The 51,068-nt window shown below is 42.2% G+C and overlaps 2 protein-coding genes across 3 annotated transcripts; one reads left to right on the top strand and one right to left on the bottom strand.

The window, feature by feature from the left end:
- Positions 1 to 7,179: 7,179 nt before the first annotated feature.
- Positions 7,180 to 35,336, bottom strand: STOX1 (storkhead box 1). 2 transcript variants are annotated; one of them, XM_054033374.1, is made up of 4 exons: positions 35,003 to 35,336; positions 15,651 to 15,803; positions 9,128 to 11,504; positions 7,180 to 7,866 (listed from the first exon to the last, which is right to left on the bottom strand). In XM_054033374.1, the coding sequence occupies exons 1-4, from the start codon at positions 35,310 to 35,312 to the stop codon at positions 7,707 to 7,709; spliced, it is 3,000 nt and encodes a 999-aa protein (XP_053889349.1). In that variant the 5' UTR covers positions 35,313 to 35,336; the 3' UTR covers positions 7,180 to 7,706. The 2 variants fall into 2 exon arrangements, with proteins under 2 accessions (XP_053889349.1, XP_053889350.1); XM_054033375.1 differs by having other exon boundaries at positions 7,181 to 7,866; positions 35,176 to 35,228.
- LOC128840989 (uncharacterized) lies at positions 35,311 to 46,168 on the top strand. The gene is made up of 6 exons (XM_054035614.1): positions 35,311 to 35,338; positions 35,466 to 35,599; positions 39,808 to 39,909; positions 42,199 to 42,269; positions 44,872 to 44,958; positions 45,823 to 46,168. The coding sequence occupies exons 1-6, from the start codon at positions 35,311 to 35,313 to the stop codon at positions 46,166 to 46,168; spliced, it is 768 nt and encodes a 255-aa protein (XP_053891589.1).
- The last annotated feature ends 4,900 nt before the right edge of the window (positions 46,169 to 51,068 follow it).

Genomic DNA, 51,068 nt, shown 5'->3' with positions numbered 1-51,068 from the left:
ACAGTGTAAGCAGAGCAGGCTGGGGCCCCTTCTGCGCATAAGCCTGGCTCTATGGATCCAGTGGTGCCATTGTAAACCCGGCACTGGTACTAGGGTGCATGAGCCCCCCCCGCCCGCCCGCCCGCCCGATTTGAAGTCCTTTCCATCATTTACAGGGTTGATAGTTTTGTGTAATGGCTTTCAGCACCAATGCCCTGGGCCGTGCTGCAGTCAGAGCAGTGCGCTCAGTGTTGGGCTGCTACCTCGCTGGGCTTTCCTAGGATGGGCCTGTTTGAGACAGCTGTCCTGGACTAGCTGTAAGGGTCCCCAGGGGACACAGCCGGTCAGCCATCTGTCCCAAGATCCAGGATTTATTTAAGCATAACCTTTTCTGATTACCTCCCCTTCCTTCCCATATTTCTTTATTAGAGAAGCCATCTGACCACAATAAGTGAGAGTCATCACTAGAATGTAACAGCCCTGAAAATAGACAAATCTTCACCCCTAGAGGTCATCATTACTGCTCCATGAATGCAAGCTGAACAGCTTTAGTTTAAAACCTTGATTTAAATAATCATTTTTAATCTTGTTTTATACTTTTATTTTTCAGTTATTTTCCTAAAAAAAGTTGATTCTCATTGGTTGGTAATCTCTAAAATATGTCAAGGCTGAAGCTGGTTCCTTATTGGTGGTATCTGCTCCTTATTTAAAGGGTCAAATTATTTAAAAATACATCAATGTGTATTATCTGGATTTTTCAGAATTTGAGAAGAATGGTAGCATCTCAGTTCTCTTCCAGATACTTCAGAGCCTTGTAAACACACACAATCTCAGATCCTTATAGCTGGTTAGGCAAGTTGATTTTATAACAACATTACACATTTGTGCACACGTAGCTAAAATAAAAGTTTCCACCGCTGTCAAGAAGTTTTTCTTGTATGCTTGTACACGATTGCAAAATGGGAAAACACATGAATGTAGCAAAATGATTAACAGACTCAGCAAGATTTTTCAGTACAGCACATTTAACCAGACATGCAGGGACTTAATAAGAGAGGTAAGACAACCTGTATGGAAACAACAGATATCCATCACTGAAGACATTCTTAGATTTGACCAGAAAATGGTAACTGAGAATAAACAAAGAGCAATTTGCAGAAATCACCTTTTATTAAACTGATTCCGCCACACACATCTGGAAAAAGATGATCTAGAGAATGTAAATTCTCCTCCAAACGTATATTAACAGTACTGAACTGTGGGGAAGTCCCATTCGAGTATGTCCCAATATTACTGTACTATTATGGAGAGGCATTATGCTACAAGCAATAAAATGGCCATTAACCAGGGACAGTACCACCATTGTTGAAAACTAGTTCAGAATTATGAAAAATGACACATTCCATTGTAGAGCTTCAGAGTTTGTGGAAATTATGAAGTTCACAGTTAAACCTAAACTATGGGGCAACTGCAATAGGCATCTTGCATGTCAGTAACAGGAAACAGGAGTCTAAGAATATAGAAGCTGACAAGGTTGCTGATTTAGATATTCCAGAGCCTCCCACTCAAGGTAAGACTTGGAATAAAAATCCACATTCAATACCCAAGAAAAAAGGCAAATATTTTCAGGCACCTCAAGAGCAGCTCCAAAAAACCAAACCATACTTGCTTCATCTTACTTCCATTGTGTAACAAGCAAAAGAAAGTTACTAATAACAAATGTATTTCTATTTCTAACACAATTAAAATGTGATAAAGCCTTTTTTCTGTTCTAAAGTTGTCTAAGAACAAACACGCATTGTTACAGGCTTCCTAATTTCTAGCTTCTATACAATTTGTGAAAACATTACAGATGGATTTACAAATATTGAATATTGCTGTGTTGATTTTTACATGTCTTTTGCATGTTTACCAACTGAAATAGACAATATAGAAAAAGAGGTACAATATCAGTTAGCACTTACCTCAGAAAAGCCATACCCAAAATTGCATGTCACAGATCCTTCAGAATAGTCGAATGGTTGCAGATGCATTTTTCCCCACAAACAGCCAGATACAACCAAGTTCCTTATTCAAGCAACATTTACACTATGGAAGTGGGATAGGGATATGACACATGGCAGTACATAGCTCAAGATTAAAGCTTCAGGTTGAAGAGTAGCATATCCCAGTACCTTCAGTGCAGTTTGATGTTTGCAGGGATGTGTCACCTGGGGGGTGGGAGGGACAGCACAACTCAAGACTTATTTTGTCATCTACAGTCAGTCAACTCCTTACTCAAGTCCTCTGCATGATATGGAAGAGGGGTGGGAATGTGAACTTTTGCAGCATATTGTTCAGGAGCAAAGCTTGGGGCCAACAAGTGGCATGTGCTAGGTCCTTTGGAACACAGTCTGTCATATGCAGGGACATGTCACTTGAGGTGAACCAATACACAGTTTGGCATGTAGAGTCAGTCAAATCGCAACTCCCTATTTAAGCCCTAAGTATAATACGGAAGAGGAGTAGGGATGTACCATGGCAACATGCTGTTCAAGCTTCAGGTCAGGGAGTGGCATGTCCCAGCTCCTTCAAAAGAGTGTAACTTATAGGGACATTTCACTTGGGGTGACTTGAGACACATTTTGTCATGTACAGTCTGACAAAACCCAGCTCCTTATTCAATCACTATTCACAAAATGGAAGTGGGATGGGATCGTGACACATGACAGCAGACTGTGCAGGAATGAAACTTTGGGGCAGCGAGTGGCATGTCCCAGCTCCTTCAGAACAGTCCCCCAGTCGTGGGAACATGTCATTCCGGGGGGACCTGAAGCACATTTTGCATTGTATAGCCAGTCAAAACCCAGCCCCTTACTTGATTATTTAATAATTAGTAATTTAAATTTTAAATCAAGCATTAATTTGATGAAATTCTAAATAGTTAATCTTACATTGATGTATTTTAAAATAATTTTGGCCTTTGAATAAGGATCAGGGAACCACGAATAAAAACCTGGTGCTCAGAATAAAGATCTGGGAATAAGGAACCAACTTCAGCCTTGCAAAACATGTTGATTTGCAACTAAATATAGCATTTTCACCAAGTGCCGTGCTTTTGCTAATGAGGTGGATATAAGGTATCTATATGCATTTACTTAAACAAATTATATATCTTAACATACATTTATTCAGATTCTTAATTTTTCTGACATATTATAAAAATGTAAAATGGTAAATGATGTATTTCTTATTTAGTAGATTAATTTTTACTTCTGATTTGTGTCAGGCTGCATTTGGATGAAAATTGGAATTCAATTAAAAAGTTAAAAAAACCCAACATTTTAAAATGGTATTTTTATTAGTTAAATAAAACTACCTTAAATGTGTTGGACACATAACAGTGGGGGGAGGGGTATCAAAATGTTTTGCATTTAAAACTAGTTTATTAAACAAAGGAAGTACTATCTGTAGTTAGTGTACTGAACTGATTGTTTCTTGTCACCATATCCAAGTTTTTAAGAACTAGTCTCTCTCATCCTCTCACCTCACTTTTATACACAGTGGAAGAAGAAACAAACTGTCTTGCTTTTACAACTCTGAATCAATTTCTCAACTTTGAATAAACTAGTAATTGAACTGAATAAACCTGCAGAAGAGGCTACTGCTGTGAAAAGCTGGTTTAGTACTTCAACAGACTATGGTTCCAGATGCTTAGCCAGTGACTTCCGCCAGATCAGTGCTCTGACTTCCTTTAAAACTTTGGCAGCAAATATATACTGCTTGAATTTTTTTTATATAATGTAGACTATATTAATAGATTGTAGTAAGTTTAGGCCTTAATATAGGTTGTCAATTTCAAATTTAATTTTAAATAGGTTGATTTATGTAAAATCTGTATTTAATTTAAATTTAAAAATCCAATTTTTTAAAAAGTAATTGATTTTTATCCACTTTAGAATTAGGAGATTAAGTCACCACCATTCTAGCACTTAGAGAGGAAAAGGTCCTCTTTCGGAGAGTCTAATTTAACATTCAGTAAGGTTTGGCCTAAGTGAAACTTTTTAGTTAGTAGCACTAATATAGTCTATATAAGGGGTCGGCAACGTCTGGCACGCGGCTCGCCAGGGTAAGCACCCTGGCGGGCCAGGCCAGTTTATTTACCTGCTGACGCAGCAGGTTCGGCTGATCACGGCCCCCACCGGCCACGGTTCGCCGTCCCACGCCAATGGGGGCGGCGGGAAGCCGCGGCCAACACATCCCTCGCCGCTTCCCACCGCCCCCATTGGCCCGAGACGGCGAACCGCAGCCAGTGGGGGCCGCAATTGGCCAAACCTGCCGCGTCAGCAGGTAAATAAACTGGCCTGGCCCGCCAGGGTGCTTACCCTGGTGCGCCGCGTGCCAAACGTTGCTGATCCCTGGTCTGTATTCTCCTGTGCATCCTATATCAGTAAAATATTGTCTTTACAGTAACTCCTCATTTAACGTTGTCCCACTTAACGTTGTTTCAGTGTTACGTCCTTGCTCAATTAGGGAACATGCTTGTTTAAAGTTGTCCAATGCTCCCTTAGCACATCATTTGGCTGCCTGCTTGTAAGATTCTGTGGAATAGCAGTGACTTTACGAGGGAGCATTGCACAAGTTCCGCTTCTCCGCCTCCTCCCCCTCCCTCCCAGCGCTTCCCCCAAACCCCCAGCGCTTGGGACTTTCAGGAGGAGGGGGGAAGGAGCGGAGACGCAGGGCTTCCCTGTTCCTGCCCCTCCCTCCCAGAAAGTCCTAAGCGTGAAGTGCTTGGAAGGAGGGGGAGGAGCAGGGAAGCCCTGTGTCTCTACTCCTCCCCCTCCCTCCCAGAAAATCCTAAATACCACTAAACAGCTTTTTGGCAGCACTTAGGACTTTGCGGGGAGGTGGAGGGGCAGGATGTGGCGTGCTCCAGAGAGGAGGTGGAGTGGGGGTGTGAAGAGGTGGGCGTGGAGTGGAGCGGGGACAGGAAGAGGCGGGCCTGGAGAATTCCCGGCAAAATCCGAGCCTGTTCTCCTGGGAAGCTGCCACTGCTGCTGCAAAGGTGCTTCCTAGTGTCCTTGCCTGCAGCAGGCTGTGCCTGTGTGGGGTAAGCCAGGGGCCCTTCCCAACCACAGTACAGTACTGTACAGTATACAGTATAATGCGTTTTGTCTGCCCCCAAAAAATTTGCTTGGAACCTAACCCCCCGCATTTACATTAAATCTTATGGGACAATTGGATTCGTTTAACATTGTTTCAATTAAAGTTGCATTTTTCAGGAACATAACTACAACGTTAAGTGAGGAGTTACTGTACTTGTATTTAGAAATGCTAACTCCTGTGTGCCTTATACGAGTAGGTCCACTGGCTTTAGTCAGCAGAGTATTATTAGTGTTCATTCTCATCTAGCAATAGCAAGTTTTCAGTCTCAAGTGGCTTTTTTAAGGTGAGGCAGGATGTTAAGTCTTTTTTTCTACTTATTTCTTTTGTGTATGCTGGTATCTAGTGGGTTCTGTTGGCCCAGTGGTGCACACAGGAAGTACCCTTAGGACATGCAACTTGTATCAACTTATTGTAGTTGTATGGTTCCTACTGGAGCTCCACCTACAATCATGTCAGGCTAGTAATTTGCCCTGAATGAAGTACACTCTTAGTCCATAGTTTTGCTTTACACATTTTTATTACAAACATGGTCACATAGCTGTAACAAAAGTAACTCTCATTATTAAAATGTTAATTAAAAGTCAAGAATCCAAAGTGAAATGTTCAAACTAGGGCTGTTGATTAATTGCAGTTAACTCGTGATTAACTCAAAAAAATTAATCACGATTAATCGCACTTTTAAACAATAGAATACCAATTGAAATGTATTAAATATTTTTGGATGTTTTTCAAATATACTGATTTCTATTACAACACACAATACAAAGTGTGCAGTGCTCACTTTATATAATTTTTATTACAAATATTTGCACTGTAAAAATGATAAAAGAAATAGTATTTTTCAGATCACCTAATACAAGTACAGGTCTGTCGCATCTTAGGCGCATTTAACATGTGCGATTTCAGCTTTACGTGGTCAGCAAAAAAAAGAGAAAAATAACAATTTAAATACTGTTTCTGTAGTGTGGGCGATTCAGCCCGCCATTACACTCAATGTAATTTTGACTATACGCGATTTTTGCTTTAGGCGCTGACTGTGGAACGTAACCCCAGCATAAGATGAGACAGACCTGTATCGTAGTGCAATCTCTTTATCATGAGAGTGTAACTTACAAACAGATTTTTTTTGTTTCATAACTGCACTCAAAAACAAAACAATGTAAAACTTTAGAGCCTATAAATCCACTCAGTCCTACTTCTTGTTCAGTCAATCGCTAAGACAAACAAGTTTGTTTACATTTAAGGGAGATAATGCTGCCTGCTTCTTCTTTACCATGTCACCTGAAAGTGAGAACAGGCGTTCGCATGGCACCGTTGTAGCTGGCGTCGCAAGATATTTACATGCCAGATGCGCTAGTGATTCATATGTCCCTTCATCTTCAACCACCATTCCATAGACGTGCATCCATGCTGATGATGGGTTCTCTCGATAACGATCCAAAGCGGAGCAGACCGATGCATGTTCTTTTTCATCATCTGAGTCAAATGCCACCAGCAAAGGGTTGATTTTCTTTTTTTGGTGGTTCGGGTTCTGTAGTTTTCGCATTAGTGTGTTTCTCTTAAGACTGCTGAAAGCATGCTCCACACCTCATCCCTCTCAGATTTTGGAAGGCACTTCAGATTCTTAAACCTTGGGTCGAGTGCTGCAGCTATTTTTAGAAATCTCACAATGATCCCTTCTTTGTGTTTTGCCAAATCTGCAGTGAAAGTATTCTTAAAATGAACATGTACTGGGTCATCATCCGAGATGGCTATCACATGAAATATATGGCAGAATGTCGGTAAAACAGAACAGGAGACATACAATTCTCCCCCAAGGACTTCAGTCACAAATCTAATTAACATATTTTTTTAACCAGCATCATCAGCATGGAAGCATGTCCTCTGGAATGGTGGCTGACGCACAAAGGGGCATACGAATGGTTAGCATATCTGGCATGTAAATACCTTGTAATGCCAGCTACAAAAGTGCACCGCGAACGCCTGTTCTCACTTACAGGTGACATTGTAAACAAGAAGCAGGCAGCATTATCTCCCTTAAATGTAAACAAACTTGTTTGTCTTAGCAATTGACTGAACAAGAAGTAGTACTGAGTGGATTTATATGCTCTAAAGTTTTACATTTTGTTTCATAACTGCATTCAAAAACAAAACAAATAAAAATCTACATTTGTAAGTTACACTTTCACGAGAAAGAGATTGCACTACAGTATTTGTATGAGGTGAACTGAAAAATACTATTTATTTTGTGTTTTACAGTGAAAATATTTGTAATCAAAAATAAATATAAAGTGAGCACTCTACACTTTGTATTCTGTGTTGTAACTGAATATATTTGAAAATATAGAAAGCATCCAAAAATATTTAAATAAATGGTATTCTCTTATTGTTTTAACACCACGATCGTGCAATTAATCGTGATTAATTTTCTTAATCACTTGACAGCCCTAGTTCAAACAAGTTTAAAGTATAGACATGGATTTAGATGCATCTTTATGTATCTGATTGTTTAAAAAATTTACACTAATGCTATTTACATTATACAAAAGAAAGAATTCACAAAGCTCTGTAAGAGAAGAAACTTATACATTCATGACTGGAGTTAACTGCAGCAATGTATTTTCTGTAAGCATCCTTCCACTCCTTGCACTGCTATTTATGCCTTCAAAGTTCTGCAGGAAACTTCGTCTTCTTTTCAACCCATCCAAAATGGCTGAATTATTAGATTTAAGACTTTGTGTTCTAAAAATAAAACAGTTTATTTAATTTTTAGTGCCACATAGTGGGTACTCTGATAACCCAGATATATCTAAGAATTAAAACTATCAATACTCAGCAAATAAGTCTCAAATATGCCAGAAGAACACAGGGCCAAATGCTATAGTCTCTACTCAGGCAAAACACATGCTGATTTCATTAGGAATTTTGCCTAAATAAGAACTATAGGATTTGGTCCTTAGTGTGTAATAGCTTTTCAAAATGATAGTGGATATGAAGGGGGCGGGGTGGGGGTGGGGAGTCTTCTCTACATTCAAGTGCTATCATGTCAAGAGTCATATGACACCTTGATGTTACTAACAGAAATTCCACCCCGCTCTCTCTCAAAAATTTCAACTAATGTTTTGCCACTTACTTAGTTTCCTCCAATTTCAAACTTCCCAAAATTTCAAATTTTTGTGAAAATTTGGACACTTGATTTTTTTTTTTTTTTGCAGGCAAACATGTGAAACTCAAGATTGTTTCACACAAGACCTTTTCTGATTAGGTGAATTTGCAAAAAATTATGAAAAACGAGGATAGTCTCTTAAAGCTTACAGATGCCTCGATAAAGGAACAAGCACAGGGCCAAGAGCCCAGAACATGTAAAATCTATTTGCAACTCCGACTAGCCTAGGGTGACCAGATGTCCCGATATTATTGGGACAGTCCTGATTTTTGGGTATTTTTCTTATATAGACTGCTATTACCCCCCACCCCCATCCCGATTTTTCACATTTGCTGTCTGGTCACCCTAGACTAGCCTGAATAATATTTTGCACATTTAATTAGACCTCAAAACACCTATTTGAAGTAAGTAACTATTATCCCTAGTTTTCAGATGAGTAACTGTGGCACACAGAGGTTAAGCGACACACCTAACATCACATAGCAAGGTCAATGTCAAAACCCAAGCCTCCAGATTACCAGGCCCATGCTTTAACCACTAAGCCACAGTGTCTCCTACCAAAGTGCTTAACCTCTCTGTGTCTTGGTTCCCCCATCTGTAACGCAGAATTAATGATATTTTTCTGCCTCAGAGAAACATAATTGTTACATATTATATTAGTTAAGTGTATGAAAGTTTTATACCACAGACGCTTTAGCATGATCTTGTTGGAGGCATTTCTGTAGTGCATTTTAGCAATGGAGTTCTTCATAACAATACAATTATCTGTTCCAGCAATTCTTCCTAAATCATCATCATATTATTAAAAAAGAACATAATTGACATTTGTGTTCTTACCTTGGAGAATCAATTCCGCTGTCTCCTGTAATGCTCTGATTTTCTGTTCCTTCTAAGTTATTTGGTTCTTTTTGGACATTTGGCCCTGAAATTGTAGTATGTGTACTATTAAAAAGCTGTTGCTTTTTTCCAATTTTTTTTCTCATTTCCATGGTCTGCAGTCCCAGTGTCCAGCATGCTGATTTCTCTCTCATTTCATTGGGAGTGTTTGGCAAAGTTTCAGCATCTGAGTTACCCTCATTTGTTTTGCAGAAATCAAATATATTGACACCAGTATCTGAAGCCTGAACATGTTCAGCAAGGTCAACTTTCTCTTCATGATGTGTGTAAGCAAACCGAGATAGCCGATCACGGAAACAATTCTCTCCTGCAAGATGCATTTTCTGGCACTCTTGTGAGCTATCCATTGACCCAGTATGACTATAACATTCATTTCCTTCATGCCCACAAGAATCTAATTGATTTACATTAGTATTGCACTCAGCTGGATGAATATTAAGACCCCAGTTTCTGAGAGACAGTTCAGTTCCTATTTGTTGTATTCCCTTACTCCAGTCTCCTGTTTCTGAAATGGTGTGGCTGAGTTGCTGTTGATATGATTTAGGGTAATCATCCTCCTCAAGATATAATGAACTGCAAGCATCATCATCATCTACTTTTTGATACAAAGTCTGATCATCAGTAAGTCCTTTTTTTTCTGGGTTAACAGACTCAGGCCAGTTAGTAGTAGTATTGTTAAACATTAGTTCATTCTTTTTGTCAGTACTTAGTCTTTGAGTTGCACCATTTTCAGATTGTTTAAACTGGTTAGTGTCAGCAGGATCATCAGAAAGACTGAAATTCTGAAACTGATTTGATGTTTGATCTAGTAGCTCACATACGATGGCAGGTTTGTCACACTGATGGGTATGTTTTGAACTCAGTGGATACTTTATTTCTTCCTTAAACTCAAACATATCTTCAATGTAAGAGAAACAAGTTTTTGGAACATCTCCAATAACTTTTTTGTTTGCCCCTCTATAGACATAGTTAGAAAGGCTACTCTCTCTGGAATAATGACGTTTATCATCTATTCGTAAAGCACTGCATTGTGGATAATTAGAGCATTCACTGAAATGGCCTCTGATAGATTGGAGGGAAGAATTGTTAACGTGGGATGATTTGTTTTGCTTGGCTTTGTCACTGCGTTTTTCAGCATTTGATTGTATGGCTTCACGGTCAAAGGTTTTTGAGGAATCCAAAGTCCTTGACCTTTGAAAATTCCATTCTTGCTTTTGAATCCTGGACTTAAATTGACTGTTTTTCTGACCTTTGTGCTCTTTTGTAGAAAGTTTCTCTCTACATGGTGGACCTTGAAAAGGATTCTTAATTTGCTTTTTATATATAAAATGGGATTTAACAACTGTTGCATCCTCATATAGTTGTTCATGAGCTATGACTTCATTTGTAACATGTGATAGACGCTCTGCATGTTTTTCCTGTTTGTCATTTTCTGACATAACCTCATTGACTTGAGATTTTCTCTGGGTTTTTCTTATTTGCTTTTCTTTGTTGGATTGAACTTTCCTGTGATGCTTTGCTATTTTACTTTGCTTTTTAAGAACACACCCCTTTGAGATATGCTTTTGCTTAACTGTCAACATTTCGGTTGAGGTGCCTTTACTAATATATTTTTTCTGTTCCTCAAATTTCTTCATTAGTACTGTGTGTTTAACTAAGTTATCTACTGTCAGCACAGGGTTAATACGCTTGATGATTTCATGTTCAATGTCACGTGGAATGTTATCTAAATTATCTTCATCCCTGACTGGCCATTCTTCAGGAGGAAATTGGGCAGAAAAAGAAGAATACTTTTTTTTAAGTTTTTCTTTTTTAGATGTGCTACGCCAGAAAAGGCTAAGGCCAAACTTTTTACATTTTTCTTTTTCTTTCATTGAAGTTAAGGACTTGGTTGTGTCACATGACTGAGTCTCAACTGATTTAGAGAGAGGCTGATTCTGAACTGAGGGCTTCAACTCACCAGAGCCTTTCTGACCTCTTCCATTAGGTTCATGGTTAATTAATTGCTGATGTCTTTGTTCACTGAATATAGCCTGAGCAGGGAAACAATGGCAGGATCTGCAATGCGACACCAGAGGAACATTTTCTTTTGTTAGATCTACAGAGCTCTCCATGCTTAGAAGGCAAGAGGTGGATGGCAGTAGAGGGCAATTATCCTCTAAGAGGAACTTCTTACTGTCTTTCATGACATTATCTGTGATAAAGTAGGTGTGAGGGGTCACTATGAAGTAGCCTTCTCCAGTGTGATATATCTTCCTTTCTCTAATTAGAGTTCCAAGCACACTATATAGAATTTCTTGTGAGGGAGTTGCTATACCTATAATAAAGATACAGTATATAAATATTTCAATCAGAAATAAGTTAATACATAAAATCATGAAAAGTTAGACGTGAACAGTAATTTACTGAAATGTAACAAATTTGGAAGTGACTAAGACATACAAGAAGCATACTGATTAAGTAGGAAGAGTTTACAAAAGAGTCTAGGGGTAGGTCTATACTTACCCGGTAGTTCGGTGGCAAGCAAATCGAACTTCTGGGTTCGACTTATTGCGTCTTGTCTGGACGAGATAAGTCGAACCCCGAAGTGCTCGCCGTCGACTGCGGTACTCCAGCTCGGCGAGAGGAGTACGCGAAGATGACAGGGGAGCCTGCCTGACGCGTCTGGGCCGAGGTAAGTTCGAACTAAGGTACTTCGAACTTCAACTACGTTATTCACGTAGCTGAAGTTGCATACCTTAGTTCAAATTGGGGGGTTAGTGTAGACCTGCCCTAAGACCACTCACATACTAAGAATTTGTGTAGTACAAAATCAATCTTATCAATAAAAACTCCTACAGTTTCTATCATGTGATGCCATTCTTAACCAGATGGTTTAAAGACACATCACCGTGTTCAGCTTTAAGAGCCAGAATAAAAAAAAACCAACACCACACAGTCAGTTGTCCAACAGCAAAAAATATCCTAAACGAAACCCTGTAGCAGCATACAGGACAGATGTCACAACTGTGAGCTAAACTTCACAGATGCAGAATTATGAACAGAACTCAGAACCTGGTCCTTCGTAAATATGCAGTTTATGCTTAGAACTAACAGAAATCCTCTTGTGGTGGGCATGAGATTCATCAGTATGTTCAGATGCTCATACTCTTCAGAGCTTGCATGCATGCCTGTTTGTTTACTCTGTGTATCTTGTAGACTAATACGTAGCCTTACTTCAACAGGCAGCTTTGCATGTACACAGACTAATGTATTATCGTAATAGATATATCTCATGCAATGTACTGTATTTTCCTAATAAAACAAGTTATTTTTTATATATTTGAATGATAAAAAAGTAGGGTGAAAATCAGAAAAAAAATGAATAATACCTTTTGTAAAACCTGGGAATTTTTTTTGGTAAAAACTGCTTTAAACTGAAAATGAATGGGCTTATTTATAGACGATCCAGTAAAGGACAGCAATTATGAATTCTCTCCAATAGAGGGCAGTGAAAAAGATACACTAGCCAGTCTTTTGAATTCACCACCAACAGATGCAAGGGGCAGACAACAGTTCATCTTCATCAACCCCAACTCCTGAGTAGTGAGATAAGCCAACTTCTGAAAAAGAGGAAGGAAAGGGGCCAGCCACGCCTTGGTTGGATTTGTTCCAGTATTTAGTAGGAACACATGGGGGGGCACTGATGATGTGGAACTTTTAAAGTGTTAGGAACAGCAACATTTGACCCCTCAAGCTATGCTCATGGAAATCAGTATTGTATTGGGATTCTAGATCCTACCTACATTATTTAGCACATTTTGCTGCTGTTGTTTTTAAAAGGATTAAACATTTGTATAGGTAACTGAGGATATTCTCATTACATTAAATAGGATAAAATATTTATAAGAGATACAAACTGTGCAGTCACCCAATAATTGACAGCAATTACGAAGAGTTCCCTATGGACACATTATTACACAATGGTACATTATAGGAACTGTTTCATCTTCCTCTGATGAATGTAGTACTGGCTATTGTTGGAGACAGGATGCTCAACTAAATCCGAGATAGCAATTCTCTTCTTCAATTCATCAAATACAAATAAACCCAAGTTTTCAACTGCCACTGGTATTTACCTTGCTGATTACCATTTCTATCAATGTTTTTCAATCATGGGTTCCAGTCCCTGACAATCCACTGAAAACTGGGGGGCCATCCTAGGTTTTTCATAAATTCCATGCCCCTGCAGTCCTACTTAGTGTGAATGACAGTTTCTAGTAAAACGGTACCATCTATGGCAGTCTGCAGAGTGAGATATCCCTTCATTTATTACAAGTATTTAGAGTGTCATTTCCATCTGAGCTAAGGTCATATCTGGGGCTGTTGTGATGCAATTTAAAATTATTTCAAGTTCTTGGCAGGACTCTAGCCCAATCTGTGGTGACACACTAAAAGCCTATAGTTAGAAACCTCTAATTTCTGCATTACAAGCAAACAAGCAGGATGGATATCTGCTTACCAGAGTAGCCTGTACGCTAAGCAGGACTAGAGGAGCACTAAGGGTCAGGAGAGATGAGAAGTATCAGACCAAGCAACTTTCATGGAGTACCAGATGTAGACCTGGCTGGACATGAGTAACTAAACATGGGGGATGTTTCTTGGGGTTTGTCTACATTTACCAGGGGATTGACGCATGGTGATCCATACATCGGTGGTCAATTTAGCGGGTATAGCGAAGACCCGCTAAATCAACCGCAGATCGCTCTCCCGTCCACTCCTGTACTCCACCAGATCGAGATGAGTAAGGGGAGTTGACGGGAGAGCGTCGACGTCGCATAGCGTGGACCCCGCAGTAAGTAGGTCCAAGCTACATCGATTTGAGTTACGCCGTTCATGTAACTCAAATTGCGTAGCTTAGATCAACTTTCCCCTGTAGTGTAGGCAACGCCTTGGAAGACAGGATTAGGGAAGTAACTAGATCAGCAGGCTGAAAATGGAGTATTTAGTCTAACATAAGTAAATGGGTCAGTAAGATAAAAAGACAAAACGTCTGAACTAGCTAATATAAGAGGGGGAACACCCAACTAGCTAATATAAGAGGGGGAACACCCAGGGAACCATTTACTGAGAACAAGATAACCATGGACAACAAAAGTCAGGAGTGTAAGGATAAGGTAAAGAATAAAGTCGAACATGGGCAGCAGGTGGACAGAACATGCTGTACAGGGATTAGTTCCACAAAGTGACCAAGACAATCCCAAAATGGGTGATGCAATGTATAATAAATGCAATGTAATGTGTAAATGTATATAAAAGGAAGAGGTTTTCTGTGTAACTTTGGATGTGTGGTACACCCTATACCCACTTCCTATGCTTCAGTCTGATCAACTCAGCGTAGCTTTGCTGTATGCCAAATAAAGGAACCTGAGTGACAAGACTGGATTCAGACTGAACTCTTGGGGAACTGAGTGGAAAAGGTCTTAGGAGAAGCCCAACACCTGGGACTTTAAAAAAAAAAACATTGTAATTAGGTGCTCCTGACCCTGGGAGCTCAGGGGAAATTGCTGCTCTCTTGTTAGACATACTTTTTATCCTGCAATGCTCATTTAGGGTATGTCTATATTACCCTTTGGATCGGCGGGCAGCGATCGATCCAGCAGAGGTCGATTTATCACGTCTAGTCTAGACACGATAAATCGACCCCCAAGTACTCTCCCGTCGACTCCGGTACTCCACCAGGGCGAGAGGTGCAGGCAGAGTCGACTGGGGAGCGTCAGCAGTCGACTCACTGCAGTGAAGACACCATGATGAGTAGATCTAAGTACGTCGACTTCAGCTATGTTATTCGTGTAGCTGAAGTTGCGTAACTTAGATCGACATCCCTCCACCCTCACATGTAGACCAGGCCTTAGAGTGAGTGATGAATTTAGAATTTCCTTTTTGGGGCAAAGAAATATTTGGCCACCCAACCTGAAGTTGAGGCCAATCTTATCTGTGGCCACAGACCCTTAACATGGATTCTTCTTTGCCAATCCCACACCCCATCCGTAAGTCAAATATCACGTGTCCATCCATTCAAGAGGGTGACTAAAAGCTTTAGGATCTCCAGTTAGGAGCCCCACATTTTTACACGCCTCTACCTTTTGGCCTCTTTCAGTACCTCTTTCAATTTCATGTGCTCTCCCTCCTTAGCATACAGCCACAGATCATAGCATTCTTATTTTCTTTCTATTTCTCAATGTAAAGTGATACTTTGTAGGAAGAATTCTATACAAAAATAAAATACATTTTACCAAACTGTATACAGATTTAGAAAGATAGTGCGGGTGGGTGTATAAATTACTGTGTGATTACCTGTTCATTTATATTCTTCCATTTTGCCAGCTTCAGGCAAATTGTTAATGAATGTTTACATGCATTGTCAGCAATATACGAATTACAATCTATTAGCTTCTGAAGGGAAAAATTAGCAACATATTACCTGGATAATGTTTCACCAACTGATCCATTAATGTTTCCTGGGTAACAACAACATGAGCTGCATTCATATCAGATATAGCACAGCAAAGAATTTCTGCCAAAGGAACAAACTGGGATTGAGAAATAGGATTCATGTGAATTGGAGATACATCACCTAAAATGTAAAAAAATAAAGAAAGTTGCTTATTTGGGATATTGTTTAGTTTACTATTATTCATGTGATAGCCACTTAAACATGAACTTAAGCTGCCACTACCTCCCCTTTATACTTCTGTTGTCGTCTCAGAGTAAACCCTCTCATCCTCCGCTCTCCCCTTCCCTACTCTTTTATCAACTAATTAATAAGAATATTTTTCAAGGAATAAAAATATGACCCCTGGCAAGCTGATGGTAATGCACTGATGTTTGCAACAAGAGAAAAAAGGTTTTTAAGTAAAATGAGATTTACCATAGGTGTTTTTAATTCAATGTAAAATTGTGTATAAGCTGAGTTAAGAAGGGAGTTAAAAATAGAGAAAAGGATGTTTGACTACTTCTGGCTTGCTTGAATGACAGCTTACATACACTAAAATATAGAATCTATGTTTCTCTGAAGAGCTATGCAAAAAACAAAACACCCAGCAACTTCTCTGAATAGGTGAGTTGTATATCAAAGTTTTCACAAAATTGGGATGGAAGAGAAAAGAGACATACCAAAAGATAAAACCTTTGCTCTCACAAATTTTAAGACCAGTTCATCTGAACCACTGCTAGAACTGGTAGAAAAATATTGGTAAGTTTCCCATGTGTAGACAAAGCCCAAAAAACAGGGTTATCTAGTTGACTGAGCATAAAGCAGGGAGCCAGAAAACTTCTCAGTCCTGTTATCATCTCTGCCACTGTCCGGTTGCAACAATAATGTTGTACTTATACAGCATTGTATAGTTTACGCTATTCCTCAAAACACACCCTATAGTGTAGGTAAATATTATCCCCATTTTATAAACAGAAAACGGAGGCTCAGGGAAGCAAAGTGACATGTTGAAGGTCACACAGGAAGTCTGGGTCAAGACCCAGGTATCCAGACTCTCAGGCCCATCCCTATCAAGTGGATCACAGTTCCTGTTCAGAAAAAGGTACTTAACCTTTCTGTTTTTATTTCTCTTTATATATTGTTTATCATCAGCACAAAACATATATACAGCATCATCAAGTTACTCAGCCCTTTACATGCTTCACACATGAGTAGTCCCAATTAAACAAACTGCTTTAGGGTTGAATTAAATGGCACTACTCATATAAGCTTCATGCATGTGCATCAGTATTTACAGGATTGCAGCCCAAGGAATGATGATCTTGTAGGCAAGACCTTGGGCTGTGAACCAGGAGATTTGGGTCCTTTTCATGGTTCTATATTGGTCAAGTCAAACTAGTTAGCCTCAGTTTCCCTATCGTAAATTGGGGATGATAATCCTTCCCCCTTCCCTGACAGGGATAAGGCCAAACACATTAACATTTGTCAGAAGTTCTGATACTATAGTGATAAGTGGGATATAAAAGCCTATAAACAACAACTACCACCACAATCAATCCCTAAACAAACACAGACTATCCTATACTTACATCACTGTGATAAGTAGCCACAAGACTATACAGCGGGGTTTTGCACACATGGTAAGATTAACAGCACATTATTTCCCTGAGTAAAACTGTATGTTTTTGATTAGATAAATTATTCTCTTCTATCATCTGTTGGTATTTCTGTATATTACACATACACCCCATAGTACCATCAACTGCCAAGGCATGCATAATGTAACAGCAAATCCCCATTGGGTACTTTATGAGGTAGAGAGCTGATTCCAGAGCCAAAGAGGTTAATTTTCTTTTACAGAGGAAGAAGTGTGACTTTACATGCTAAGTTTGTGTAGATCAGGTTAAGCAATAATTCAGGTTTAATTTAACTAAACCGGATAGATAGTTGGATGACTATGTAATCTGACCCTTATCATACTGTAGCCAGAAAAACACTCAGCATTGAATATGTCTCTTACGTAAATGGAATAAGGAGCAGCACTTTGAAAAACTTTTATTAAATTGCTCTGGACCTTTGTTTTACAACTTATGAGTATGTTCAACCAAAAATGTTTAGAAAAAGCTGAGCATTATTTCCTCAGTAATGTTGCTAAGTTACTACTTGCAGGTGCATAAATCATTGTAAGCTTCCTTTGTGTAAGAAAGGAAAATAAACCTTCAATAACAGCCTTTTAGAATAGCTGGCCATTTCAGTTCTTTAGTGTAGATAAGCCCTCTGGTGACAAGATTCTTTTTGCAACTTATTTCTATGTTGGAGTTTTCTGTTTTGCTTTTGTCCGTTTACAGTTTTTTTCCATGAAGAATCAGGTTGCCATGCAAGAGGCAGGCAACATAGCAAAACACATGTAATGTGGTGATTGCCTTCTGATAACTATTTTCATGTGCATTACTGCCTCAATCCACATATGCCCATGAGAGAACACCCCATTCTAACTGATGTAAATTTACATATTCAAACTGCTTGAAACAGCTGCAGAATTTTTAGCACATTTATAATGCAATTCACAGATACTATCAGAAAACACACACATTTTAATTCAGTGTAGATCATAGTGCTTCTCGATCACTGAAATAAAAACATTATTTAAAATACTAAGAAAAACAAAATACTTTTAAAGCAAGCATGGAGGAGATCATGGATAACAATATAAAAATACTGATCTACTTCTCATTAAAACTGACCCCCGACTTGGAAAGGCAATGTGACGGGTTGGATCACAGAAACCCCCTTGGGAGCTGCCACCCAATGTGCAAAGACTACCCCTGCTTCTGTTTTCCCTGCCAGCTCAGGACTCCAGCACCCTGTCTTGCTGAGCCAGACACTCCCGTCTGGCTCCAGACACAGACCCAGGGTCTGAATCACTTGTCCCAAAGCTGCAAGTTTACCTGAAAACAGCTCGCAGTAGCGTGCTTGTCTTTAGCACTCAGATGCCCAACTCCCAATGGGGTCTAAACCCAGATAAATCCGTTTTACCCTGCATAAAGCTTATGCAGGGCAAACTCATAAATTGTTCGCCCTCTATAACACTGATAGAGAGATATGCACAGTTGTTTGCTCCCCCAGGTATTAATACATACTCTGAGTAAATTACTAAATAAAGAGTGATTTTATTAAATACAGACAGTAGGATTTAAGTGGTTCAAAGTAGTAACAGACAGAACAAAGTAAGTCACCAAGCAAAATAAAATAAAATGCGCAAATCTATGCCTAATCAAACTAAATACAGATAATCTCACCCTCAGAGAAGCTTCAGTAAGTTTTTCCTCAGACTGGACATCTTCCAGGCCTGGGCACAATCCTTTCCCCTGGTACAGCTCTTGTTGCAGCTCAGGTGGTAGCTAGGGGATTCTTCATGATGGCTCCTCCCCCTCTCTCTTCTCTTCCCCCCTTTATATATATCTTTTGCATAAGGCGGGAACTCTTTGTCTCTCTGGGTTTCCACCCCCCCTCACTGGAAAAGCACCAGGTTAAAGATGGATTCCAGTTCAGGTGACATGATCACATGTCACTGCAAGACTTCATTACTCACTTGCCAGCACACACATATACAGGAAGACTCACAGGTAAATACAGCCATCTGCAGACAATGGGAGTCATCAAGATTCCAAACCATCATTAATACAATAGGCCCTCAGAGTTACATTTTATATTTCTAGTTTTAGATACAAGAGTGGTACATTTATACAAATCAGATGATCATACTCAGTAGATTATAAGCTTTGTAATGATACCTTACAAGAGACCTTTTGCATGAAGCATATCCCAGTTACGTTACATTAACTTATTACCGTATTTTCTCTAAAACCAGCTCAGTTACATTATATTGACTTATTATCAAGTTTTTATAAAACCATATAGACTGCACAACGTCACAGGCAACTCCTATCTTTTCATGTGCTGTTTTATATATATATATATACACATATACACACACACTGCTTTTTCACTCCATGCATCTGATGAAGTGGGTTTTAGCCCATGAAAGCTTATGCGCAAATAAATTTGTTAGTCTCTAAGGTGCCACAAGGACTCCTTGTTGTTTTTGCTGATACAGACTAACACGGCTACCACTCTGAAACATGTTGCACAGATTAACTTTGACATAAGCATGTTTACTGATTCCAAACTAGGCAGTTTGCCAGAAAGTCATGTATTGACCTTCAAGTGGTTTTACCAGTTTACTCAAACTCAGCTAATTACCTGGATACATGAAACCTGAGAGTACCTTTTTGGAGTACATACTGACTCACAATGTGGGAAAGTCATCTGTAATACAAGCCTTAGATAACAGTACTCAGTGAACAGAAAAGCCTCCAGATACTCTTGACCAATGTAAAAGGATTTTTTGTTCCATCTCTGTAACTTGGGAGGTTTACTGGGTTTTAATAGTACATAACAAATGGGAGCTTTTCTGCCTGTTTAGGCATTAAAAATAAATACTTATGTCCACTTTTAGTTCTGGTGTAAGCCAGCATAATTCCAGTGAAGTTAATGAAGTTGTATCTACTTACACCAGAGCTCAATTTAGCACTTAGATTTCAAAAACCTGGTGTATTAGGATAACGAGTAATTCATTCTAAAGAGAACCAAAAAACACAACTAAGTTATCCACATTTCTGAATATATTGATATCTATTATATGACACAGAATGGACATTGTAAGCCAAGTAAAATGCAAGATCAACATTTCAATTATTCTTAGTCAAAAGTAACCATGCAAAGTTAAACAAACTGACCATGCTAAACATTCCATGAATCCCATAAACATTTGCATGATAACCCTACTACTGTCGATGTTCTCTGTTTGCTGCATCTTTATATAAAGGACTAAGTTTAGCCCTAGCATAAACAGGCACAACACCATTAACATGCAAGTTTTGTGCCTTTCTATAGACAGGTGGTTCTCAATCTATTTACCCTTGTGGGCCGCATATGCACCTCTCTGTGTGTTATGTGGTCCGCATCCATATTATATATATACACACACACACACTCTAACTGTATGGCCCTGAGGATTCACATGGGCCACTGCTGTGTGCTGATTGGGCCGCAAGCGGCCTGCAGATTGTAAAGATTTTAAAACCAGGGACCTAGTACTATACTTTTTGGGCCAGATTTTTCAGAAGTTCTCAGCATCAGCAGTTCCTGAAAGTCTGGTCCCAACTGCAGGTGCTGAGAACTTTTGAAAATCTAGTCCTTAAAGTTACCTTCTAACGCATGTAGCCAGTTACCATGGAATTCTTACTCTAATGTTAGCGCATAATAGCAACCTCAGCCTGCTTAGTTTAATTACAAACATCTGGAATGCATAGACACATATGGTGAAAATGAAGCAAGATATCAATACAGCATCTAAAGGGCATGATCAAGGAAATCAACTGGAGTCTTTCCAATGGGCTTGGATCAGGCTCCAGAAGAGGAACGCAAATAGTTCTTCTCCTCTTTTTGCACTTTGACAGCCATGCCATACAAATCCATTCTCACAAGTGATGTGAGGAATATAAATGGATTTGTATGGCATGACTGTCAAAGTGCAAAAAGAGGAGAAGAACTATTTGCGTTCCTCTTCTGGAGCCTGATCCAAGCCCATTGGAAAGACTCCAGTTGATTTCCTTGATCATGCCCTTTAGATGCTGTATTGATATCTTGCTTCATTATGTCATGCTGAAACACATTTCTGTCTTTCAGAGCATGAGTGTGTTAAATACGTTCTAAGGACCACATATGGCAATGGGCAACAATTAAATACTTTAAAAATTATCACAAAGCTGGTTTCAAGTGCCTAAATCTTTAACAGAACACTTGATAGACTTCCAAATACAGATAAGGACATTATAAAAGGAAATGAAGCTTTTTTTGTTTGCATGTTTACCTACTAAGACAGAGGCTCAAGGTTCTGCGTTCCACCTACAATAGCTGACAAGATAATTAGTATGCAAAATACCATAAAGAATTCTGCTTCTAATTCCACAAGGTCTGCATACCTCAGCAAAGGAGCTAAACCCCAAACCTTTTCAACAATCACAATGGTAAAAACCTAATTTGGGTGACAGCTGTTTTTTCACATTTACAGAAAATTATATATTATATATAAATAAAAATAAAATCATGTGACAGTGAGGGTCTAATGTTTTTAATAGAAAGCATCAAGAAGAGTGTACAAGGGATCCAAACGGAGGAAAAGAGAAGGGACAATGCTGTCACTTTCAATATAAGAAGATTTATCTTTCCCAGTAAATTGGCTACCAAGGTTGTTTAGTGTCCATAGATAATTTTTAGCTGGTGGATTATATAACCCACAGAACCAACACAGCTCCCTCAGACCAAAATAGATGGCAAAATTATTTTAATAAGGCCACTCACTCACCAGCAGTCTAACATATTTGCTAATTTTACCTTGAGCTTTATTTAGTGGTTTTGCAAGGTTAAATATTTCCAAAGGAACCATCACATACAATGCAGTAAGGGAGTGTCAGAGTAAAAATGTGAACTGAGCCAAGAGGCCTACATTATGAACTCAGGTTAGACTTCTGGTCTGAGAATTATCTTCTCTTTAATTGTAAGTACTTTTATGTACTGTAGAGTCTGAGCAGCTGTTACATCAATGATGGTAAAACTCCAGTTCAGTGACAGATTATTCAAACAAATTAAATATATCAAATCCCACAGCCTGATGACAGCACAATCAGTTTGACTGGTCTGTATGTACCATTTGTCTATTCTAGTCTATACTGAAGTAGGAAAGTGAAGCTTCTGCATCTCCACTTACAATATTAGTGATGAAAACTGATAAAAAGATGTACATTTACACAATTAATTCTACCTTTTTACATCCAAGGTATTATACTCAGTCACTTTATTTCAATAGATTAGAATGGCTTTCTCCTGTTTTAAAGGGAAGCCTGTCAAAAGGAGCAAATAAATCAGTATCATCCATTAACATCAGTATAGGATTAACACAGGATTTAAAAAAGCAGATAAAGACTAAAGCCAGTTTCATTTTAAAATTAATTCCTCACTCTTTGTTGGGGATTCAACTTCATTCTGAAATGGGTTTGAATCTCTTGGTAATTCACATTCTGCAGCCCAATACCTATTAAAAATAACCCGATTTAACTCAAAACTGATCATCAGATGGGCTTGAGAGAACATGTTCTATAAAAACCATTTATCTTAAGTATAAATTTTTCTTCTATTATGTTCAAGGGCCAAGTAATAGCTGTTAATTACTTTAATCAGGGCACGCTGATTGTAATTTAATTTTGCACACTAAGGACACTTTCCATTAAATGGATTACATGTGAGCAAAAGTTTAATTTAAACATCACATTGCACACTGCAAGGGGTATTTTTGCATTTAGTTTCCCTTTGTAAAAAAAAATTCACATCTCAGATGTTGAATTTCATGGATTAAGGTATGAGAGTGGCACAGTTTCACAACTTTGCTGCTCCTGTTGGTTAATAATTGGAGATAATTTTCTGTTGCACTCAGTTAATCAGGCAGCAGCACATCTGTTAACATTCCCAACAGAAAAAGAGTGTATTTTTCTTTTATAAATGAAAGATAAAAATTTGAAGAGGATCTCTTCAAAAAGAAAACAAATTACAGAGCAGTTTTGTGCCTCCAATCTTCTTCTGTTCTGATATAAATGTCATTTCAAGAAGGATTTTGTTGTATACCTGTATCAGTCTCCAAAACTGTAAGCTGTCCCAAAAGTGGTCCCCGTTCCGGCCTGAACCTACCTGATCAAACCAATTGGAGAACATGCGTGTTGTGATGTCAAAGGGAACAGGGCTTCATTTGGTTCTGGTAAAAATTTCAGGGGTCCACTGAACATGCTCAAGAGTTGTTCTATTTTTTTTTTTTTTTTTAAACTCCCTCTTCTCTCTTTCCAGAAAGGTGATTTCTCTGGAGATGTTACAACCTGAGTGAATTTACCTAATCACCCTCTGCTAGTCTCCTCTTTACCCTTCCCTTAAAAATACATACAGTTCCACAACAACACATACACAATTGCATTTTTAACACAATGTACCCCAAAGGTATTAATCCTAATTCAAGAAGGCTTAATTTAATTCAGTAAAGTTAATTCCATATGTTTTCTTCAGGATACTGTCAGTGTGTCACATCCACTACAATAAAATAAAATAAAATACAGTTTAAAAAAAACAGGGTTAACAAAAAATCGTGCCTGTCTGTGTAGATGACACAGGTTTTGTGTAGATGACACAGCTTTAGGAACACTGGTTTTGCTTGTGTCTTCATAAACCAAATCTGTTAGAAATATAGTACACCAACCCTAATGTTAGCTTCTGAAGTGTCTAAGATTGCCTGTTGATCTTGTTAGATATCTTTACGTATCAAGGCAATGCAGGCAATCGTATTTCTAGCTATGACTACCCTGCTTTGCACAACTCCAACCATGACCACCCCACCTCTGACCTATGTTAGCTGTGAAGTTCCCATGGATTACACCAATTTAAAAAAGAAAGGGTATGGCTACATTTACACCATGTTGTTAATGAAGCCATGCAAAACAACAGCCATCTGGAAAAGCTATTGGATTTCCCATGGGCCTTCAACAAACATTCACAATTTTCACAACTGAAATGCATCTGTACATATTGGTCATGAAAGTCAGCATCCTGCAGTATAACGAGAGACTAACAAATTTATTAGAGCATAAACTTTCGTGGACTACAGCCCACTTCTTCGGATGCCACAAGTACTCCTGTTGTTCTTTTTGCGGATACAGACTAACACGGCTGTTACTCTGAAACCTATAACGAGAGAGAGAGACATGTTAAGACTAGCTAAATAAATGTTGAAATGAGATGTTGTGATTTAGGAATCTGTTGATAGTTAAAGTTTAAAGTAACATTAGTTAATGCAATCATCGCTTCCTTATTTACACAAGATAATGGAAATATGTACTTTTTAAAAATCAGTATTCTGCAGCTCACACACTATAGTCTTATTTGCATGCCAGGAAATGAAACAGTCCTGCACAAAATAAAGTTTGAGTACAAACTGTAGCTTTTATTCTGAATTGGGGGTTAATACTGCTAAAGTCTGAATCAGGAACTTCTGAATGGCAACGTAAAAGAACTCAAAAGACCAAGAACAAAATTCAAGCAATATTTCATTTTCTTTTTAAAAATCAAGAAGAATCTTTAAACGAAGGAAACATTTTCTAGGGGCTAGATGTTTCCAGCAAAAGAAAGAGACTGACCATGCACTTTAATTTTTCCATACCCAATCATTTTTGTAGAACGGTTTGTTTTAATTTCAAGACAAATTAAATTGAATCACTATAGTACATATCAAGCACAAGTGTTTATGAACAGGGATAATTAGTTATTTGTTGGACAATCTTTGCTATGGGCCATCTATTGCATATGGTACATTTCTATTGGTTTGGTTTGGTTTTTTAAATGAAGAGACGGATTTTCAAATGTGCTGAACATTGGAGCTGCCACTGACTTCAAATGGAATTGCGAGTGCTCCGAGCTACTGGGTCTTTGAAATCAAAAACAGGCTCTCATAGTCATTGTATTAGGAGCATCAGATGAGTAAGTAACAAACAACAGATACGTTTTCAAAGCCATCTTGCTTCAGGATAAGTCATCTTTCAAAGAACACAAGACATTCTTCCTGAGATTTAGCAGTATAGGATTTACAGAAATAACTATAATAATCACAGAGATCAAATAATAATAGAACACATAAGTTGACAGTTTCAGACGCAGGGTACTACTGGAAATAGCACAAGAGCTAATAAATTTGGGCGTAACAGTTTAAAAATTTGAGATTATTTAGAAAATATTCTTTATATTCTGATTACCTATATATAGTTGTATAAAATACAACATGTACAACATGTTTCTTAGGCCACCAAAACTTTTCAAGTCAGCACACAGAGAGAAAAAAACACAGTAACTGATTTGGTTACAAAACTAATCAACCTTGATTTTTAAACCTGTAACCTTGTTTACCAGAGCAGATCAAAGTCTAGAACAGACATGAAAGAAGTGCACAGTAAGGAAATCCAAAAGAAAGGAATCCAAGAAGCACATAAACAATCTCCTGCTGAGTTGCTATCCTCATTAAGTTTGTGTGTTCCCATGTGTAACATTACAGAGCAACTCAGCAAATGGAAGGTCCTGAGAATCATGAGCTTTCCAAAAAGTCTCAAAATATTAGTGTGCTGCTCAAAAAGCAATAATTTCACCTAAGCTTTCCTTAATGATATGTTGTAATATTATGATGCTAATATTGATATTAATTACTGTACACATAGTTTCCATTATTTAGAAGCTCTCTTCAGTTTCTCAGTTTATTTATGATGCTTTGAAAAAATATATAATTTGTTCTCAACAAATATTTAAATGTGTAAAATGTAAATGAGTTTTAAAAGATTAAAGTTTACTTTGAGTAGAAATTTGTACAGTTACACAAATTAAAGTTTAATTTCAACATTAATAATACAAATAAGCAACTGGTACAGAAATGTTAGGTAGTCAAACACCCATGTTACTGGGTTGCTAATATTTGTAGAATTGTTTGTCAATACTATCATGCAGGAGTTGCCAAATAAACTATACAATGTACAGCCAATATAACAATGCCAATTCTCAAATATTAGCACTTCTGTTTAGGCCAGATCTACACTAGAGACTTTTGTCAGAATAGCTATGTCAGTCAGGGTATGAAAACCAACACAGCTGTGACAGCAGAAGTCCCTAGTGTAGACACAGCTACACAGGCAAAACTGTACTTTGACCCACACGGCTCACTCAAGGCGAGGAGGGCCAGGGCTTTACTATATCAGTACAATGCACAGCATTGCCAGTATAAGCTGTGTCCACACTAGGAGTGCTTTGCTGGTATAGTATACCAGTGTTCCTATGCCTGTAAAGTGACCTTGTGTAGACATATTAAATAATTACATTTATCCTAAAAAAAGGATACAAGACAGACAAACTAATCTTGGTCTTTAAAAAAGCCACTTTTTAAAACTTCGGTTTTGTCTGCAGCTTTCCAACTTTACTTCCTTCCTGACAGGAAGTTGCTGCTATCATTGGAAGGACTGCTTGTAATTCCCTGGATCTGCCATTGCAGATGGCAAGGAACAAGCAAGAGGAGTTGACAAAGGCTTTCCATCATCCTCTTCCATCTGAGATTAGCAATCAAGGGGGGGCTGACTTTTAGCATCTAGAAGACACTTTCAACAAACTATATTTGGATAGGATGATCAGAGAAGAGACAACAGGCTAGGATGGTATGGAAGCAACCTCTAATTAATAGCCAGAGAAGATGGACAACGGGCTACCAAAATAATCACTCTAGCAGAACAACAGCATTGGCAACCTATTTCTGGATGGCCCACTCATTGAAGAGATGTATGCAATTTCAAATAAGAGCTGGCAAGAACCACTGAATGTTCTCCCCTTCATTTATTAAAAATACTCTCAATATACACTTCTACCCCGATATAACGTGACCCGATATAACAGGAAATTGGATATAATGCAGTAAAACAGTGCTCCGGAGGGGGGGGTAGGGCTGCACACTCTGGCAGACCAAAGCAAGTTCGATATAACGCGGTTTCACCTATAATGCAGTAAGATTTTTTGGCTCCCGAGGACAGCATTATATTGGAGTAGAGGTGTAGTTGTTTCTTCAAGAGGGACTGAATGTCTACTTTTACTTCTGTGTCCTTCACCAAGATGCTTTCCCTACCTCTACAATTCACAGTTCCCACGCAGTGACTAAAATGAACTTATTTTTCACTTGACCAGAGCTCAAAGAGCCAGGATTCAACTCTTCCCTTGGGGACTATTTTCCTCATCTCTCTCAATGGAAGCATGACAGAGTTACAAAATTGCAACCAACGCCCTCTGTCATCAAAAAATGCCAGTGGCGACATTTCAATTATTTTTCCAACTTTATTTTGAAATGAGAAAAAATAGTCAACACTGATCCTTTCCTATGTACCGTTTCAGTTTTGATGAAAAAACATTTTGTCACAAAAATTTGCAACTGGCTCTACCATTCTATAAATTCTATACAGAGTTGGAGTTAAAAAATTTAGGTTGCCTCAACCAAAGTATAAAATATATTTTTAAACATTAAATGTATTATAAAATCAGATATTTTATGGTTGTGCAAGTCAACGTATAAGAACTATGTAACAACATTCAATATTTCTTTTATTACATCACTGTGCTGGAAAGATGTACTACAGAAAAATAGATTTTAAGTGAAACCACTTTACTCATAGACTCATAGACTTTAAGGTCATAAGGGACCATTATGATCATCTGGTCTGACCCCCTGCATGCTGCAGGCCACATGACCCTTCCCTGGACTCTGCCATTGAAGTCCCCAATCCCCACATACTGAACATACGGAATAAATTGTAAATTAAGGACAAAGAAACAAAATGATATAAATAGGGCCCTACCAAATTCATGTTCATTTTGGGCTATTTCACAGTAATAGGATTTTAAAAATCAAAAATTTCATGATTTCAGCTATTTAAATCTGAAATTTCATGGTGTTGTAATTGTAGGGGTCCTGACCCAAAAAGGAGCTGTGAGGCGGGGGGTGTCGCAAGGTTATTGTAGGAGAGATTGGGGTACTGCTACCCTTGCTTCTGCGTTGTTGCTGGTGGCGGCACTGCCTTCAGAGCTAGGCAGATAGAGAGAAGTGTCTGCTGGCCAGGATCCCAGCTGTGAAGGCAGAGCCACACCAGCAGTAGCACAGAAGTAAGCATGGCATGGTATGATATTGCCACCCTTACTTCTGTGGTGCTGCCTGCAGAGCTGGGCCCTCAGTCAGCAGCCACCACTCTCCGGCTGCCCAGCTCTGAAGGCAGCGCAGAAGTAAGGGTGGCAATACTGCAACCCTCCTAACATAACCTTGCAACTCCCCTGCCACTCCTTTTTGGGTCAAGACCCCCCCAATTTGAGAAACGCTGGTCTCCCCTGTGAAATCTGTACAGTATAGGATAAAAGCACATAAAAGAACAGATTTCATGGGGGGAGACCAGATTTCAAGGTCCATGATGCGTTTTTCATGGCCGTGAATTTGGTAGGGCCCTAGATATAAATTACAGGAAACTAGACATTTTTATGGAGCAAGAGAGAATTGAACGGAAGTCGGGAGGTAGATTAACATCTAATAATAGATTTAACGAAAGAGAATACGTTTATTAGGCCAAATGGCTTTTTCCTCTGTAAAAAGAAGAACAGGAGTACTTGTGGCACCTTAGAGACTAACAAATTTATTAGAGCATAAGCTTTCGTGGACTACAGCCCACTTCTTCGGATGCATATAGAATGGAACATATATTGAGGAGATATATATATACACACATACAGAGAGCATAAACAGGTGGGAGTTGTCTTACCAACTCTGAGAGGCCAATTAATTAAGAGAAAAAAAACTTTTGAAGTGATAATCAAGCTAGCCCAGTACAGACAGTTTGATAATAAGTGTGAGAATACTTACAAGGGGAGGACTTGTAAGTATTCTCACACTTATTATCAAACTGTCTGTACTGGGCTAGCTTGATTATCACTTCAAAAGTTTTTTTTCTATTAATTGGCCTCTCAGAGTTGGTAAGACAACTCCCACCTGTTTATGCTCTCTGTATGTGTGTATATATATCTCCTCAATATATGTTCCATTCTATATGCATCCGAAGAAGTGGGCTGTAGTCCACGAAAGCTTATGCTCTAATAAATTTGTTAGTCTCTAAGGTGCCACAAGTACTCCTGTTCTTCTTTTTGCGGATACAGACTAACACGGCTGTTACTCTGAAACCTCTTTTTCCTCTGTAGCACTTTTATATGCTCTTACCATTAAGCTTGTGCATTTCCAGTCCAGCATGTTTACAAAGAAATGTCCAAGTTAAAAGTGCAGTTTCTCCACAACAGAGCCCAGATTGAACTGGGGCCATTAGGTGATACTGCAATACAAATTAATACTAATAGTCTTGCATCATCAAAAAGCTATCTTCCTTGTCCTTTGTTTAGATCACATAATTCCCTTTTTGAATACTCCCCTGACTCCCCTTCCACTATGCATCAAACTCAAGCATGTTTCCTTCTTCAAGGTTCTAGACCAGGGGTTCTCAAACTTTTTCTTTCTGAGGCTCTCCCCAACATGCTATAAACATTCCACGGCCCTCCAGTATCACAATAATGGGTTTTCTGCATATAAAATTGAAGGCCAGTATTAGGAGGTAGCAACAGGGCAATTGCCTGGGGCCTCATGCCACAGGACCCCCACAAAGCTACATCGCTCGGGCTTTGGCTTCAGCCTCGGGTGGCGGGGATCAGGGCCCGGGCTTCAACCCCATGTGGCAGGGCTTCAGCTTTCTGCCCTGGGCCCCAGTAAGTCTAATGCTGGCCCTGCTTGGTGGCCCCCCTGAAACCTGCTTGTGGCCCCCTCAGACGCCTTTTGAGAACCACTGTTCTAGACAACTCTGCCCCTTCCTATCTAATCAACTGTGTCACTTTGTATCACCCTTCCCCTCTGCTCTGACAATGGGTCCCATCCTTGACGTCTTTTCACAAACAACTCTGTGCTTTCTTTCATACTGCTCCCCTGTGCAATTTAAATGAGGACAGTCCATGTGGATGAGTTCGACCTTTCCCTTTAAAAATCTATGTCTTCCACAACCTCAATAGCAAACCAAATTTACATGCATAATCTTCACAAACAGCTACATGCTTTCTCCCATGCTGCCCCTCAGTCTTGGAACTCCCCATAAATACCCTTCTTCTCTCAACATAGCTGAGTGTATACCGGGGCTTTTGTCTGCATTGTATGTCAGACATAGCTATGCCAACATATTTTTTAAGTACAAGCCAAGCCTTACTTTACTCCCTGAAGTAAGGTTTTACTACTGTTGGCACTACAGTACTAACACAGCTCTGGGACAGTGAATTTGATTTTATTCTGGTTCAATAATCAACTGCCAAAATTGCCCTGGCTCCAAACCGGGTACCTGATCCATTGGGTTTATAGGAATCAAAGGCAGTCTGATGTGATACTAGCCACATCAATCCTTTGTGTACTGTTGGCTACCATCAACACATCTGATATTTAAAAGAAGCCACTGAATTTGCAGGGCTGATTATATAACAATTTTACTCATACGAACACATTTAATCTCGAGATCAGAAAAATTTCAAACACCCATCTCACAATGCAATTTTTACAGTCACTTTCAAGTAGAACTTCACTTTAAATACTTATGCTAATGATAGAAAGCCAGGGACATTAGCAAGAGCAAAAAAGTTTAGCTTACAGAAACCATTCAGTCTACCTGCAGAGAGTAGCCCACTCAATGAATATTTCCCTCAATAACAAAACTAAGAACGTAATTTCTTAGAATATAAAGTACTTTTTTCTATCAATGCTAATGAAATCACATGTTTAATTGAATAAGGTCCTATTTATACTGGTCAGGAAATCTGTTAACAGATCTCTAGCCAACTTTGCTTACACACAAAGTCCGTGTGAGAAAGGTGCCAAACTGATTATCTTGGTAAATGTAGACTTAAGAAAATTATTCCCCACCTCCCCCAATGTGTGTTAAAACAGATAATAGGACAGCTAAGGGAAGCAGGACCGAGGATAATTTACCAAAGTGAAAAACCAAATAGATTTATTAAGTCCTTTAAAATCATGTGTTTTTTTTTAAAAACTAGGAATTGGCATGTTGAGCTCATTTTTCTATTAATAACAGTTCTTGTATGGATGCATATAAAATGCAGACATTAGGTTAAATGCAAATAACTCATATTAAAAGATTAAACAAGTAAACACGTAGATTTTGACACAGAGCAAGGACTACATTAAAGTGTATCTCACTTATCACATACTTGGATATTGATATATTCATTTTGCAAATTTGCTGCTGTCTACAAGAACAAAGCCAAAAATTATCCTAATTAACCATCTCAAAAATGACCTAAAGAACTCCACAACCTACCTAATAAATAAATAAATAAATAAACAACAACAAAAAGCAACAGCCTTGGTATCCTTTCCACACACACGCCCCCCAACTGAGGAAAAGCCTAACAGATAGGCCTTGTAACATGTTCTGTAGGTCAAACAAACTTTAGGTTCTATTGGTGCAAGGGTGAAGCAAATTCTAGAACTGAGGGTAACCCCCCTGAGAATATCCTGCCTTCCAACTATAGATATACAAATGTAGGGATTAGCACCTCCATCGTCCCAGTTTCTCTCTATTGTCAGGTTAAAGCACAAAGAACTTTTTGAAATACACAGGATGCAAACCATAAAGGGCTTCATTGATGAAAACTAACACCTTGATTCAACCTGAAAAACCATGAGCCAGTGCAGTCTCTGGAGCATAAGTGTAATATGTTCCATGTGTGAACCACAACTAAACAAGTGGGCTGCCATATTCTGCATTTGCTCAGATTTCTGAGTGGTCTTCAGTGAAAAAGAGCACTTCCATAATCAGGCTGCAATACTTTTATACATAATAATCATGATTGCAATCTGGCCTCATTAGATTGCATGGGCCACTAGTTTAATTAATTGGATATCAATACCATCTGACTTATGCAATTAGTTGAGGTCTACATTCTGCTCTTTATAATGCAATCTGATTAAATATTCAATGGTTTCTGTCCATTTTTTTAAAAAGCTCAGAGCTCCATTCATGGACTAGGAGGACTGCATTGTGCAAGATGCTGTACAAATACAGAACGACAGTCCTTGCCCATAGAGTTTACGAGCTAAGTAGATGTTTACTATTATCCAATAATGAAAACAAGTTCACCCTCAATTTGCTGAGTTCACTTCCCCCATTGGATATCACTCTCTCCCAAAACACACTATAAACAAACAAACAGCTCCTCCAGAATCCTTCTTCACCCAAACTAAAATACAAAATCTTGTGTCCATTTAATGGCCTTTAAGTCTGTCCTAAATCTTGGATATCTTTGTTTAAATTGTAATTAATAGTGTCCACAATGTTTTACTTAAAGCCAAACCAGTGCTGCATACAATAGACATATCACCGTTGATGTATATGTAGTTCCCCTAGTTCAAGGGTGGGCAAACTACGGCCCGGGGGCCACATCCAGCCCCCCAGGCATTTTAATCTGGCCCTTGAGTTCCTGCCAGGAAGCGGGGTCCGGGGCTTGCCCCACTCTGGCGCTCCAGCTGGGGAGTGGGGTCAGGGTCTTGCCCCACTCTGCACGGCTCCCGGAAGCAGCTGCATGTTTCCCCCTCCAGCTCCTATGTGTAGGGTCAGCCAGAGGGCTCCACACTCTGCCCCCACAGCTCCCATTGGCCGGGAACCACAGCGAATGGGAGCTGCAGGGGTGGCACCTGCGGACAGGGGTGGCACCTGCGGACACCTGGCCGCACCTCCACATAGGAGCCAGAGGGGGAACATGCTGCTATTTCTGGGAGCTGCTTGAGGTAAGCAGGTATGGAGGTAAGCCCGCCATACAATTTCCATACCCAGATGTGGCCCTCGGGCCAAAAAGTTTGCCCACCCCTGCACTAGTTTATACAAATGGGATGAAATCCTGGCTTCACTGAAGTCAATAGCAAAGTTCCCATTGATTTCATGCTTGACACTATATTCTTTCCTTGCTTATTTATACCCACTCTAGCGGTGTCAGTACTAGGTCCCACAAGTCAGAAATTCTAATCACAAACTATAAAATGGTTTAACTGAGCACAGCGGAAAGGGCTGGGGTGAGAGAAGATCTGAATTTGTTATTTAAACTTGTTGATGTTCTTCACAGCATTTTACTATGCTCTTTTGAAAAAGCCACTGGCTTCATTAAATAGAGAGAAAATGTCACTTTTCAGCTAATGTAGTTATTCCTTTAAAAATATAGCAAATATATACAACAAAATAGAAGTGAAAGCAAATAAAGCCACCAAGCAAAAAAAAAACCAAACAAAAACCCAACCCCTATTTAAACTAAGAGAACTACACCAGTAGAAAAAAAAGTAGGGTAGTTTTCAATTATTTAAACTAATATTTTCAGGTCAATTTCATTGGCATGAAGATATGACTACTCTCAGACCTCCAAGTCATTTTCTTTTTGATGGCTTCCCACCACATTGGAGAACAGATTGCTCAGGGTATGTTTAAATAATTTTCCCACCACTTAACACTTCAGTAGTTAACTTCAATGGGGCTCTCCACAGGTGCAGGAGTCTATCCACATACATCCAAGTGAAGGATCAGGATGATAATTTTCATTTAAAACTTGCAGCAAATATTGGTACTTTAGTACTGTAAAAGTTTCCTTTATGTTAAACCTAGTTGTATCCATTAGTATCATATATGGAACTAAAAGTACTACGCAAAGTCACACCTTTTCCACTCAGTGAAGACCAAACAAACAAATAGCCAGTTTTCTTTATTCATAGAAATTAATGCCCATATGTACTGGTTTGTACAGGCATCACAGAATCTGTAGAAACCCCCGATCCTGCAAACTCCTATGCTGATGAACAACAATGACTCTCACTTTGGGGATACACACATGCATATTAATCGGATCAAGAGTCCACACTGGAAATTACTTAAGTAAAGGAAACTTGTAAGGGGAGCTTTACTGAATCTACAAACAGATTACTAGCCTAGAAAGGGTCAGTCCATCAATGTCACCTGCATGAAAATTATTTTAAACAACTGCAAATTATTCTCCAGGAGTCTGAGAACATTTTGCTGCTCTCTGTGACGTACCTCCCCCACCCCTCGCAGCCCCAACTTCATTTCAATAAAAAGGCACCAGCATCCCTCAGACCTCTTTGATACCTGCCTGCTTTTTTCCAGCAACACAGGCACGTCATGCCTCACACCAGACGTCTTCTACCCAGGGAGATTGATTCGTTTTAACTTACAATATTTTGGTTTGTGTCGCAATTACGAATTTAGCACTTAGAGTGCGCTGCCAGGCCAGCAGCTGGTGCGCAGAAAGCCCCAGAAAGGGACGACAAGGAAGGAAGAAATATTCTCTCCCCCCCCCCCCCCCAAGTAGGATTATGCCACAGGGCAGGCATCCTCCTCCCAGCCTCGCTGCTTTCTCTCCAGATGCCCTTTACGGGGTTTGCTTGGTGAGCAGCCATACTCCCCCTCACAGTGCGATGGGGACAGCCCCCTTCCTGCCCCTTTGGGGTCACCTCCTAACAGAGCAGCCCGGCCTGGGGACACACCTCCCCTCCGAGAAGTGCCCAGCGCTCCCCTCAGACTCACCCACTGCCCGGATGAGAAACCCCTGGGGCGGCCGCAGCGCCCTGCGGAGCCAGGCGTCCCGCAGCAGCTGCAGAGGGGCGGCGGGGCCCTGCAGGAGCAGCACGCCGCCCCGCAGCCAGCCCTGCAGCGAGACGCGGGAGACGGCGCGCGCCAGCCCGGCGTTCCAGTGGCACCTGGCATTGGCCCGGCGAAAGGCCCGGAACAGCGCCGCGCCGCTCGGCTCCCGCTCCCCGGCCGCCTCCCGCCGCCGGCGCAGCACCAGGGCCAGCGAGCCGGGCGCCAGCTGCACCGCGCGGCGCGGCCGCAGCATGCTCAGGCGGGCTCCAGCTACGCATTGTCCGGCTGCAGCTGAGCTGCCGAGGGAGCCGGGCTGCGGGCAGGGGGCGGGGACAGCGCCGCGGGGGCAGGGCCAGCCAGCAAGGCGCCGGTGCTGCGGGAGCTCCGGCCTCGTCCCGTGCCTGAGGCTGGCTCTGCCCCGACGCTGGGGCAGGTCTGTGCGCTCATGAGTGCGGGCTGTCCGCGACGCAGAGCCGCCGGGCGGTCAGCACCTCGCTTGTCCCACGGGAGCGTCGGAGGCACCCCAACTTCTTCCCCGAGGCAAGGTCTTGCTGGGCCCCCTGGGAAAAGAGGTGGCTCCGACCCCGCTGATAACGCTTTGCAGGGGGGCGAGCGGGGCTTCACCTGCCCAGCCAGCCTCACAGTTAGATCACTCCCTGAGCACTAGGGTGACCAGACATCCTGATATTTGGGGCGTTGTCTTATATATGCAACTGTATCCTCTTCCTTGCTGTCCCCTGAAAAGTGTCCCAATTGTTCCACTTGCTAGCAGCTCACCGTACAGACCGGTCCTGGCAATCCAGGGAAACGTGCAGTGAGGGCTAACAGGCTTCTTTCTTGGGCGGGCACGTTGTTGTATGTCTCTCCGCCCCCCCAGAAAGTTTTGTTCATTATGGAGTCTGCTTAACTCCAGCCCCATCAGCCGGTCCTTGATAAAGACAGTAGGAGGGAGGCTTGCAACACACAGCCTGAATCAAAGCTTTGCTTGCAGAGCTTTCCAGAAAGCCTTTGACAAGGTCCCTTACCAAAGGCTCTTACATAAATTAAGTTGTCATGGGGTAAGAGGGAAGAGCCTTTCATGGATTGAGAACTGGTTAAAAGACAGGGGACAAAGGGTAGGAATAAAAGGTAAATTTTCAGAATGGAGAGGGGTAACTAGTGGTGCTCCCCAAAGGGTCAGTCCTAGGACCAATCCTATTCAACTTATTCATAAATGATCTGGAGAAAGGGGTAAACAGTGAGGTGGCAAAGTTTGCAGATGATACTAAACTGCTCAAGATAGTTAAGACCAAAGCAGACTGTGAAGAACTTAAAAAACTCGCAACACTAAGTGATCGGGCAACAAAATGGCAAATGAAATTTAATGTGGATAAATGTAAAGTAATGCACACTGGAAAAAATAACCCCAACTATACATACAATATGATGGGGGCTAATTTAGCTACAACTAATCAGTAAAGAAATATCGGAGTCATCGTGGATAGTTCTCTGAAGACGTCCACACAGTGTGCAGTGTCAGTCAAAAAAGCAATCAGGATGTTAGGAATCATTCAAAAAGGGATAGAGAATAAAATAGAGAATATCTTATTGCTCTTCTATAAATCCATGGTACGCCCACATCTTGAATACTGCATACAGATGTGGGCTCCTCATCTCAAAAAAGATATACTGGCATTAGACTTGCATCTGAAGAAGTGAGGTCCTTACCCACGAAAGCTTATGCTCCCAGTACTTCTGTTAGTCTCAAAGGTGCCACAGGACCCTCTGTTGCTTTTTACAGATTCAGACTAACACGGCTACCCCTCTGATACTTGGCATTAGAAAAGGTTCAGAAAAGGGCAACTAAAATGATTAGGGGTTTGGAACAGGTCCCATATGAGGAGAGATTAAAGAGGCTAGGACTTTTCAGCTTGGAAAAGAGGAGACTAAGGGGGGATATGATAGAGGTATATAAAATCATGAGTGGTGTGGAGAAAGTGAATAAGGAAAAGTTTTTTACTTGTTCCCATAATATAAGAACTAGGGGCCACCAAATGAAATTAATGGGCAGGGCCAGTTCCAGGCACCAGCCAACCAAGCACATGCTTGGGGCGGCACCTTAGAAGGGGCGGCCAATGTTGGGGTGGTGGGGGGCGCTCACGGTGTTTGGGTTTTTTTTTGCTGTTCAGTGGGGCGGCGCTCCAGAGATTGTTTTTTGTTTGTTTGTTTCGGCTGGGCAGCCCGGGGGGTGTTTCCGCGGCGCGGCGCTGGGGGGGGGGGGAGGATTCGGCAGCGCGGCCCAGCGCTCCGGGGGTTTGGGCAGCGTGGGGGTTTGGGTGGCACAGTGCGGCACGGGGGGGGGGGGGGTTCAGCAGCGCGACGCTCAGGGGTTTGAGCGGCCCCGCACTCTGGGGCTTTGGGTGGCCCGGCGAGGCGCGGTGCAGCGCTTGGCCAGCCCAGCGAAGCGCTCGGGGGGTTTGGCTGGCACGGCAAGGCACAGTGCTCGGTGGTTTGGGTGGCCCGGCGAGGCGCTCGAGGGGAGGGGGTTTCAGCGGCCCTGCCTGGTGCTCGGGGGAGGGAGGGCGGGTTCGGTGGCCCGGTGCGGCGGCCTGGTGCGGCGCTTGGGGAGCGGGGGTTTGAGCAGCCCGGCGTGGCCCAGCGCTGGAGGGGGTGTTATGGTGGGGTGGCGCTCTTCTTTTGTGCCTGGGCCGGCAAAAAAGTTAGAGCTGGCCCTGTTAATGGGCAGCAGGTTTAAAACAAATAAAAGGAAGTTCTTCTTCACACAGCGCACAGTCAGCCTGTGGAACTCCTTGCCTGAGGCAGTTGTGAAGGCTAGGACTATAATAGGGTTTAAGAGAGAACTAGATAAATTCATGGAGGTTAAGTCCATTAGTGGCTATTAGCCAGGATGGGTAAGGAATGGTGGCCCTAGCCTCTTTTTGTCAGAGGGTGGAGATGGATGGCAGGAGAGAGATCACTTGATCATTACCTGTTAGGTTCACTCCCTCTGGGACACCTGGCATTGGCCACTGTCGGTAGACAGGATACTGAGCTGGATGGTCTGACCCAGTATGGCCATTCTTATGTTCCTAGCTTTTGTGAAACAAATCACTTGTGAAGTTGCAATTTCCCACGCTGTGTCTCTGTCCCAAAGCGAATATTTTGGAAAGTCTGAGCAGAAAATCGTTCAGCCATTTTTGAAACTGGTACAGTATTCTAGCTGCACTTTTAAAAGCACTGCCTCAATGGTCCAACTGGACATCCACCTAGCCCTCATTGAGGAGCAGTTCATGGAAAACTGGTTCAGGTCAGGGCTGAATCTAATCCTTAAATGACTTCAGAAGAATTTGGTTTGATGTATTGAATCTAAAGTGTAATGAAATGGGTTAAACATGAAGGGGTCAAGAAATGGTGAAGAGCAACCTCCCTTACTGAGATTACTATTCTGGGAGAGCTGGCCCTTTATGGTATTTTGAGGTTCCTTTTATTTGGGAAGAAATGGAAGAAAATGCAGTTTTGGGAGAGAGGAGTGCTTGTGGCTATGGATGGGAATGAGTGCTGGGCTGAATCAGGGCCTTAGTGTTGTCGGAGAAAAACAGAGTTCTCACTATTTGTTTAGGTATAGCAAGTCAGATGCTTTATTAACTCTCACAATTGCACAGAGGGAGAGAGCTAAGCAGGTCTCTCAACAGGTAAACAATTACAGCAAGCATTTATACCTTTTGTTACAGACAATAATGAGCAACAGTTGCATTTTGTTTATACATAGGCCATCTTGATATCTCATTTCCTCACTTGTTTTGACTCTTGCCAACATACAATATTTTCTATACCTTATCTACACAAGGTCTTCTACACCTTATCTATACCAGGTCATAATGACTTCTTACACAGTTCTTTCTCACCCGCCTCACACAATCCTCGCTTCTACAAATCTCGCGTTATCAGGGTTACAGTTAGCCTGACTCTTGCTAACGAACTGTCATGTATTGCATCCCCTTCCTGTCAGTTCTTTCTCTGCTTCCACAGTGTTATTAGACCTAGCCAAACTATGAGCTAACACCATTGTCCCAGCCTTAACCATGAATTTCATGGCTGTTGGTGGTTTAAGGAAGCTCTTAAATTTGTTTGAACATTTTGCAGTAAGTTGTTTATGCAGTGTGTCTTACTAGCAGTTTATTATTGTAGGCAGTGATAATGACACTGTTCATTTTAGAAAGTAGTGTTAGGGTTTGTTTTGTGTTTTAAATTCTGAGTGAAGTGCACTGTGAGGGGTGAGGGTTGTACATTAGGTTGTAGCTTCCGTTAAATTAATCTGCTCTCCACAAAACTACCCTTATTATGAACAGGATCTAAATTTACTTTGAAGTGGATTCACAAAGAAAAGGATTAACTGACTCCATTTATGTTAAGTAAATGCCAGGATACATTTATTGCACAGAAGACAAACATTGCCATCTCTCATTAACCCCCAATCCCTTGCAACCCCAAGGGTCACACTACTCACTACAAGGCAACTTCTCTTTTTGTCAGTGGATCATAATTACGTAGCGTGTACTTTCATTAGGCTCTGTAAGTGCCCTTTTGTGCTATCCATCACCAAGGAAGAAAAAAAAAGTGAATGGTATGCTGCTTGCAGACATAAAAGTGAATACAGTGGAGAATCAGAGAATCTAGCTACAACAGACAGATTTATAACCACCCTGTCCCAGCAACTTCATCAGCATTTTTTCTGTCTGACAGTAATCTTTTCTTTTTCCTCATTACAGAAAATATGTTTGAAAAAACCCCAAACAGATGCCAAAGGACAACTGAGAGCTTCCAGTCCAAGCATAAAAGTTTACTATGTTTATTTCAGGAAGGATATTAGGGTGAGAAAACATTATGGTTCATGGGTTCTCTCTCTCAAAGAAATGCCTCTTTTTTAAGACACGGTAATTGACAAATATCAAATGGATACAAAAACACACCACAAATATATATCTTTTTCAGATAATAGGACATTGTTAGGGTATTTGCTCAATCTTGTGTACCTGAACACATTCCCAAAATATTTATTAATTTGTGGGTGGTAGAATACTAATTTTGCTAAGAAAATATCCAACTTGTTGAATTGTATTAACATAAGAGATACCACAGATGGGTCAGAAGGGAAGGTATTACTCACTAAAGGCCTAGTCTAGTGCCTGTTGAAGTAAATGGGTCTGTTTGCAGTGATCTAATAAGAGTTAGATTATGCCTTCAGTTGTTTTCTCTGTTTTTGAGAGAAGGCTAGGCTCAAAACTAATGTAGTTCCACCTTTTGTCTGGGTTTGGACAGTTCAATTAGCTTTCCCAGTTATAGTAAACATTTCAGTTACAAATTTCCTTCTGATGTACTAGAAGGAATATATAATAGAATTGCCTATTAATCTCCTCCCCCACTGTTACGGGCAAAATTGTTAATTCATACATAAATCAAGTCAGACTGAGATTGCAATTTAGTTAATAGAGACTGGAATACATGTCTCTTTAGTTTCCAATTGTACATGTTTCGGGTGTGACATGTGGCAGCAATTCCTGCTTTTTTATATGCAAATATGGCTGGCTCTCATCCAACCTCTCTCAAAGGAACTAAGAAAACAAGGTCACTGTTCTCTAGTCCTTTCTGCCCTTAGTGTGTGATGAGCAGAGCAGGAATTTACCCACATGATCTTCAGTTAATATGAATGAAAGGAACAAAGAGAACATATTGAACAAAAACCACCCACATAAACAAATCCTTCTAACACCAGTGATAAGGGAGTGTTGCTCTGTTGCTTTATTTGAGAGGTGAATATATACAAAAATTACATTTTAGAAAATATTTTTCAATTTTAGGAAACAAGGGAGTTGTTCAGCGCTAGGATTCTTGGTACCCCCCACATCTCAGTTCTTTATTCATAACATGCAGCAAGCAGACTGCTTGCTTAACTGTTTTACATGAAAACTGTGTAATGCTTCTTTTGCAAGTAAAGAACCTACACATAAAATACTGTCACTTACAGAGAAGGTTACTCACCCTGTGCAGTAACTGAGGTTCTTCAAGTTGTCTCTCTCTATGGGTGCCATAAGTGCCGACTCCATGGGTGCTCTGGGGCTGGAGCATCCGTGGGAAAAAAATGGTGGGTCTGAGCACCCACCAGCAGCCCCCTACCAGAACCTCCCTCTCCTCACAATGCCTCCTGACCGCCCCCCACCCCCGCAGGCTCCACAAATCAACGCCTCCCCATCCTTCCCAGTGCCTACCACGGATCAGCTGTTTTGTGGTGTCAGGAGGCGTGGGGGAGGGGGGAGGAGTGAGGGAGCAGTGTGCACGGGGAAGGGGGCAGAACTGGGCAGGGAAGGAGCGGGGTGGGGTAGAGCAGGGGTGGGGCCTTGGGAGAAAGGGTTGAGTGGAGGCAGGGGTTGAGCGGAGCACTCCCCCCAGAAGATTAGAAACTCAGCACCTATGATGGGTGCTCCACTTGTAGGTGCAGCAGCACACCCTGTGCCTGCAGTCAGAGATCATCAGCAGTGCCCATTGGACCACACATTAGCACCTCTCTCCTCTCATGCTGTGCATGGGACATATAGAGCTCTGTGGTCCGACTGCTCCCATTTCCTTCTCTGCTGCAGAATGTATGTGTGACACATGGTGCTCTGTACCTCAGGGGAACACCCAGCACCCCCATGTTCATCCTTGTAAAATGATTGTGTGGTATCCAATGCAAACTTTGTCATGTCGGGTGTCTTCGGAAGGCTCATGATGTACTGAGCATGGTTGTTATAGTAATTGTTACAGTAATGTTATAGGTTATAATTTAATGTATATAGTTACGAGGCTGAAAATGTATCCTCATGGCTTAAAGCAAGCCAAAACAAAAACTCTCCAAGAGCAGAGCGGCAGTTCACACCTCATCAGGGCAGGTATGGGACAAACCTAGCCTCACGGGAACAAAGGGTTCTGGCCTAGGCAGTAACAAAAGGATCTGTTAGACTCTGGAGGGAGTTACCCCCATTCCTTTGGTCAGTTTGAGACTGCAACGAGGTAATGCTCACCTGACTCTGAAGGTGGGGGGACAAAGCCAAGAGGGAAGAAAGAACATGATAAAAGGGAGAGACATTTGCCATTCTCTCTCTCTCTTCCATCTACATCTACAGACACCACACCAAGCGACTGAAGCACTGATCAAAGGGGAGAGCCTGGCTGAAGAGCAACCAGTCTGTCTGTGGTGAGAAGCATCTAAGTTTCTAAGGACATTAAAAGTGTTAAGATCAGCTTAGAATGCATTTTGCTTTTATTTCATTTGACCAAATCTGACTTGTTATGTTTTGCCTTATAATCACTTAAAATCTCTCTTTATAGTTAATAAATGTGTTTGGTTTGAAACAGGTCAGAGGCTCCCCTTTGGATAACAAGCCTGGTACATATCAATTTCTTTGTTAAATTGACGAACTCATATAAGCTTGCAGTGTCCAGCGGGCATAACTGCAAGATGGAGGTTCCTAGGGTTGTGTCTGGGACTGGAGATATTGGCTAGTGTCATTTGGTTGCAAGTAACTGGGAGCAGCTTACATGCCAGATGCTGTGTGTGAACAGCCCAGGAGTGGGGGTTCTCACAGCAGAGCAGGGTAAGACTGTTCCCAGAGTCAAGGATTGGAGTGACCTAGCAGACCACTGGTCCAGATAACACTAGACAGGAACGTCACAGTATGTTTGTTTAACTCTGAAGCAGAGGGGAAGAGGAAGGGTAGTGGAGCACCCATAGGGACACACATCTCAAAGAACTTCAGTTACTGCACAGGGTGAGTAACCTTTGTCTTCGCGTTGTGTCCGTATCTCAGGGATAGTCAATTATTTTTTGTCAAGGTCTACATTTCTTGGTCAAAGGTATAGTCAAGGTCCAGCCTCCGGAGAAAATAATAATAATAATAAAAAATAATAGTAAGTAAATGAAAAGATTTCAGGGTCCGTTCAAAAGGGTCTGGCGGTCTGGATTTGGCCCACGGTCCACCTATTGACTATCTCTTATGAGTGCTTCACTTTTAGATAATTAGAAAGCAGTGCCCCTAATTGGAAGGCTGGGGTTTCGGAGTGACACTGACTGTCTATAATAGGACAGCATATCCTAGGAGAGTGTCCGTTGTGACCTTGTCTGTAATAGCTTAGTGCTGGACAAAAGTGTCAGACGATGCCCATGTAGCTGTTTTGCAAATGTCATCAATGGGGACATTATTGAGAAAGGCTATCAAGCTTTGATATGTGTTGCTCCTGTCTATTCCACAGTAGGTGTGCCTGCTCGCCACAGGCACCGGTGCCAGAAGTTTTTCCCTTAGCAGTACCCGTACCGGGGGAGCACTGTGGCGACCCCTGGAGTGGCGCCTGTGTATCACGCTATAAGGGGAGCTACGGGCTCCCTCTACCCCCACAACTCCGACAGAGGGGAAGGAGGGCAGGGTGTGGAATAGGCAGGAGCAACACATCTCGAAAAACGCCAGTTACGGAACAGGTAACTGTCCTTTCTTCTTCGAGTGATTGCTCCTGTGTATTCCACAGTAGGTGATTCCAAGCAATATCTGTTGGAGATGGGTAGGAGTTCATGATGATTCGGGATGAAGTACCGCCCTGCCAAACCCGGCGTCATCCCTAGACTGGGAGATGATCGCGTAATGCGAAGTAAATGTGTGAACTGAGGCCCACGTGGCCGCCCTACAAATGTCCTGGATGGGGACATGGGCGACGTAGGCAGCTGATGAGGCCTGAGCCCTCATAGAGTGTGCCCTTACAATCGGTGGCAGCGGAGTCCCTGCCAAGTCATAACACATGCGTATGCACGAGGTGATCCAGCGGGAAAGCCGCTGGGTGGAGATGGGTTGCCCCTTAGCCCACTCGGCCGAGGCAATAAAGAGTTGAGAGGATTTCCGGAATGGCTTAGTCCAATCCAGATAAAAAGCCAATGCCCTACGTACAGCGAGCGTGTGGAGGCGGCGTTCCTCGTTAGAGGAGTGGGGCTTAGGACAGAGCATGGGGAGGAAGATGATCTGCTCCATATGGAAGGTGGAGACCACCTTCGTGAGGAACGTTGGGTGTGGGCAGAGCTGGACTTTATCCCTATGGAAAACTGTATAGGGGGGTTCTGAGGTTAAGGACCTCAGGGGAGATATCGTGGGCTATACAGAACTCCCATAGGTTCAGGGCTTCCCGGCAGAGGGCTAGGGAGCGAGTCCCACCTTGCCTGTTGATATAGTACATGGCAGCGGTGTTGTCCATGAGGACTCTGACCACCTTGCCACGGAGGTGTGTGAGGAACGCCACGCACGCCAACCAAACCGCCCTGAGCTCCTGGATGTTTATGTGAAGGGGCACGTTCCCTGGGTTTGCACGTCCCCCGTGTGGGCTCCCCAGCCCAGGTACGAAGCATTAGACTTCAGGTCTATGGACGGGTTGGCCTCGCTGAAGGGAACCCCTTGCAACATATTGCTTGGGCAGGACCAGCATAGAAGGGAAGTGAGTATCAGGGATGGGACCGTGAGAACCTTGTCCAGACTGTCCCGAGCTTGGGAGAACTGGGAGGCCAGCCATAATTGGAGGGGCCTCATACAGAGCCTGGCATGGCAGACCACGCAAGTGCACGCTGCCATGTGTCCCAGAATCCGAAGACATGCCCTCACCGTGGTCACGGGGAAGGCCGTGACCAAGGCGATGAGATCCCTTAGGATCTCGCACCTGTCCAGGAGGAGAGAGGCTGTGGCCCTGGAGGAATCCAGCAAGGTCCCAATGAATTCTATGCGCTGAACGGGCACTAATGTCGATTTGGTCTTGTTCACGACCAGGCCTAGATCGGCGCATGTCGAGAGGAGCAGCTCTACGTGGGACTCCACTTCGAAACGGGACTCCCCATTGAGGAGCCAGTCATCCAGGTAAGGGAAGATTTGTAGGCCTTCCCGCTTGAGGTAGGCCGCAACCATAGACATACATTTCGTGAAAACCCTGGGTGCTGTGGATAGGCCAACAGGGAGGACCATGAATTGGTAGTGGTCCATTCCCACCATGAATCGGAGGAAGTGTCTGTGTCTCTCGAAAATATGGACATGAAAGTACGCATCCTGGAGATCCAGGGCCACGTACCAGTCCCCCGGGTCCAGGGAGGGGATAATAGAGGCCAGGGACACCATGCAGAACTTGGAACGGGTTAGAAACCTGGTCAGGTCGCGCAGGTCCAGAATAGGCCTGAGACCCCCTTTCGCCTTCGGGATCAGGAAGTACCAGGAGTAGAACCCTTCCACTGCCCCTAGATGGAGCAACCAGTCCACCTCTTGATGCAGGAGGCGGACATGTTCCAGGTCCCCCAGGGCCATCGTGGATGGCAGGTGATTTGGCGGGGGTGAGGTGAACTGCAACACGTAGTCCTTGGAGATAATACTGAGGACCCATTGGTCCGAAGTTATGCGGGACTACGCCCTGAGGAAGGCAAACAAACAATCGGTTGCAGAACACAAACTTTATTAAATCGGGGGGTCTCCCTGGCAACAGGCCCTGTGCCCCCCTGCAGATAGTCAAAACCGCCTCTTCCCTTGCCTCTTGCCCTTAGAGGGACCAAGCTGCGGGGCAGAGCAGGACTGCCTCTGAGACCGACACTTCTGGTCTCTGGGCCTTTTGTCCGGGGGCTCATATCTGCCCCTTGCAGGCTGAGCTGCCAGAAGCAATTTGGCCTTGTCCTTAGCCGGAGGAACATAGAGGCCCAAGGTCTGCAAGGTGGTGTGGGAATCTTTCATCCCATGCAGCCTGACGTCCGTCTGGTCTGCAAAGAGCTCCTTGCCATCAAACGGGAGGTCCTGCATCAGTGATTGTGCCTCCGTCGACAGCCCGGACAACAAGAGCCACGACGCCCTGCGCATGGTGATCGCGGAAGCCATCGAGCAGGCCGCCGTGTCTGCCACATCAGACGCCGCTTGCAGGGCCACTTTTGCTGCTGACAACCCCTCTTCCACCAGGGCCTTGAAGTCCTTCCTGTCCCGGTCTGGGAGGAGGGGCTCAAATTTAGGCAGGGACTCCCACAGGTTGAAGTTGTATCTGCTCAGTAAGGCCTGGTGGTTGGCTATGCGAAGCTGGAAGCTAGCCGACGAATAAAATTTTCTGCCAAAGGAGTCCAGTCTCCTGGTGTCTTTGTTTTTTGGGGTGGGCACGGGCTGGCCCTGACGCTCTCTGTAGTTTACCAATTCCACAACGAGCGAGTTGGGTGCCAGGTGTGAATATAGGTATTCATGGTCCTTCGCCGGCACAAAGTATTTCCTCTCGGCCTTTTTCGAGATTGGGGCCAAGGAGGCGTGAGTTTGCCACAAGGAGTTTGAAATGTTGGCAATACCCTGGTGCAGAGGCAGGGCCACGCGACCCGGTGCTGAGGGAGACAGGACATTAAAGAGGGAATCGGACGGATCCTCCATCTCCTCGGCCTGCAGTTGGAGGTTGGAAGCCACCCGCTTTAGCAGGTCCTGGTGTGCCTGAAGTCCTCCTGCGGGACCAATGGCGGAGGTGCCGCTATGGTGTCGTCCGGTACCGGAGAGAGGGCCCATACGGAGCTGGGCACCTCGGTCGGTGCCGGGGTGTCGATACCGAGGTCTGAGTCCTGGCGCGGGTCTGCCGACTCGTGACCTGCCGACTTGTCTTGTGGGAGGCCAGAGGAGGCTGATGGAGCCCAGGACGCTCCGGGAACTGAACGGGCCTCTGCTTGGGCTGGCACCGATGGCCACGGTGCCCACTGGCACCACTGTTCTTGCCACAGAGTCCCTTGCCATTGGTTTGGCTGAGCACGGGATGGCAATATGTGCCCCGGTGGAACGGCGTGCGCAGAGGGTGGGTGGATGTGTGCCGAGGCCGAGATCGCCGAAGAACGCTCGGTGCTGCGGGAGCGGCGTCTGTGGCGTCGTCTCCACCAGGACCGGGATCTCAACGATGATGAACGGTACCCACGCAACGAACTGCTTCGGGACGCGTGACAGCGATGCAACGCTCAGTGCCCTGACGCCGAGGTACCCCGAGGGGAGCCTCTGGTGTGGCGCCTAGATGAATGGGAGTGGGAACGGGAGCAGCGACATCTGTCCCGTTGAGAGTGGCTCCAGTACCCACGTTCCCGGTGCCTCTGGAGTCGCAACAGGAGTCGCACAACTTGAAGCCTGGGGCACGGGGCATGCCCTAATCCCGTTCTACCCACTGAAGAACAATCTACAACGGTACCTCTAAGGTCGAGAAGAAAGGCTACAGTAGAGCTGGAGCACCAAAGTTCCGACTACCTTCACTGGCGGCAAGAAGGAACTGAGGGTGGGGGGAGCCTGTAGCTCCCCTTATAGCAGGATATACAGGCACCACTCCAGGGGTCACCGCGGTGCTCCCCCAGTACGGGTACTGCTAAGGGAAAAACTTCTGGCACCGGCGCACATGACGAGCACACACACCTACTGTGGAATACACAGGAGCAATCACTCGAAGAAGAATGTGCTCTGATTGAGGTAGGAGGTTATCTATCATAGGTTAAATGTATACACTGCAAGATCCACTTTGAAAGGCGTTGTTTAGATAGGGCAGTGCCTCTGGATCTTTTGGTGGTGGAGAGGAATAAGTGTGGTGATTTTTGGAAAGGTTTAGTCCTAAGTAAAAGGCTAATGCTTGTCTCATGTCTACGATGTGTAGAACTGCTTCCTGTTGGTTGCTGTGAGGTTTTGGGAAGAAACAAGGAAGTTGTATTGGTTGGTTGAGATGGAAAGATGTTGGGACCTTGGGTAGAAATCTTGGATGTGGGCATACCGTAACTTTGTCCTTATAAAACAACGTGCAAGGCGGATATGCCATAAAAGCCACAGTTTTACCAACTCACTGGGCATAAGGGATGGCAACACGGCTGTTTTCATTGATAGGTGCACGTAAGAACAGGTTGCCATCGATTCAAATGGGGGTCTAGTCAGGGAACATAGAAGGACGAGGACAAGGTCCCAGGCAAGGGTCGGGTCTCAGATATGAGCATAAAGATTTTGAAGACCCTTCAGAAAATGTTTTGTAAGTGGATGTGCAAAGATGGAATGACCATGTATAGGGCAGTGAAAGTTAGTGATTGCCACCAAGTGTACCCGAATGGAGCCTGTGGATAATCCTGTCTATTTAAGGTGTAGTCCAGGATAAGCGGTAGCAGAGTACATGCTGCATCAACTTGGTGGGAGGCACACCAGCTGTGAAATCTCGTCCATTTGTGCGCCTAAGTTTGTCTGGTGGTGTCACACCTGCTATTCAAAAGCATCTATTTGATTGTGTCCAAATAGGTTACTTCTGAATCCATGGAGGAGCCAGGCTTTGATTTGGAGCATGTATGGCTTGCAATGGAGGATGCGTCCTGTGAAAGGAGCCGTGGTGTGAGATGGAGGAGATAAGTATATGTAAGGCTAATGTTGCTGGTGACTACGCCTGATGAGATTGGGCCTTTTCTAGACTAGTCCTGGAAGAATGCTGATGCTGCCTATGGAGTATGGGGAGTGGGAGAAACAGTATTCCTGGAATGGCTTCCCAGTTTGGGGTGGAAAGAAAAAGTGAGCCCTAGTGCCCCATTCTCCTTTCTGTTGCCCATCTCCTTGTGAGGGGGCCAGGTGAGCTGGCAGTTTTTGTAAAAGTGGACAGCTGTCATCCAGGAGATGGACTGAGACCACCCACATTCAGCCCCTCTGTACAGCCATAGAAAAACCACTTGTGTTCATGCTCAGGCTGGTTCGGATTTTAACTGATGACCTAGAAGCAAAGGAGCCAGACAAGTCCAAATTCCCTGATCTATTCAGTCTCCCTAAATTTGGGTTATTTTAACGATATATGAGCGCTGTGCTATAATCAGGAAAAACACTAAAGGCATGGTGGTAAGAAATCAATACATTCTACAAATTTAAAAGTATCATAATAGTACTGGCAGGTTTTTCACAACGGTTGCTGAGGACCTGTTATTAGAACCATATGGACTGAGCTTATATTACTGCTGTCAGATTCCCCTTAATGAACAATAAGTAAGTAGATTCCTCTATGATAAATACCATATCTTCAAGAATACATACATCTTGAAATGGACAGATTTGTAGCTTGATAATGGTACATTACTGTGTATCTTATCTCATCCTTGAAAACATGGACAAGCCTTAGGGACAAAGAGCTTAAGTCAAGGACAGCAACTTTCTTGATGTACCTGTAGAAAAAAACCCACTTATAACTATAAAGTAAAGTCATCTACATTTTCTCAAAATAAACCCAAATATATCAGTGATATCTGGGATTTAAGAAGCAAGACTAAATGGGAGTCAACGTGTGTAAGGAGAGACCACAGCATGAGAGAAAAATAAAATAATTTAAAAAAACTTAAGTCAGGATGTGAAAATGAGTATGTTTTAAGAGTAGGATACTTTCCTTTAAAAATATAAAAAGCAAATGAAACAAAAGCAAACAGCAAAGAAAAGAGAACTTTCCTGGTTTCATTATGTGCAGTGATTGGATTTCAGTAAGTATCTGGCACATACGCAGGGAAAATATAGAGAATTGGCTTTAATGAGACAAGAAAACACAATCAAGCATTTTAATTGCCAAAGTATTTCTTCTTTTGAATGTTTAGGCATTCTCTTGCTGTCAGGGTTCCCTCCCCACTCTGAACTCTAGGGGATAGATGTGGGGACCCACATGAAAGACGCCCTAAACTTATTTCTAGCAGCTTAGTTTAAAAACTCCCGGAGGCACAAATTCTCCCTTGTACCTTGGATTAGGTAACGCTGCCACCAACAAGTGATTAGACAAAACTCAGGGAAAAGGACCACTCAGAGTTCCTACTTTCCCCTAATATTCCCCCAAGCCCTACACCCCCTTTCCTAGGGAGGCTTGAGAATAAACAAGATGAGCACAAACCAATCTTGGGTTTTTTTAGACCACAAAAAAAAAAAAAAAAATCAGATTTAAAAAAAAACACAACAGAACTTTATTAGAAAGAAAAAAGTTAAAAGAAGCGCCTTTGTAAAATTAGAATGGAAGATAATCTCACAGGGCAGTCAGATTCAAAACACAGAGGATTTCCCTCTGGGCAAAACTTTAAAGTTACAAAAAGAAAACCAGGAATACACCTCCCTCTCAGCACAGAGAAAATCACAAGCCAAAATAAAAGTAAGCCAATGCATTCCCTTGCTAGTATTTAGTAATCCTAATGGAGTTTGATTGCTTGCTTTCTTGATCTGTCTCCGGCAAGCACACAGAACAGACAGACAAAACAAAGTCTTCCCCCCCCCCCCCATCCCAGATTTGAAAGTATCTTGTCCCCTTATTGGTCCTTTTGGTCAGGTGCCACCTAGGTTACCTGAGCTTCTTAACCCTTTACAGGTAAAAGGATTTTGTTCCTCTGGCCAGGAGGGATTTTATAGTACTGTATACAGGAAGGTTGTTACCCTTCCCTTTATATTTATGACACTTGCCTATAGCATAACAAAGCTTTTGCTATGATCTCACCAGTGCTACTTCGTGTTTTAGCTGGAGTGCTTCCCCCCACAATAGTTCCTCTATAATAAAAAACAAAACTTGGAGCAGAAATTAAGGTTTCACAAAAAGTCAGTCTTCATACAGAAAGTGCAACTTCGCAAATGCTATTGTTCACTTTTTGTTGTCATCATTAATCTAAATGATGATCTCTCAGCATTTACCGCAAGCAGCTTATGCTTCTACCATGTCTGTCCAGGAACCATAATTCATCAAATACCCAGTGGCTGTGCAGCACTGGCTTGAAGAAACTTGGTGAGTTGTCTCTTATGGCAGAATCTTGGCATGATTTTTTTTTAGGGCCATCTTTTTTTTTTTTTTCCTAGCAGCAATGGCAGGTAGCTTTCAACACTTTTTCATCCCCAGCACTAGCACGGAGCTTCCAGTCCAGTACCCGCATTGTGCTGGATATCAGTGGACTCTCTCAAAAATCCTCTAGTTTGCTATGAAGGTTGTGTAACTTCTATCCAGGCAGCTTGAAGAGGACATTTGA

This window comes from Malaclemys terrapin, chromosome 7 (assembly GCF_027887155.1).
Source record: "Malaclemys terrapin pileata isolate rMalTer1 chromosome 7, rMalTer1.hap1, whole genome shotgun sequence".
NCBI classification, from domain to species: Eukaryota; Metazoa; Chordata; order Testudines; family Emydidae; genus Malaclemys; species Malaclemys terrapin.
This window is presented reverse-complemented; position numbering and strand designations above follow the sequence as displayed.

Bases quoted from the DNA above. Each gene is read 5' to 3' on its own strand.
- LOC128840989 (XM_054035614.1), top strand. From the start codon at position 35,311: ATGCTCAGGCGGGCTCCAGCTACGCATT. The intron at 35,339-35,465 runs GTCCGGCTGCAG...CCCGTGCCTGAG, and splicing joins GCGGGCTCCAGCTACGCATT to GCTGGCTCTGCCCCGACGCT. The intron at 42,270-44,871 runs GTGAGAAGCATC...GTTCACGACCAG, and splicing joins GAGCAACCAGTCTGTCTGTG to GCCTAGATCGGCGCATGTCG.
- STOX1 (XM_054033374.1), bottom strand. From the start codon at position 35,312: ATGCTGCGGCCGCGCCGCGCGGTGCAGCTGGCGCCCGGCTCGCTGGCC. The intron at 15,804-35,002 runs GTGAGTCTGAGG...TTTACATTTTAG, and splicing joins GTTTCTCATCCGGGCAGTGG to GTGATGTATCTCCAATTCAC. The intron at 7,867-9,127 runs GTAAGAACACAA...TTTTATTTTTAG, and splicing joins AGCGGAATTGATTCTCCAAG to AACACAAAGTCTTAAATCTA.